This window comes from Dryobates pubescens, chromosome 16, assembly GCF_014839835.1.
Source record: "Dryobates pubescens isolate bDryPub1 chromosome 16, bDryPub1.pri, whole genome shotgun sequence".
Taxonomy (NCBI): domain Eukaryota; kingdom Metazoa; phylum Chordata; class Aves; order Piciformes; family Picidae; genus Dryobates; species Dryobates pubescens.
In genome coordinates this window covers 16,065,244-16,129,964 of record NC_071627.1, presented here as the reverse complement: position 1 = coordinate 16,129,964, position 64,721 = coordinate 16,065,244, and the positions used below count along the sequence as shown (strand labels likewise).

At 56.0% G+C, this 64,721-nt stretch overlaps 4 protein-coding genes across 5 annotated transcripts; 3 read left to right on the top strand and 1 right to left on the bottom strand.

The window, feature by feature from the left end:
* Positions 1 to 11,086: 11,086 nt before the first annotated feature.
* On the top strand, positions 11,087 to 19,767 carry AFAP1L1 (actin filament associated protein 1 like 1). The gene is made up of 18 exons (XM_009904723.2): positions 11,087 to 11,537; positions 12,077 to 12,160; positions 12,524 to 12,618; positions 12,768 to 12,879; positions 13,224 to 13,322; positions 13,961 to 14,172; positions 14,533 to 14,712; positions 15,484 to 15,570; positions 15,821 to 15,914; positions 16,060 to 16,212; positions 16,678 to 16,889; positions 17,325 to 17,470; positions 17,828 to 17,906; positions 18,023 to 18,137; positions 18,350 to 18,514; positions 18,766 to 18,944; positions 19,194 to 19,322; positions 19,689 to 19,767. Exons 1-18 carry the CDS (start codon positions 11,384 to 11,386, stop codon positions 19,710 to 19,712), a joined length of 2,319 nt encoding a protein of 772 aa, XP_009903025.2. The 5' UTR covers positions 11,087 to 11,383; the 3' UTR covers positions 19,713 to 19,767.
* Positions 19,768 to 22,770: 3,003 nt separating this feature from the next.
* GRPEL2 (GrpE like 2, mitochondrial) lies at positions 22,771 to 32,867 on the top strand. Its single transcript, XM_054168483.1, has 4 exons — positions 22,771 to 22,975; positions 28,337 to 28,505; positions 29,284 to 29,365; positions 30,258 to 32,867. Exons 1-4 carry the CDS (start codon positions 22,908 to 22,910, stop codon positions 30,611 to 30,613), a joined length of 675 nt encoding a protein of 224 aa, XP_054024458.1. The 5' UTR covers positions 22,771 to 22,907; the 3' UTR covers positions 30,614 to 32,867.
* Positions 32,868 to 37,247: 4,380 nt separating this feature from the next.
* Positions 37,248 to 40,638, top strand: PCYOX1L (prenylcysteine oxidase 1 like). Its single transcript, XM_054168374.1, has 6 exons — positions 37,248 to 37,517; positions 37,828 to 38,034; positions 38,478 to 38,652; positions 38,740 to 38,951; positions 39,050 to 39,190; positions 39,730 to 40,638. The coding sequence occupies exons 1-6, from the start codon at positions 37,427 to 37,429 to the stop codon at positions 40,386 to 40,388; spliced, it is 1,485 nt and encodes a 494-aa protein (XP_054024349.1). The 5' UTR covers positions 37,248 to 37,426; the 3' UTR covers positions 40,389 to 40,638.
* Positions 40,639 to 41,413: 775 nt separating this feature from the next.
* On the bottom strand, positions 41,414 to 47,504 carry IL17B (interleukin 17B). 2 transcript variants are annotated; one of them, XM_054168451.1, is made up of 3 exons: positions 47,334 to 47,504; positions 42,074 to 42,360; positions 41,414 to 41,845 (listed from the first exon to the last, which is right to left on the bottom strand). In XM_054168451.1, the coding sequence occupies exons 2-3, from the start codon at positions 42,331 to 42,333 to the stop codon at positions 41,590 to 41,592; spliced, it is 516 nt and encodes a 171-aa protein (XP_054024426.1). In that variant the 5' UTR covers positions 42,334 to 42,360; positions 47,334 to 47,504; the 3' UTR covers positions 41,414 to 41,589. The 2 variants fall into 2 exon arrangements, with proteins under 2 accessions (XP_054024426.1, XP_009902949.2); XM_009904647.2 differs by lacking the exon at positions 47,334 to 47,504 and adding an exon at positions 43,293 to 43,561.
* Positions 47,505 to 64,721: the final 17,217 nt, after the last annotated feature.

Genomic DNA, 64,721 nt, shown 5'->3' with positions numbered 1-64,721 from the left:
CTGGCACACAGCTGTCAGGCAGCTCTTACCCCAGCCCAGCAAAACTTTAACATTTTGAAGAAGCTGTCTCATCTCAAAGAGTGGGAAGGCCTTTCAGAGGAGGACAGAGAGCAAAAACTGGGCTTGACTCAAGATTTGCCTGTTGTTCAGTAGCCAAATAACTTGCTTGGGACAGAAATGAAGGCTTGAAGTGGTTTCTGGCACCATAGACTTGTGTCCTAAACCCTACACTGTCTGCTATCTAGTCTGGCACAGCTAAAGCTCTCTCCTGAGAGCACATCTCCTCCTGCATATAAGGAATCTTAAAACTAATAGCACAGCCCTCAGTCCTGCAAAATATCTATTACTTGTCAGTCTTCCAGGGCAGCAGCAGGACAGTTGGGTTGGAAACCTCCCAAGGGCCTCTGTATTGGTTCTTCAAGCCCTGCCCTGCCGGTGCACAAACAAGGGGCTGTCACCCCCTGCCAGGGCACTCACAGGACAAATAGAGCAGGACATCCCACCCTCAGGGAGTGCACCAGTGGCTTTTGTCACCCTGTGGCATTTGGGGAGCTCGGGTCTCTGTGCAGAGCCTGTGCTGAGGATCTGCAGCCTCCACAGCCGGGAAGGATGCAAACAACTTCTTTGGTCCCCCCTCCCCCAGCACGGCTGCTGGAGCCCCTTCTCTTTTTGCCCCTGATCTGCCTCCCATCACATCAAAGGGAAGCTCTTGGGCAGGCAGGAGAACACTGACGTTTCGTAACAGTTTGGAACCAAAACAGATCTTTGCTGCAAGGGCTTTCCATGCTCAAAATGTTTTGTTGGTTTGGTTTTTGGGGTTGGGTTGTTTTTTTTCCCCTTTTTGAAGTGGTTTTCATGTGCCTGTGATCCTGGAAGTGATAGGAGGGAGCTCAGGGATATGCTGGCATGCTCTGATTGCTGGCAGTCTGCAGGAGATGTATAAGGAGCATATTGGAAGGATGGCTTTGGCTTTCTTCTGGGTGGTTTTTGTTTTAAACATTGAACCTACCCAGCCTGGTGATGAGGGAGCAGCTCCTCTTTAGCTCCTTGCCCAGTGGGTTCAGCCTCCCATTTCACATGGTCCTAGAGCAATCTTAGCTTTGGGAGACCAAGGTTGTAGAAGACATTGCCAGGAATAGAAATTTCTGTAGCAACAGGTTTCACAGCTGGCTTTTGTCTCCTGGAGTTAAAAGCAGGTACAGTGAACCAGGCCCAGCACTGATGGAGCCATGGGCAATAAGCAGAGCAGTTGCATCTTCCCCTGTGCTCAAGTTTGTCAGCTTTCCCGCTGGGACAAACTGACTTCCCTGCCCCTCCACCCCTGCCCTGCAGGGGTTAAGTGGGTAGGAAATGCTGTCAGTGGTGGCCTTGTCACTGCACCTGATGCTCCAGGCGGAGCTGGCCGAGGGAAGGAAACGGAAGGGCTGTTCTCAGCTGAGAAAATATGCTTATCCTTCCCTCCAAGGGTCCTCCGGGGCAGCACTGCCCTGGCCCCCAAACACAGAGACTCTCTGCCGTGCCCTGCCTGCCCTGGCCTGGAAATATCACTTTCCTGCAGAGACACAGCTGGAGTAACCCCTGAGAGGGTCCCAATGCCCCCACCAAGCAAGGGCACTTGTGCCTGGCATGGCTCCCAAGCTTCTGTGCATTGCCAGGCTCAAGGCAGGGCTGCTAACACAGGAGGCTGGGTGCTTGGCTCCCTCACCCCAGCTCCCTGGGGATATTTCCCCTCATAGAGTGTCTCTGGTTTCTCCTCCCTCCTCCTCTTAAAAGATGATCTACATTGTGCAACATGGCTGAAAACGTTTGGGAAAGCAGAGCTGGCTGGTAGCTAATCCTCCAGCTCCTTCCTGCAAATCCCACACATTCCCTGCCCACACTCTGCTACGTGAAGGTCCAGTACCTCCATCCGGGCACAACCCTCTTGTGTGATTCTTCCTGCTAGAAACACGTATCAGCTCTGCTAGCTTCAGCCCATCTCATTCCTGTGGGACAAGTATTGCATGGGGATGTTTTGAGTCTTGGGTTTGGGGAAGAGGGTGTAGAGGACATTGAGAGGAGCCTTTTGGGATGCAGAGAGCTTTCCATCTCCCTCAGTGGGGCAGGGGTGTCCGTTTTGGAGATTTGGAGACTGAAGGACCCACCTGGCCCTGGATGGTAACAGAGCTGGGCCTGTCTGGGTGCAGGGTGCTGGACATGCCCACAGGAGAGCCATCATCAGCCCCGGGGTGCTGAGTCAGCGAGTTCCCCACCACAGTGCCTGCAATTAGCTGTAATTCCGGCTGTCCTGGAAGCTGAGCTGCGGTGGAGAGGAAGGTACAGAGGTGAGAGTTTCAGGTCACCCCAGCCCCATGATAGCAGCAGGCAGGAAGGTGTGACCCAGGGAAGAGGGTGGAGGGTGCCATGGAAGGTGGTCACAGGGACTGTGGCACCAGTCCTGGGGCCTCTCCCAGCGCTGGAGGAGAGCCCAGGCCAACCTGCTGCTCCCGGCGCTGCAGAGTTTGTTTGGAGAAGGCCGACACCAACATTTTGGTTGGAGAAAGCACAGTTTATTCTGGGTTCTGACTAATCCTAACATCTCCCCTCTGCCTGAGGCTTGGGTTTTATACATTACTCAGCAGGTCTCGCCCCTGCCTGACTATTCCTTTAAAGGGCATCTCAGACCTCTCTCTCATTCATTATTTACAAGCCTTCTCCAGCCAGCAGCCTCTGAGCCCCCCTCCCAGGCTGGCCCAGCGGAGTGTTCTGCCACACATCCACTCAGCCTGGCACCAAGCTCTGAAACGTAGCCTGGCAGCGCTGCCTGTGGTCCACGTGTATTTGCAGAGCTAATTGTGTTGACTGAGCTGAGCTGTGACTGCAGACAACTTGTATCTGGGGCTGGGAGCCCCCGGGGGCGCAGGGGTCAGGGGCAGAGGGAGGAGGCTGGCTGTGTCCTGCCTGGGGATGCCGGCAGGGTCACTCAGCGCTATCTCACCTGTGTGCTTTTATTTGCTTGACTGCTTGCTGTGCTCAGCGGTGAGGAAGGGCTCTCCACCCCCTCCTCTAGGGTGGGGGTAGCTGCAGCCTCTTCGTGTTAGAGGGCTAAAGTTTGCTTTCGGTACGGTAAAGCAAACCACCACAATCTTCTCCAAGAGGCAGAGAAAGAGCTGCTAAGCCATCAGCAGGGAGAGAACAGCCCAAATAGCCCCTGAAGAAGGAGTCCTGCGGCAATGTGAGGCACTTGGAGGGTCTTTATCCGCCTGGGTCACAGGATATTTGTGGCTGATTTAATCAGCCTGTTAATTATTACCAGTACCACTTCTGAAGCTGCTCTGCTTGGGTGCAGACTGCTTCAAGGGAGGGCATGCGTGCAGCCCACCGAGGGCTGCCCCAGGGATTTCTTCCAGCAGTGATGCCAGTTCAGAGAGCCTCAGCCCCGTTGGTGCCCCATAGTTCTGGTGGAGGCTCCCTGGGGAGGTGACACCCCTCGACGAGTCGCTGCCCAAGGGGGCTGGGATGCCAAGGGGAGCAGGAGGGGTGAGGGTGCTGCAGCCCTGGGGGAAGGCTGCGGCTCTGGGCTTGCAGTGGCTGCTGCTGAGGGGGAGATTTTCCACCTGCAGCCATGCTCTGAGTGTGGGCATTGCCAGGACAGCCTCGACCCAGCTCTGGCCTTCATTGCAGGGTAGCACTCCTCCCTTGGAGCCATGCTATGAGGGGTGTGCTGCAGGCACAGGGTTTGGAGGCAAAGGAATCACCACATCCCCTTGTTCTCTAGTTTCTGCTTTAATCCAGTTACATTGAGAAGAGGCTTGGCTGGTGCCGCAGCAGTAAGTGATGGTTTCTCCTGTGAGTGAGCTGGCAGTGGGTGATAATCTTTGCCCTTTGTAAGCTCTGTCGGCTTGTAATTACACTTCTCTCTACTGAGGGCTCCTGTTTTCCTGTGTAAGGATCAGGGAAGGAGGTGAAACTGTTTCTCCTACAGAAAAGAAAAGAGTGCACTGGGATGGGGATGTTTGGGGTCTTGCTCCTGTGGCTGATTCCCTTGTGCCTGCTCTCAGAGCTGGCTGGGTACAAGCAGGCAGAGCACCAGTCCTGGGCATTCACCACAGCTCCATTTGCTCTTCTCAACCTTTTTGAGGGTAGCAAGGATTCTGAGAAATTGCTCCAGCACAGAGAACCAGGATCAAGCAGGAGGCTTTAGGGAGAGCATGGTTGTGTGGCTCTGCTGCTCTGCCCTGGATTGGGCTTGCTGCTCAGCTGCTCTCTGCTGAGGTGGGCGAGTGGCTGGGAGAAAGGCCATGAGATAAGGCCTTCTGCAGAGCTATTTATACCGGGGAGACAAGCTGTTGCTGGCAGAGGCACTGGGCCAGGCACAGGACCCTTCACACAAGCACTGCTGGAGGTGGCTGAGCTGGCTGTGCCACTGAGGCCGTGCTGGGAAGGGTTCTCCCTCCCCAGGCTGCTGTCAAGTGTGTGGCTGGAGCAGATGGGGATGAAGATGAAGGAGACTCAGCAGGCATGGCCAGGGCAGCCTTCTTGCTGTTTAACCCCTCCAGTTAAACAGCTCATCTCCCCTTCTCTGAAGGCTGGAGCAGGATGGAGGGGCCCTGCCAGCCCTGCAGACTCCTTCCTGTAAGGGGAGATGCCAGTGGGTGACAGCACTGGGAGAGAGACCTTCTGCCCCCTCAAGCAAGCAGGTTTTATGTTCATCTCCCAGGATTGATTTTCCAAGGTTATCAGCTAAGGATATTAGTTACTGTAAGGTCATGATGATGTGATCCTTGGGAGATGCATGTCCTCGCCCTTCCTGCTGCAGTCTGGCTTGGCAGTGTGTGCTGTGGAGTGGTGGCAGGGAGGTGCTGGGAGTTTGGGGGTGAGTCAAAAGGTTTGAGCTCACCTTGTGCCCACGGATGTTGCTGCATCTGAGCTGGGAGCTGCTGGAGGAGCAGGGACAGCTGCCAGGGTCCTGGGGCTAATGGAAAGGATGTTAATCACAGTGGGAGGTGGGAAGAGGCATTGGCTGGGGCAGCTGGAGAGCTGAGGAGGGTGGGATGCTTCTGGCCATAAAGGAGCCAGCCCCAAGAGCTGCTGACTTTGTTGGAGACCAAGTGAAAGGCGCTCCCCGCATCCACCCCACTCAAGGGGCCCTTGTTTCCAGGGAGGAGATGATTCATGTGCATGGAGTGGCCCCTGAGCAAATCTTCCACTGGTACAGGACATCGTCAGAGCTCAAGTGTGGTCATTAATGGTTGGCTTTTATCTGAAAAGCCTCTGGGCTGGAGGTACTTTCCAGGCTGGTGTTCCTGGCCCACCAGCCTGTTCCAGTTATCCCAGTTTGCCCCACACCCAGCTGGTGATGGCTGGCTTGAAAGCTAAGCTGGGCTGGCAGGGAGGCCCTGCTCAGCCCTGCCATCTCTGGGGGCCAAGCACTGCCCTTCTCCTGCCCACCCCAGAGGAGCAGTGGCCACAGGCAGGCTGCAGGCAGCAGTGGTCTGTCCTCCTGGCTCCTGCACAAAGGAACAATTCTGGGAGCGCCACACTCCCCCCTGCCAAGGCACTTCCTTGCTGGCTGTGTGCTCACCTCCTCCCCATCGGAAAGAAACCTCCTTGGGAATGGGAATGGGAACAGGAACTGCTTTGAGAGCTCAGCAAAGAGCTCAGGAGGCCATGGTCTTCCTCAAGGAGCAGCGGTGGGGGAAAGCTGGAGCTGCTGACGTAGGAAGCAGTTCACTGGGGCTGGAAGGGGCTGTCAACGCCCACTTTGGGCATCACCCCTTTGTGTGATGCCCACAGCCTGTGCTGGGGCAGGAGGAGGCTGGGAGCAGGTAGTGAGATATGGAGGTATGTCCTGGAGCTTGCAGGCAGCTCAACATCAACCCATGGGCAGGACAGAGTGGTTTGAAGAAGGACATTGAGACTCTTGAACGTGTCCAGAGAAGGGCAACGAGGCTGGGGAGAGGCCTCCAGCACAAGCCCTACGAGGAGAGGCTGAGGGAGCTGGGGTTGCTTAGCCTGGAGAAGAGGAGGCTCAGGGGAGACCTTATTGCTGTCTACAACTACCTGAAGGGAGGTTGTAGCCAGGAGTGGGTTGGTCTCTTCTCCCAGGCAATCAGCACCAGAACAAGAGGACACAGTCTCAAGCTGCACCAGGGGAAGTTTAGGCTTGAGGTGAGGAGAAAGTTCTTCACTGAGAGAGTTGTTAGCTGTAGGAATGTGCTGCCCAGGGAGGTGGTGGAGTCAGCATCCCTGGAAGTGTTCAAGAGGGGATTGGACGTGGCACTTGGTGCCATGGTTAGTCATGAGGTCTGTGGTGACAGGTTGGACTTGGTGATCTTTGAGGTCTCTTTCAACCTTGGTGATTCTGTGATTCTGTTTGGGTGCTGCAAGCACCTTCTCCAGCAGCAGTGGGTCTGTTTGTCCCACAGAGTGGGTGACCCTCCCCCTGCAGGGCTTCTCCTGGGGCTGAGGGGTCTTTGTCAGTGGGTGCTGGTGTAGCCCCCAGCTGTGCTCCCTTCCCTGGCCCACACCCCTCCTATTTATGGCATCCCAGGAGCTACAAACGTTTACTGCTCGAAGCAGCCCTGCAGGGGCGGGCAGAAGGTCCCAGGGCCCTGCCCACGCCGACAGGAAGGATTTATTTTTGCTTCGTTTTTATTTTAGCTACAAACAATGGCCCTTACTCCCCGCATCCGATTCCCTCCCCCGGCCCCCCTCGCCCCCAGCCTTCACCTGGGGCCGGAGGAAGAGTGGTTGGAGCAGGAGGAGGACAGGAGAGCTGCACAGCGCGGGGGTCCCCGTGCAGCTCCCCTTGCAGCAGCTTCACAGCATTAAGGCGCTGTGAAACAGCATCTCCTCTCCCCAGGGCTCTCAGGCTACAGCCTGGCTTTGCTTGGGGTCACAGCTCCTCATGCATTGTCTTATCTATCCCGCTGCAAAAGCTGAGTCTGTACACCAGGAAACCCCTGCTTTGGCTTGGCTAGAGATTCTTCCTCCTCTTCTTCCTCCTTCCTCCTCCCTGCAGATTGCTGGAGCAAGACCTGATTTTTGCTCTTGTGATGGAGCAGAGGCCAGGGAAGGGGAGATGGGTTCTGCAGCCTGTGCCTGGACCCTTATCTCCACACTATGGAATCAGGTCCCTGAGTGGGGAAGCACTTGCAGTGTCTAAAAATAGATCTGGCCTGGGTGTAGGGTAGAGAGGGGTGGAGGGGGCACAGGTCCTCCGCTAGTTTCATGCTTGGTGCTGCTTCTAGGGCAGGCTTTAACAGCAGGGGACATACTGCCTCTTTGTCCCGAACAGCAGCAGTGTCCTGGCTCACCCCAGCTCCCAACCAACCCATCCATCCCAAGTTAGCTAATGCTAAAGCCATCTGCTGACATTTCCCCCGCCCTCCACAGCAGTGAGACAGGCTGCACACGTGGAGAGCAGTGAGCTTCTGGGATGGGAGGCTGGTGTGCCTGACCTGGGATGTCTGTGTCCAAAGCTTAAGCCCAGCAAAGCGGTGCAATCCCACAGGATTTTGGCTGCAAGAGAAGCTCCAGAAGAAAGCAGCAGGTGGGAGCCATTTGTCAGCAGCAGAGGCAGGTGTGAGGCTGGAGGTTGCCCACAAGCGAGGCAGTAGCTGGGTGGGTGGGCAAGACAAGATCCCTTTTTGGCTATGTCACCTGCCCAGTGCTCAGGGCAAGTTGGGTGTTGTGTCACCTTCCTCCCAGGAGCCCTCTGATGTCCCACGGCTACCTCTGTCCCCAGGCTCAGCCCAGGTTTCAATCCGTGGCTGCCAGAGCTCAGTGCAGGGCTGTGCACCGATGCCAGCCCCTACCCTCGGCATGCCAGCCCAGCACCCGCCTGCCTTGGCATGGGCACAGGTGCCAGCCGGTGCCAGGCCTGTGCTCGCTCCCGCCAGCCAATGCAGAACAACGTGCTGGTCCTTGCTCATCAGGTGGCCTTGGGTCAGCCACATCGTCTCTGCTGCCCTCCGTGCACCAGCCCCGGAGCAATCTTCCCCTGGCTTCCTGCAGCCGCCTCCTTCACCTTATCGAGGCTGGGAGCCTAGCGAGCATAGGATGTGGATTCCTTCCCTTCCTCCGCTCCCGCGGGCAGTGAATGGGCTCGGCACCCTCCTGGGATCACAGAGCTCTTTGACTGCCCACCCCCTCCCCCCGCCTTGTATTTTGGAGGCTGTTTAACAAGGGAGATGGAGGGGACAGCTCAGCTGGGGGGAAACAAAGGCGCCTTCAGTGCGTGTCCCATGCTGTGTGCCCTGTGCCCGGCTCGGTGCTGCTGCTCGGGGCGCTGCTGATGAGCTCAGCCCCCTGCCATGTCTGCTCACCACACTGGCTTATCAGGCACTCGCCTTCCTTGTGCAGGGGGGTCTCCTTGCCCCCGCCCCCCCTCGCCCCCCGCTGCCAGCTTGGTTACTGTTCATAGAAACCCGCTTGTGCTTTTGCCCTGAGCTGGTCCAAAGCCTTCACACAGGAGCTGGTGGCTGTGATGGGAGTTGTCCTGTGCCCGGCAGGGAATGGAGATGCTGGTGAGGACCATGGCCTAGGCTTCAGTGTGCTGTGAGAAGCTGTGTGCATGGACCCCATCTCCTCTGCGGGAGCTGGTGGCCAGCTGAGAGCCTGCTGAGCTGTGCAGCAGGAAAATGGCTATTTCCCCTGGTGGCTGCTGGTGCTGAGCTGACAGGAGGATTCTGCTTTTTGTCCCAGCTGCTTCCTTCCTAGTCCCTATGCCTCCAAGCCATGCAGGGGAGGACAGCCTCCCTCCCCAGCCTGAAGACCAGCACCACATTGCTGAGCAGGAGCCTGCTGCCATCCTGCCTGTGCAGCAGTCTGCAAACATCCCAGGGAGGCTCTTTCCCTTTTCCCTTAGAACCATAGAATGGTAGGGGTAGGAAGGGACCTCTGGGGATCATCCTGTCCAATTCTCCTGTGAACACAGGCTCGTCCAGATCAGATTGCACAGGAACATGTCCAAGCAAGTTTCAAAAGGTTCCAGGGAAGGTGGCTCCACAGCCTCTCTGAGGAGCCTGTTTCAGTGCTCTGTCACCTGCAAAGACATTTCTCCTTAAGCTCAAGTTAAATCTCCTGTGTTCTAGTCGGTACCCATGGCCCCTTGTCCTGTCACTGGCCACCACTGAGAAGCTCCTTCTGCGGAAGGGCAAGGAGAGGGCTGTGAGAGCTGCACTTACCCTTGCTCATCGCATGCATGAAGCTCTCATATGGCCAGACCCCAGGAGGTGTATGCTGGAGGGAGGCAGCGAGCACATCGTCAGCAGGACCAGGGTCCTGTGGCTGCCTGTCTGCTGTGGGGTATTTTTCCAGTTCAAGGAGCAGGAGCTCTGCTCCCCCTGTGGTTGCCCTCTTCATCCCTGCAGGCTAGGGGATGCTGACAGCTCCCCAGGCTTGCTTGCTCCTTCTGGACCTGTGCTGAGGCTTCTCCCCCTGCCTGTGGGGTACCTGTCCTGGTTTGGAGTCCCCATGGGAGATGGGTATTGTCAAAGCTGCTCTTGCCAAAAGGGCTGAGGCTGCTGTTTAGCTTGGCAGTGGGGAGGGAGGAGGAAGCAGAAGGTCTGTGAAGATAGAAGCCCATCGGCCGGGGAAGCAGGAAGAGACTCGTGAGCTGCATCCTGCCTTGCATCCTGGGGAGGTGCTGCTCTGGGGCTGGGCATGCTGTCTCCTTGCCCAGGGGCTCATCTTGGCTGGGCTCTGATCCACATCAACCCACTCATGTTGGGCTCCCCTTCAGCCAAAAACCTTTGAAACAGCAGTTGGGTTTACTGCACTGCCCCTGCTTCAGGCAGCAGTGCCAGCCTGCTTCCCTCCAGTCCTGGGAGACTTCCTCCATGCTCCAGGCCATGGCTCACAAGGGTGGAAATCAAATCTGTAGCAGCCCAGTTTTTGTTGAGTGTTGTGCTCAGTGGAAGCACATTAAAGAACATAACTATGGAGAATCCCATCAGCTGCAGCAGTACAGCATCCTACCCTTCCACCAGGAAACACAACCTGTGCCAGCCCTCAGTGCTGCCCAGCTCAGCTCCACCAGGCCTCTTCCCCTGGCAGAGCCCAGAGGGGCAGTGACAGGGGCAGGTACAGCTCAAGCAGGTTGTTCCCCTTGCTCCATGCTGCTAGGGCACACACTCCTTCCTTGGAGGTCATCCCCATCAGTCAGCACATCCAAGCTGCCTCTGTGGTCACCTCTGACCTCTCCTCCTGTCCCTTGAGATTCCAAGCCAGCTGCAGCTGTGCTGTGATGACTTTTAGTTGCTGCCAAGAGAAGGGATCTTGCTCACACTTGCACTATAGCTTTTTATTCTGTCCTCTGTAGCCTCCAGAGCTGCAGGTTTGCTGGTGCCCCTGAGCTGGGCCTCTCCAGTGCCTCCTCACCTTGTTCAAGCCCTCCCTGTTCATCCCATCCCTGACCAAGGTGTTTTCCCACAGCCATCAGTCAGCACCATACATCCTGCTTTCAGTGCTGTCATTTTCTGCAGCCCTACTCTGATGTGCAAACACCCAAGTGTTTTCTGGAGCCTAGCTGCACAGGTAACTCCACAGCTGCAGACAGATTTTGCTTGGTAGAAGCTAACCTATGAGCTGCCTCATCAAAGAGAACAGCCAAGCTTTATGTGTGGTGCTTGTAATGGTGATTTGTGGTGAATTCTCTTTTTGTGCTTCTTGCTAAGCTTTCCCTATCTCCCCTGCCTGGCTCTGCCATCCAGGCTGACACTGAGTTTAGGTGCAGGTGTTGAGTACTGGGATCCCACATGCTGGAAAGCTGATCAGTGGTGGCTTCTGGTGCAGCTCCTCTTTGCCAAGATTTCAGGGTACAGAGGAGGAGTGACAGGAGGGCAGAGCAGCTGCTGGTGGGGAGTGTGGGGAGGAGGGCTCTAGCCTGTGTGTGGGGACCCTGTGGAGGTGGCGCTGGACTGGAAAGTCACTGGTGGGCTGAGCATAGCAGGGGAATATGAATACCACCCAGCAGGAATGGAGAATATGACTTTGGGCAGCATTGCCATGTGACTCTGCAATATGGCATGTGCCTTTCCTTCCTTCTCTCCACCACCACCCAGTGCCTGTCCCAGTGAGGGGCACCAGCAGCCGTGGTACGCTGTTGGGCAGAGCGAGAGGTGTAGTCTTATCTGGGTGGAAAAGTGTGCGTGCTGGGCTCTTTGATAGTGGTCCAGCAGCCTGCAGAGCTGGTGTCTCCATTCACAGGCTCAGCAGGCTGCATCCTGGAGTCTGCATGCAGGTGGAAGCTCCTGCCTGCCGGAGCGTGCGTGTGCTTGGCAAACGCTGCCTGAGCCGTGCCGGGCCAGCTGGGACAGACACCCACCCTGGGCTCTTCCACACCTTCCAGCCCATCTGCCTTGGCTTAACCCCAGCCCTCTGACACCAGCCCTGGCTGATGGGCTTTTTTCTGCTCCCCCCAGTGCTGGACCAGCTCCTGCCAGAGCTCAGTGTCTTGCTCAAGCTGCTGGACCACGAGTACCTGAGTGCCACCACACAGGAGAAGAAGCTGGCTGTCTCCACCATTCTCCAGAAGCTGCAGCCACCCACAGGTCTGTGTCCTGCTCCTGCAGTGCTTGGTAGCTATCCTCCCCAGCAGCTATCCCAGGCCAACATTCCAGTGGGGTAGGGAAGAACATCTGCAGGGCTGGGGTGAGCTGCCTCTGTGCCCAGCACCCAAAACCTGCTCAGCCCCCTTGGGGCACTTTGCTCCCCGTTTCTCTTCCCAGCTTCTCCCTGCCTCAGCTGTGGGAGCTGGCATCGTCCCTGCCATGGCTGCAGGGGGGCTGCTGCCTGCGGAAGTGCTGCTGCACAGAGCTCTTCCTGCCACTGGTTTCTGCTGAGCACAGAGATTTCCGCGGGAAGGCCAGGAGGGATGTGCACCTGGGGCTTCACAGCCTTCCCACCTTCCTGTGCTCCTGGGGGGACGTGGCAGCATCCCTGGGGGCTCCTCCACTCCCTGGGCACCTGCTCCACAGTGGAGTGAGGTGGTCTGTGTCCTTCGGTTGGTATTTGCTGGGAGGAGGTGTGCCAGTACTCACCCCAGCCACCCTGCTCACCCTCGGGCTGAGAGCATCCCTCTTGCCCCCAGGAAAGGATGTGGACTACATGTATGTCAACACAGCATCCCTGAGCAATGGCACCAGCTTCGTGGAGTCTCTCTTTGAGGAGTTTGGTATGTGTGGCCAACCTGAAGTGATGCCCCTGGGGTCATGCTGGGTGGGTGCAGTGCTGATCCTGGAGTCCATACTGACAGCAGGGGTACTTGGGGCACTCTGGGGAAGGAGGGTGAAAGCTGTATCCTTATGCCCAGCATAGGCTTCATCGCCCTGGGTACTTGCTCCTGCTCCCCTGTAGCTGTTTAGGGCTGGCCTCAGGATGTTCATGCACCAACTGTGTTTACCAGTGATGCCTGTCTCCCAGCACCTTCTGAGTGAAGGGCAGTGGTGCTGGCCTGGGGAGTCCCTGGAGGGCAGGGCTGGGAGCCCAGCTGGGGAGTTTCCTGTTGCCTTCACTCTCTCTGCTCACCCTGTGGCAGACTGTGACCTGCGGGATCTCCAGGATATGCAGGAGGAGGAGGACGCCAGTGATGGTGTTGGCCTGGAGCCAGCAAAGAGCCAGACAGCCAAAACTGTAAGTCCTTGAATGCCCACCTGGGAGATCAGCTCTGCACCCACATGGGGAGGTAGCACTGGCCAGGATTCCTTCCTGTCCTATGCCACCTTCTGGGACTTGTGATCCTCTGCACTGCCTGGCTAATGCCGGTGGTGTTGCTGCTGTAGGTTCCTGTGGACCCTGCTCCGCCGCTGCCCACCACACCCCCACCTGAGGATTACTACGAAGAAGCTCTGCCCCTGGGCCCTGGCAAGGCTCCTGAGTACATCACTTCCCGCAGTGAGTCCTGCTACATGCTAGGCAGCAGGAGGGTGGGGAGGAGCCCTGCAAGCTGCCCACGGCATCTCCCCCTTTCGCCTGCCTGGTAAAGGGAAACCATCCCTGGAAACCTCACTGCTCCTGCCAGCATCACTCCTGTCCTGCTCCTTTCCCATCCTGCTGCACTGTTCATGCAAGGAGCTGTTTGCCCTGGCTCAGCTGGGAAGTGTGTGATGAGGAGAGGTTGGAGCAGTGAAGGGACTGATGGAAGGGTGTGCTTTGCTCTGCCTTGGCTCACAGGCTTGGTGCTCACAGCCAGGAAAAGCAGGTGTGACAGCCCCAACTGCCCTCTGCTTCCTCCACAGACAGCTCCAGCCCCCCCAACTCCATCGAGGATGGCTATTACGAGGATGCAGACAGCAACTACCCTGTCACCAGGATGAATGGGGAGCAAAAGAACTCCTGTAGGTATCTGTGTGCCCTCAATGGGGAGGGCAGAGCTTTGGCTAAGTCCAGCCCCAAGATGAGGACTTGCACATTGGGCTGGGAACCAGTAGGGTTGAGGCTGGGGGACTTCTCCTGTGCCAGAGGCTGCTGGGCAAAAAGCAAGGAGCATGGATTGCTGTTTGTCATGCAAGCCAGAGCCCTTGTGCTGGTGCTGTGTCTGTCAGCAGCATGGGGAAGGGGTGTCCTTCCCAATGAAACTGTGATGCCCTGCATGATCTGCATCTGACACGTGGAGGATGCCCAGGGCAGGGACACCACTGCAGAGCGCTGCTCCTGCTCCTTTCAGCCCTGTGCAGGAGGTGTTTGGCAGAGGGCCACATGCAATCCTCTGTGGCAAGGAGGAGGTTTCATCTGAGCCTTGCATAGAAATAAGCCAGCCCAGGGGGTTGGATAGATGCACCTGGGACTGGTGTTTGGCCCATGAGCATCCTGCTTGGTTTGGAAGGGAAACGGAGATGGCTGGGGTCAAACTGCTTCTGTTTTCCAGGCTCTGTGCTGGAGCCTACTGGGTGTGGGGAGTTCTGGCACTGAGTGAGTTTGCCTAGAGGGAGGGCCCTGGATTGCCATTCTGAGTTACCTGCCTGCTTCCTTCTAGACAATGACTCAGATGCGATGAGCAGCTCTTATGAGTCCTACGATGAGGAAGAGGAGGAGGGGAAGGGCCAGCAGCTGACACACCAGTGGCCATCAGAGGAAGCCTCCATGAACCTGGTGAAGGACTGCAGGATCTGTGCTTTCCTGTTGCGCAAGAAGCGCTTCGGCCAGTGGGCCAAGCAGCTCACCATCATACGGGACAGCAAACTGCTGGTGAGCCCAGAGCTGCTGGGGCACAAAACCCATGGGTGGGTTGTGAAGGTGGCTGGGGGCAAGGTGGAGAAAAAGAGCAATATCCGAGCCAGGACGCTGCCCCAAGGCCGCTGCTGCCCTGCAGCACACACACAGACTGCCCTCGTTCCCCTTTCAAGCAAACTGAGGGCTCCCCTTTTCTGGGACCTCGTGGAGTTACAGGGCACCCTGCAGCCCTCCACCACCCAGGCTGTTGCAGAGCCAGAGCCATCTCCGTGCCACCTGTGAGGGACAGTGAAAGGGACCCCAGCTCTGCCCAGCACCGCAGCAGGACAGGCAGGTTTTGGCTGGGCCCTAAGCAGTTCCCTTTGCTTCTTCAAGTGCTACAAAAGCTCCAAGGACCGGCAGCCACACGTGGAGGTGCCCCTGGCCACCTGCAACGTCATCTATGTCCCCAAGGACGGGCGGCGCAAGAAGCATGAGCTGCGGTTCTCCCTGCCCGGGGCTGAGGCGCTGGTGTTGGCCGTGCAGAGCAAGGAGCAGGCTGAGGAGTGGCTGAAGGTACCATGGCTGCCTCCTACTTCACCTGAGGGGCCACAGACTCTCCTTGGCATCCTCATGGCTACCCCCTGAATTGCCTAGGGGTGCCACATCTTCCCTGGCTGAGGTGGGAGGAGGCTGCCCTGGGAAAGTCTTACCCCTTGTAAGGGGAAAGGGGCTTTGCTCCTGTCTCTTATCAGCTTTGGGGGGAGGCTGGCCAGCCGCTTCCCAGGCCCTGGGCGTCTCCGGTGCTGATAGCCCCTGTGGGGTGGGGATATTTGATCTCCCCATCCTCTTCCCCATGGCCCTTTCCTGCCTTTGTTCAGGGGTAGGAGGCAGGGGCCACGGAGAAGGGGCCGTGGGTGGGAAAGGAGCCTCTGCAGACACCGTGAACTCAGCTGTTACCCCAAATGTGGGACAACAGGGTTATTTCACACAGGCAAAGCAAGCCACATGGTGCCTGCATGTAAAACAGGGTCATGAGGTATCCTGTGGGGGCAGGGCAACTGTGCAGCTTGTCACCCAAGTCCCTCATCTCTGAGGTTTCCAAAGTCTCTGACAATATCTGCTGAAGTGTTTGCAGTTTTGAAGGGGCCAAGGTGTGTGAAATCCCCCTAGGCAAGCTGAGCTTGTGGCCTGAGTAGGGCTTGCTCTCCTGTCCCATGGAGACCAGGACCTCTCTCTCCATGGTTCAGCCCAGCTTTTGTGATGAGACAGGAGCATGCTGAGCCAGGAAAAGTAGCTCTGGCCTTCGGGTACATTTTGAGCAGCTGCTGGGGTCTGTCTCTGCAGGTCATAAAGGAAGCCAGCAGTCCAACAGCAGGGGCAATGGAAGCCCCCACCTCTCCGGTGATGCCGTGCAAGATGGACCTTGATAAGGTGATGGTTTGTAACCACTCTGCAGAGGCACTGCAGCCAGGTCTGGGGAGTGTGGGGCCAGGGGAGCAAGAAGCTCCTGGTGCTGTGTGTGGAGTCCTTCCCAGCCTCACAGCAGCTCTGTGGGGCTCCCTGCCACTGGAGAAGGGACATTCAGTGCTGTGCAGGAGGGACAAAGGGCTGATAGTGGTCAGTGCTGAGGGCTGTGCAGGGGGACATTGCTGACAGGGTGCCTGCTCCACTGCCCCCACAGCGGCTGTCACAGGAGAAGCACACCTCTGACTCGGACAGCGTGGCGACGGGTGAGACCAGCTCCCCAGCAGCCCGCAGGGACCCTGGCGAGCACGGTATGGCCCCTGTCCCCAGCCAGCATGGCTGGCCCTGCAGCTGGGGGGAACAGCTGTGTGCAGCACAGCTGGAGAGCATCCTCCCTGTGAGGGGTGATGCTGTGACATGTGCCAGGCCCACACAGCTACTCTGTTCTCCTTCCAGGAAAAAGCAAAAAGAGTGGCTTGGCTGACCTGAAAGGCTCGATGAGCCGGGCAGCGGGGAAGAAGATCACCAGGATCATCAGCTTCTCCAAGAAGAAGCCTTCCCCTGAGGACACACAGACCTCCTCCACCGAGGAGGACATCCCCTGCTGTGGTTCGTGTGGGCTGGGGCGGAGATGGAGCTTGGTTTGCATGGGACTGGGAGTGGTGGGGAGCTGGCATCCTTTCTCCCAGCCTGGCCACATCAGGGGCAAGAGGGAGGTAAGGGGGCAGTGGGGTACAAGCTCAACAAGCTGCTACAAAGCTGTGTCACTGCCACAGGCTACAAAATGGTCCCCAGTCCCAGCTCTGCAAATTCCTATGGTGTGTGGGGAAGGGGTTGAGGGCTCAGTTGTGTCCTAGAAAACAGGCTTGGGTGACTAGGTGACACTCACTGGGCTGGGACCTAACCTGGGACCAGCTGTCTCTCTGTCTCTCTGGGGGGAAACTGAAGCCCAGCAGGACCAAACAAGTAGAGATCTGTGCTGTAATCTCTGGGCAGCCATGGCTCACCAAAGCCTGCCTGAGCTCTGGCAGAGCAGGTGCTGAGACCCTTCCCTCGACCCTGTCACCCCCCCAGGCTACCTCAGCGTCCTGGTTAACCAGTGCTGGAAGGAGCGCTGGTGCCGCCTGAAGGGCAACACCCTCTACTTCCACAAGGACCGCACGGACCTGCGGACCCACGTGAATGCCATCGTTCTCCAGGGCTGCGAGGTGGTCCCAGGGCTGGGCCCCAAGCACCCTTTTGCCTTCCGCATCCTTCGCGGCGGGCAGGAAGTGGCTGCACTGGAGGTGAGCAGGCACGTGGCAGGGTGGGCAGGATGCCCATTGAGGAGGGGGTTTCCAAGCTGTGAAAGCATCTTCTGTGATGATTAGTGCTTGCATGAGAGCAGTGCTTTGCTTTCTCCTCCCCTGCACAGGGAGGAAGCCCAGGGTATTATTTGGGTGGCCCGGGGTGGTCGAGGCAGCCTCGCAGGTATTTGCAGGCTGGAGGCAGGGAGGAGCAGGCTGGCAGGGCTGAAGCAGGCAGGCTGCAAGGGGTGGCTGGAGGTTTAGGACTGGAACCTCCTGCACGTGTTTGTGTGCTTTCTCTTCGACCCTGCTAAGTCTTGCACACACACTTCATGCCAGAGGGTCCTGTTCCACTGCGGGGCTTTGTGTTGGGAGCAGGAGCAAGGGTGAGGGGCCGGGAGCTGGGCGTGCAGCTCAATGCTTTCTGTCCTGCAGGCAAGCTGCTCCGAAGACCTGGGCCGCTGGCTGGGTCTCCTCTTGGTGGAGACAGGCTCGCAAACGGCACCAGAGGCCTTGCACTACGACTATGTGGATGTGGAGACAATTGCCAACATAGTGACAGCTGTGAGACACTCCTACCTGTAAGGCTGTCCCCCTGCTGTGCTGCGAGCTGGGAATGGGGCTGCACCATGGGCAAAGCATTGGGCTGGGGATGGCAATCAGAGAAAAGACAGGGGCTGGGACACAGTTTGTACTGTGACCTTGGGGATGGCCAGTGTCCCAGGAGTTAGTGGCTCCCGAAGCAGGGCAGTTTCCCTTGAGCAGGATAGAAAGTGGAAAGTGATTTATCACACTGTTGGAGTACTTAAGGGATACATATGGTAGGGTAGAGTGCTCATGAATGAAGCTGGGAGAGCAATGCAAGAAGCCCTCTGAGGGCTCACTGATGGGCTGGTAATGATGTCCTGGAAAAGAAGAATCCATCCTTCTTCCTGCAGGTGGGCCAGTTCCTCTCAGGATCACCAGCCAGACTCCTCCCCCGTGGTGTATGATGATGTCCCCTATGAGAAGGTTCAGGTGAGAGCAGCTCTGTGGTTTGCCCTCTCCCACCACTGTGACCAGACTACAAAAGATGCCCCTTGGCTGGGTTGCGATTGCCTCATGAGTATTTCAGCATGCTGTCCCTGCCACAGGCTGAGGAGGAGCCAGAGAGGCCATCAGGAGCCCAGGTGAAGCGCCATGCCTCCTCCTGCAGCGAGAAGTCACGACGGGTGGACCCCCAAGTGAAAGTGAAGAGGCATGCATCAAGTGAGTGGGGACCCTCGGCACCAAACCTCTGCGGGGGGGACCCTGGCCAGTGTGAGTGGAAGTTATTTCCCCAAGGGGTTCTGCAGCCAAGCTGGGGCTGGCTGGCTCCAGCATACAGGTGATGGGTTGTGCTGTGTCAGCTCAGCAGGACCACAGGTGGCATTGGTGCAGCCAGGACCAGAGCCTTTGATAGTTTGGTTTTGTGCATTCAGGTGCCAACCAGTACAGGTACGGGAAGAACAGGGCTGAGGAAGACGCCAGGCGGTTCCTGACAGAGAAGGAGAAGCTGGAGAAGGAGAAAGCATCGATCCGCAGCGAGCTGCTGCTGCTGCGGAAGGAGAAGCGAGAGCTGCGGGAAGCCATGAAGGGCAGCACGGGTAGGTTGGAGCTGTCTGAGCGCTGAGGCTGATTGAAGGCACTCGGGTACAGCGGGAAGGCTCCAGAACTGGGCTGGGCTGAGGGCGCTGGGCTGGCGGTAGCGCTGTGGCTGTGAGACAGAATGGCTACAGCACGCTGCCGGGCTGGCAGCCCCACCTAGCGTCCCCGTCCGGGAGGATGGGTGGCTGCTGCGTCCCTGCGACCTCATCGCTGGGCAAAGGCTTTGAGCTGGCTCTGCTTGTTCAAGCAGGGACGAAGCTGCAGGACCTGGATCAGCAGGTGGCGGCGCTGGAGGAGCAGTGCCGGCAGAAGGAGCAGCGCCGCGTCGACCTGGAGCTCAAGCTGACCGAAGTGAAGGAGCGGCTGAAGCAGTCGCTGGCGGGAGGGCCAGCTCTGGGGCTGGCTGTGACCAGCAAGGCTGAGAATGGGGTACGCATCCCATCTTCCTCAGGCTCGCGGCTCGCAGCTCGCTGCTTGGGGTGGCAGGGGCAGCAACACTTGGTGAAGAGTGGACATCCCTGCTGCTGGGTCCCAGAGGTGGGAGGTTAAACATCAGTTAGGTTTGGCTGCATCAGTTTTATATCATAATGGCTTGTTCTGTTTTGTTTTTTCCTCCTGGCTGTCCTTGCTCCTTGGGTATCCTAAATCCTTCTCTTTCTTTCTCACCCTTCTCTGCAGGAAGCTGCAAATAAGCCAAATGGGAACCCCTCTGAGCACTTGGTCCCTGTTAACTGTGCAGCTGAACTGAGGAAAAGGAGTCCCTCCATCCTCCCTGCCAACAAAGGAAACGTGCTGCGGAAGGCCAAGGTCCTGCTTTGCTCTCCCTCCCTTTACTGGCAAATCTCAGCCTTTGTCTTGTCCCCCTCCCTTGACCATAAAATTTGGGGACCAGGAATACTCCCTACCCCAAAAGCAAGAGGTACTCCCAGGGTCCCCTGCAGCCAGGCTTTCTCTGCTTAGTGGCACCTGCTGCCAGCATGAGCCTGGCTTACAGAGAGATTTGGGAGGTGCAGGGCTGGCTAGGCAGGCAGGAAAGCATTGCCTAGACAATGCCCAAGGCAGCAGTGACCCAACTTTTGAAGATGCTGCGGTAATCTAAAGCTCTCAAAGGGCTCAGCACTCACTTTTCCAGTGATGTTTTCTCATCCCCTCCTTTTTTTCCTTTCTCCACAGGAATGGGAAAAGAAGCAGACTTAAGCCAGGCTGTAGGAATGCCTGCCGAGCCCTCACTGGATACTGGGGCTCATGGAGGAGCTGCAAGCCCCCTTTCTCTGAGGCACTGGGAGGGTGATGAGAAGGCACTGAGAAGGCACAGTTGAAGAGATGCCCTCCCATGCCCTGCCACTGCAGCACCATCTGCCTCGTGGGCAACACTATAAACCATGGGAAAGGGGGTGGGAAGGGGATTTGGGAAGCGGGTGGGGAAGGGGAGTCCTTTGTGGATCAGGGTCACATACTAATGGGAAACCCATCTCTGGGGGGAGCCTCCCACAGGGCCAGGAGTTTGAAGCAGGGTGTGTGTGCCCATGGTGGTACATAAGAAAGGAGAGGAGAGCCCAGGAGCAGAGTCAGCACTGCCCGGCAGGCACTCCAATTAATCAGGATCAGTGTGTGCCACCCTGGGGATGCTGGAGGCCAGGATAACCTTTTCCAAAGCAACCATGGACTCAGTTTTTGGCCCCACTGGTGTTGGAGTTCATGAACTGCTCAGGACTGGACACTTCAGAGACACTGATAACTCACCCTGCTCACTGGTCCCAGCTCTGCAGGGTCTCATCTCAGGGTTCCTCATGTCTCAAGCTTGCTGTGCTTCAACTAAGTGCCCTTGTCCATATTTTCTTCTTGTCCTCCAGGCAGTAAGGGTGGTGAGGAGAGCACACTGGCTTCCCTTGGGAGTGACTGAAGCTCAAATGGCAGCATGTGAAAGCAAATTAACAGGGGATACTTTTCAACCTTGCTTTGCAGCTAGAAGTGCTGCAAAGAAAGGGCTGAGGCCAGAGGCAGCCTGGCTCTCTCTGCCCTAGTCCCATGCCAGCTTTTGGGGCAACAGGGAAAGGGATGGGGTTGTCTCCTGGCCAACAGCACATTCACGCTATTGCTGCTGCAGTCAGACACAGATTGCCAAGGCAAGTGGTCAAAATGGAGTGAAGGAAAGTTTAAAAATTAAAAACAAAACAAAAACACCACAAAACAAAACAAAAATGCTTTCAAATGAGGGGACTGGAACAGAAAAGAGAAATAGAGGAAGGTCATTTAGCACAGTCAGAAACAAGGGGCAGGAATAAAAAGGAAAGGTCCGAGCTTTTGTACAGGGAACAAGGGAGCTGGCCTGTCCCCCACTCATGCTGCTGACTGCCACAATTAACCTCTGGAGCTCGCTCTTTCAAAGCCCTCTTGTTAGTAACCAGGTAAGCAGCTTTCAATAAAAACCTCTGGCACTGGCATGCCCCCTTCCCTGGCTGCAGGGAGCATGGCGGGTAAACTACCTCTTCTCACAGTGACATAGGTGTGGGATGGGCTTGGCACCCCTGCACCAGTGGCTGCTGGGCTGGGCAGGCTGCGTGAACCTTGTAAGCCAGGTTAGTGACTGCAGTTAGCTCACAGCTATCAGCTCAGCTGCGCACTGTGCACCGCTCAAGCTGGAGGGGCTCCCCAGCTCCCAGGAGTGAGATGGAGGGAAGCCCCATTCCTGTTGGTGCTCATCCTCTTCCTCACAGTAGCTTCTCCGTGCTGGGTGTCACTGCTCCTGCTCTCTCTGGGACCTGGAGCCACACTGTCCCATTTCACTTCAGAAAAGGGTAAAAGCTCTCTCCTCAAAGCAACATGTAGCCCACTAAAGAAACTAGGAGCCTCTGCCCATAGTAGGGAGAAATGGAGCTGGACCACCACAGCCTGTGAAAGCACATCACAGAATCATAGAATTATTCTGGTTGGAAGGGGCCTTAAAGACCAGGTTGTTCAAAGCCCCATCCAACCTGACCTTGAACACTTCCAGAAAGGGGCATCCACAACCTCTTCCAGTGTCCCACAACCTATTCCAGTGTCTCACCACCATCACAGTAAAGACTTTCTCCCTTCTTACAATCCTTTGGATTGAGTTTAAACCCCTTTTCTGTTTAAAACCATTACCCTTTGTTCTATCACGACACTCCCCAATAAAAAGTCCCTCCCCATCTTTCCTGTAGGCCCTCCTTGGAGGTAGTCCTCAGTTACAAAGCACATTTGGCTAAGGTTTGGGGGTTTGCTTTTTTAATGTTTATTCACCATGAGATAAGAAACATTTTTTGCTTGCTCCATCACCACCACAGATAAAGTCATCCCATCCTACTCAGTGCTTGTCAAGCCACACCTGGAATACTGTGTTCAGTTTTGGTCCCTGCTAGACTAAATAAATAAATAAATGGGGACAGGATAGAGAAAATCCAGAGAAGGGCCATGAAGATGATCAGACTGCTGGGAAGCTGCCAGGAAAAGATGAGATAATTAGGTTTATTCACAGTATCACATTATCACCAAGGTTGGAAGAGACCTCAAAGATCATCAAGTCCAACCTGTCACCAGGTTCAAGAGCTTCAAGAGAAGGCTTAGGGGAGACCTTCTCACCATGTTCCAGTACATAAAGGTGGCTACAAATAAGGTGGAGATCCTTTTCAGGAGTCACAGGGAAATGACAGGGGTTAATGGATACAAGTTATTCCTGGGGAGATTTCAATTGGACACAGGAGAAAAAAGAAGTATCTCAGTGTGAGAATAATCAGCCTTTGGACTAATCATAGGATTGTTTTAGTTGGAAGAGACATTTTAGATCAAGTCCAACCATTAATCCAGCACTGCCAGGTCACCACTAAACACCTTTGAAATGCCTTTCAGTTGTCTATAAAGGGGACCTGTAGGAAAGATGAGGACGAGCTTTTCAGTAGAGCCTGTTGTGGCAGGGCAAGGGGTGGTGGCTTAAAGAGGAGAGATTTAGACTACATAGAGGGAAGAACTCTTTTAACGTGAGGGCGGTGTAACAGTGGCACAGGTTGGTAGAAGCCCCATCCCTGGGGCTGGACGAGGCTCTGAGGATCCTGCTCCAGTGGCAACGTCCCTGCTGACTGCAGGGGCTTTGGGCTAGGTGCTCTGCACAGGTCACTTCCACCACAAAGCATTCTATGACCCTGTGAGCATCCTCCGCCCCGAGCTGCGCGGCCAGGGCAGCAGACCACCCCGGGCTCCCAGCCCGTCGGCTCGACCCGCCGCAGCCGCGCCGCAGCCGCCGAGGCGCTTCCCGCGCCGCCCGCCGGGACTCGTAGTCCCCGCAGAGGCTTCTGGGAGCTGTAGTTGGCGGGCTGCGCCGGCGCGCCGCTCCCCTCCGCCAGTCCGTCCGGCCCTCGGTCTGTCTGCGGGGCGATGGCCGTCCGCTCCCTGCGGCGCTTCGGGACCGGCCTTTCCCTCGGCGGCGCGGCGCGGCGCGGCAGGTACGTGAGGGCGAGCGAGGGGCTCCGTCGCCCTGCGAGCCGTTAACGGTCGCCAGCGGCGGCGGCGCTGACCCCTCCCCTGCTGTGGCGGGCTCGCTGCGAGACGTGGCAGCGCCCCGGGCCCGGGCCCGTCGCGGCGTTTCGTAGCCAGCGGCGCCGGTCCAGGGCCCGGGGCGCCCAGCGAGGTGAGGTGAGGCAGGGCCGCCCGCCACGGAGGGACACGTTGCCGGCCCTGAGTTCTTCAGAAGGCCTGGAACAAAAAGCAGGCTCTGAGTACGCGAGCTCTTGGACGGAAAAGTGACGTGTTTGGGGGAAGACCTCGTTTCAGTTTGTAGGGAAAAGTGTTTCTGTGGCCAGCTGTCAGGTAGCTTCCAGCGGTTAGGTGGATCCAGGGGTGATTCCTGCGCCTTGCCCGTCTGAACCCGTCTATGATTCCATGAACCATTCACGTGTCTAGTGTGCCCCTCGGGTTTCGGTGGCGATGCAGCACCGGTGCTCGGCATGTCTTGGATGGGCGAGGGAAGAGAGCCTGTTTCAGTAATGACCAGTCGTGTTTCTGGACATACAGGGCTTATGAAAGGGACACCTATAGCAGATCCTTTTTGGTTGTTTCAGTTAAATGTGGGCAGGTGAAGAGGGGGGGAAAAAAAAGAAGTCCAAAATGCGTGTGAGTTTATCCTAGAGGGTTTTCTCTGAAAAGGGAAAAAAAACCCCAAACCACCAAAAGGTTGTTAAATTCAATAAACGAATTCTGCAGCACATGACAGAAACATCTGTGTTTGTAACCAAGGGAAATGAACAAAAGAAAGAAGGGAAGTAACAATGCAGGTTATCTAATTCTAGAGGATTTTTACTGGGGAAAATGGACTACTTAAAGACAATCAAATCATTCTGCATCATGTAATAGAAGTAGTTATGTTTGGGAGTAAACATAAAGATGCGTGTCTGAAGGCTTTCCTCTGTCATATTCTCTTATACATGTAAAGACACCCTTTTGACTCTCTCAAGACATATGCCAGGTTTGAAATAGGTGCCTTTGGCGGGAGCTGAACAGGCTTCCTTCTCAGAGGATGACCAAAACCTGCTGGTGGTGTGAAGCTCCTCTTTTGTACTCCAGTTCTCCATGGCCCTGTCCGTGTTGCAGCCAGCAGGAGCAGCTCCACACAGCAAAGCGGTGGGGCCCAGGCATCCACGCTGCACGCCTCTTGGAGACCTTTAATCCTGGGTTCTCTCTAGTCTGGGAGTCTGCTGCTTGGGTACAGCCATCCTGCAGTAAGGGACACTTCTCAAGCATGTTTTCCAGTTTCATCCAAGGGGAATTCACATGATATTGATCTGTGGTATCTGTCCTTGAGGAAGCAGAGCAAAGTAACTGGGGGTAGTGAAGGGATTTCCTTCAGAGCTAAACCACTAATGCAGATGTTTCTGTTCTTCTGGGTACTTGGCTGCTTTGTCATGCTGATTTGGGAGGAGGAGGAAGTGTCGAAGGAGAGGTTAGGTAGGACCCTTTTGTTTAGAGAGAACATGAGGAGTTGGTTTGCGATGTTCTGCTATGGAGCTTGTGCTCCAGAGAGAGGCGATGCCATTGTTCTGACCACAGAGAGCTCTTCTCATCGTTTAAATTCTAATCTTTAAGGACAAACTGTCTTAAACCATACGTCTGCAATCAGCTTCTCAGCTGCATCTATCTGTTTGGCTTTCTGTGACAGCAGTTTGTAAATCACCATCTTGCTTGTATAATCCCTTCACACGCCCTGGGACTTCCACGTGTCTGTCACTTCAGGATGTGTCAACTTCCACCAGTGGGACTTCTGCCTATTTTTAGGGCAGCTGTCATCACGACTGTGTTTAAAAGATGGAACACAGTGCAGTGGACAGACAGTAAATAGCACTTGCCCTGTTTAGTGGAGTATTTCGTTCGTCCTGGAGGAAGAAGTAAATTGAGCGGCGTTTTCAATTCTGAGTAACAGTCCTTGAGAACTCCCCTTGGAGTCAGGCTGTGATTCTGTTTCTTGCCTATAACTTTTAAGGCAGGCTAGTCTGAACAGCACGTGATACCCGCTGCATTGCCCTGTGTGTGGGAGTGTTCTGTGACAAGCTGGAGAAAGGAGTCCATGCAGGCAGCTCTCTGCTTCACGTAGACTCTCCGCGTAGCTGAGGCACCGGTTCATTCATCCCCCTGTCCTCCTACACACCGAAACACACCCAGCAGTGTAGCAGAGGGAAATTACTCACCTTTGCTTCTCGAAGATAACTCATTTGTATAGCTTCCTTAAGTAGCAGGAGTGTAACCCATGGGGGGTGCCTGGCAAGGCTGCTTTCTCAGCTGCATTTCAGTTTCTTTGGTTCATCTGGGGCATGGCTCATTTCTACCCCTGCGTGTCTTTAAATGATATGGGAGACAATAAAGAACAAAGCTTGCAGTTAGTGCTTTCCATGGGCACACCTTTTATTTACAAAGAAAGCTTTACAGTCGTTTAAAGCCTCACCGATTGATTTTGAAGGGTTGGTGAAGAGGGTCCTTCTCTGCCCTCACCTCTGGTTCAGTCTACTTCCTATAACTGTGACAAAGTGCTGCGTTAACCAGTCAAAAAAAAAAAACCCAAATGAGGCAAGCATCTTAAAAATCATGCAAGGTGGGGTCATCTGGCTCAGTGAGATCTCTGCAGCAGGGGCTGAAATGTGGGGGTTTCTTCTGTGTTCTCATTCCTGGAGCCCAGAACCACAGTGGCTGGGCAGCATTTTGAAAAGAGCCTTTTGCCTCATTCTTCAGAGACCCCATTCCAGAGAAAATACACATAGGAGGAGCACTTTCAGACTGACCTGTGGTATGTAGTGTGGAAAAGGAGTGGCTTGACATACAGGTCATGTTTTAAGTACCCACCAAACAAAAAAATGGCATATGCAAATGTCTTCAGGTGGAAAAAGGAAGTTGCTCATTAGTGCTGTGGGACTTTTAGCAGCCATGTGTTAAAGATGAAATGCAGGAACATCTGGGCTGCTAAGCAGGGAGTGGTAGAAGATGCTTGGTGGTCTGTGGGCAGATAGAAATCTCTTAACCTGTGCTTTGATCATAGAGCTGAGCCAGGTTTAGTCGTGGCTGCCACACAGATGGGGACACTTCTTCCCTTCCCCATATTCACCCTTCTATATCTCACCAGACTTCACATATCCATCTTCTCTTTTGTGCTGCCACTTGCACTCATCTGATCTGTCAGCAAACCTATTCAGGGACACAATACAGGAAGATTTTTTTCATGTTCTGGGGTTAGTTTTCAGCTGGTTTCAACTCCTTGCACCTTCCTTCTGCACAGCCTCAGTAACCCCCGTACTGGAATAAAGGAGGCAAGCCTGTTCTTTCCAGTTGCTGCTGTAAGCTCAGGATCACAGGATGGTAAGGGTTGGAAGGGCCCTCCAGAGATCATCGAGTCCAACTCATCTCAGCTGAACAATCATGACTGATTTGATAGACCCAGAAACAAAAGCTGTGCACTTCTGACATGTTCGACCCAACCAGCAGAGCCTTGCTGAAAAGTAAGAAAGCTTAATGCTGCAGGCATGGTAATGTGAGCTCAGCTGTATCGATCCTGGGGCCCAAATTACCATCTCTGGGCAGTGTTGAATTGCGCTGTACAGACACAGAGCTTTGAGTGGGTGCCAGGGCAGTGGTTTCTGTGCTGCGTTTCGCTTGGCAGGTGTGCACTCAGAACATGCAAACCCCCTCTATTAAAGGGGATGATGAAAGCCCTGCTCAGAGGAAGAGTCCTGGTGTTCCTAAAAGGGAGACACCCTTCCTTGTTAAGCATACACTAAAATGTTTCCTGAAGAGAACTGGTTTGGATGGAAACTGAACTTTAGCCTGCAGACTCTGTTCCTGGTGTGAGGCATGAGAGGGAAGTGGGGCTGAGGTGTTGGCCTCATACTGTCAAGAATAGGTCCTGTCCTGGTCATTCTGTAAAAGCAAGTGAAAGAGAGGGAGTGAAAAACTTTGGTTCTGCTCTTGGTGTGACAGCATTGTGGTGGCAGGTGAAGGTCTCCATGGAAAAGAACAGAACTGAGTGAAAAATATTTCCCTTTGTTTTTCAAAGTGGCCAGCATGCTGCTTTGGATAATTTTCTAACCAGAATCTTTGCAACCAGACTTCTACCATCTAGTTGTTGGGAAACCTGTGGGATTGTCACAGTACAGAGTACACTTCTGAGCACCTAGGTGGTGTTTATACAACCCAATCCAATTATCTGACTCCTCGTTTGTTTCATCATTTCCTCTGCAAGTTGTGGAGTCAGCCTTCTGGGTGACCTCCACCTGCTCTACCAACACAAACCACTGACAAGTGTCATTTTTAGTTGAAAAGCTTACTTGGGATGAAAAAGTCATTGGAGATGAAGGGTAGGCTTCAAAATGTGAGGCCTGGGCTCATTTTGGTTGCTTTTGCTTGCAGGACTCTTTCACTGCCAGTAGAGATAAAAACAGTTGAAGCAGTTAGAACAGTTGGAGAATTTTAGGGACAAGCTCCAGTGGGAACATTTAGTCCTTTTTCCAGACAGCTAATGGAGCTTTCAAGGCCCTGGCAGAAAGCCCCAGAATATTTGAGATACACAAAATTTGGTCATGCCTTTGAGAGCTCTCTTTGGTCTCTTAATTAGTCTTCAGGAAATGTGGGTACAGCATTTGCTGTAAGAAGAATGAACTGGTGAAAGGTTCATCAATAGGATGAAAGCCCAATGCACCAAATACTGTATCTCATTTCACCCAGGAGAACAAACAGGTCAGAGCATCCAGGAATTGAATCCTCCATTAGCCAGCAGTTTGAGATGTGTGTCTATCTTTGCCTCTGCAGAAACCCACAGCAGTTCCACTGGTGGCTTCCCCTTCTGCAGTCACTGTGATACCCTAGGGAGCTGTTCAGGCTCTACCTGTCTTATGGGTTTGCAGATCTTACTGAATTTGCTCAGAACTTGTTTTGTTTCTTTCATAATTGCAAAACCAGCTTTATGCTACTTCCATCCTTTTCAAGACTGCCTTGCAAAAAGTGTTTCTGAAGTTTGACATTCAGTGTGGATCATCTGTACTGGGAGGCCAGCAAAAATGCAACCCACAACTTGTTTTCTAGTGAAAACTTGACTTTTCAAGATACAAAGAAGTGGTTCACAGCCTCTGTCAAGTCTTGTGAGTCTAAAGTAAAAAGATTTTCAACACATCTACGTGTCTGTGTGCTAGTTGTCCCTAGTTTCTGAAGAGAGTTAACATTTTCTCTAGAATCCTGTGTACCATTTTTATAAAAGCCTGCTTTTAATAATGACTCTAAACCAGAATTCTTGCTGACCCTGCTGTTACTTAACACTCCTTCTTTGTTGCTAGTTTTTATTTCAGGGCATCCTCCTGTGTTTTCAGCACTGCAGCTCAGCAGAGAAGTACAGGAGACGAGTGTGGCCCAGAAGATCCACGTGATGAGCCCAAGCATCCCCTTTCTGACTGTGCCTTAGAGCACAAAGCCATCAAATTGGAAGAACAAGTCCGGGATCTAACTGTGAGTGTGCTGCCATTGGCATCACTATATCTTTTGTCCAGTCCCTTTGACTTGGTCTGCCTTTCAGCCCCAGCTTCTCCTTAAACCATATGACATACAACACCACTGTGCCCTGGCAGCCTTTAGAGCAGCTGTGCTCTAACTGTGAGAGGGTGCGTTGTGAAAGCACAGTCTGCCTTCCTCAGAAACACCATCTGTCAGTAGTACCTAGAAGCAGATCCCTGACAGTATGATCATGGCAGGCAAAGCTTTGTTGGAGATGGTCTGGTCAATTCTTCCACAGCCCTGTACACAGGGAATGACAATAGTTTTGTCTGAGAAGGAACATCCTCTTCACTGACAGTGGTGTGTGGAAGTGGTACGGACCATGTTACATCATTGAGGAACAGATGTGACTAAGGAGAGGATTAAATCCCTCAGCAGTGGGCAGTTCTGGACGTGAGAGCACTGCACCCAGTGCTACAGCAGCCGGCCACAGATCTGTTGCTGGCTTGCATCTCAATGGCCACAGTGAGCCAGGCAAAAAGCAGCGGCCTGACAGTGCAGTGTTCTATGGAGCTGCACCCTGACTGCTTCTTGCCTGCACTGGGGTCTCCTGAGCGACTTGCAGTTGTACTGATTAATTGGTAGGAGAGGAACTTGGGTTTGCCTGTAATGAAAGCACAAGAGCCCAGCACAAGCTTCTGACATGAAGGATGTTTTTAAAGGGATCACCAGCTGCTGGGAAACTTGGTTTGCCTCCTTGCTTGACAGTCTCCCCTTGCTACTGTGGTTGCAGGAGCGATACCGGAAGGCCTTGGCAGATTCTGAGAACGTCCGGAGGAGAACGCAGAAGTTTGTGGAAGATGCCAAGCTCTTTGGTAAGCAGAGTGAGGGCAAGCTGTGCTCACAGCCATGGCCTGCCTGTCTGAACATAAAATGCTGATCAGCAGCTTTCCTATACCCTGCATCCAGCCCTCATTCACTGTACAGTCTGGCATGATATTTGGCCTGGACTCCTGGTGTCTGGGTTTATTTGCTATTTTTTGTGTATGTCCAGCTGTATCCCATCAGGTTTACCTCAGTGACTGTTTTGTGGTTTGTTTGGGGGATTTTTTTTTTCCAATCTTTGAGTTTTTTAGTAATAAAATATGCCCAGTGCAGTTGAGTGCAGTTCTACTGACTTGGTTGGAAATGGTGTGCTGAAAATTGGCTCTGGCAGGGTGCATTTCATGCTCTTAGCTGTGTCATCAGGCCGTGATCTCCTTTACTATATTAACAACCTCTTCTCTTCTGCTCCAGCTTTTGGAAGGTAGAATCTACCTGGAACAAAGATTGTCAATTCTTATATCAGTTGTTCTTTAAAACTTCTATAAGAAATATTTTAGCATCAGTGAAGCAGGCTAGGTTTGTAGCTTTGGCAACAGAGGCAGGTCAGGGGGGAAGAAACTGCTGTTCAGTCATCACACTCCCTCAGTACCATCTCTGAGAAATATTCTCCACAGTGCATGAATCTCAGAAGGTGTTTTCTTAGTTAATTCTAGCAGCTGTGCAGTTAGAGCTGCTGTATTTTTCTTACATTCTACCTGTTGTGCTATGAAATGGCTGTTGAGTGCTGGGATAACAGAAGGCAGCTGTCTGCTCTCACTAAATCTATCCCAGCTTTAAAAGGTGCCTTCAAACTGCTGCGACTTTGTGCCTGTCATTGGTAGCGTAGCTCTGTGTGTTCTGTAAACTGCCCTTCATTTACTTCTTGCTTCTTTGTGCCCACAGGGATCCAGAGTTTCTGCAGGGACCTTGTGGAGGTAGCTGATATCTTGGAGAAGACCGCCGAGAGCGCCGCGGAAGACGCAGAACCCAGCAATCCAAATCCAACCCTGAAGAAAATCTACGAAGGCCTCTCTCTCATAGAGGCCAAACTGCACAGCGTGTTCGCCAAGCACGGCCTCCAGAAGATGAACCCTGTTGGCGGCAAATACGACCCCTACGACCACGAAATAGTCTGCCACGTACCGGCCGAGGGGCTGCAGCCAGGCACCATCGCCCTGGTGACTCAGGATGGTTATAAACTCCACGGTCGCACTATCCGGCACGCGCTGGTCGGCGTGGCGGTGGAGTCACAGGAGTGACCCGGGCTTAGCCGTGGGCATCTGGGACCTTGCTGAGCTGAGGACCCCTCAGCGCTCAGTCACAGCTGCAGCTGCATGTCTTTACTTATTTATTGAGCGGGGTTTGTATTGTGTGTTGGCTTTACACTGTGTGCAGTCGTTTTGCCCCGAGTCCCAAGGTACTTGTGTATTTAATAACCCTCTTTGAGGTGTGTGGAGTAGCACCAGGAGCCTGCTGGTAGTCCGAAACGTGGCGCTGTAGCCCCTTTTCCGCTGCTCATTTCCCCGTTAATGGTTTATGGGGAAGAGGGGACATAGGGGAAAGAAAGGGAAATCTCCAAGAGCTAGGGAGTCTTGTCTCCTGCTTCCATTTCTGAGACAGTCTCCTGCAGTGGCCTTCGGGAAAGTATCTTCTCCAACTCAGTTTCCATATGTGTAGTAAAGGAGTAGAATAATACTGACCTACCTCACAGGAATGTGGTGAGGCTTTTTCTTTGCAAAGCACAGAGAGAGGAAAAGCCCAAAGAGCTGACTGTTATTATCAGGCTGGTTTTGGTGTCTTCCCTTGTCCCCAGACTCCTAAGGTGGGGCTGAATATGATCACTTGAAATGACATTCAGAGGCAGCTTTTTCTTGTGTCACTTCAGGAAAACAATCCTGAATTGATGACATCTCTGTTGTACTACAGTTGAGTAAGGATGACATTTTAAAGACAATTCAGTTGTTAGGCCAAGGCTAACATGTTCATGTTTGTTCTTCAGGTAAAATTTCAGCTTTCCTCATTCCTTGGTGGAGTCAGAAAATGGCTCTCAAATCTTCTTTTCTTTTTCCCCAGCCAAAAAGTATATTTTTGAGGAGAGTAATTTCTCTGCCCTGATGGGTATTTGTGCAGCTTTCAAGCATGATAAACTATACACTCTTTGTTGCAGCTGCTGGCAAAATGGAGATGTGCCCTTCAGCAAGAAATCTGGACTGTTCTGTTTTCTCAGCTCTCCAATAATGATACTCAAATAACACTCAGATAACTTACAGTTCACATTCAGATTCTACTTTTGCGCAGTCGTAGTAAGTATTAAACCTTTTGGGTTTTGACACAAGGAGAAAAATCTCTTCTACTAAAAGTCTCAAGTGCCCTTGAACCAATTTTAGCAGCAGTGTCAAGAAAGCAAGAGAAGCAGAAGGCTGAGGAGGTGAAAGCTGACTTCAAGCCACCCTCTTCGTTGGAGGCATGTTGTTGTCACAGCATGGCAGATGTCTTTCCCAGTGGCCCTTTTGCCTGGGAGTCCATTTATCTCAGCTGAAAGGATGCAGTCCCTGAGTAAGATCAGAATTTAACTCTTGGCAGAGCAGCAAGCAGTCTAATGACAGAAGAGTTGTGTAAACCATCCTGTGGTCTGCACCACACAAAGCCAAGGCAGGAATGGTGGTTTTCAGGTTGTTTCTTACAGATTCGTTAATTTCTGCCTTTCTACTTTCTGAAACTGGATCCACAGCCTGACAGTTACTTCAGATCCACTTGCAAAAACTTTTTACTTGTGATGGATGTCATCAGTGGTTTGGAGGAAAGCTTGTTCTCCTCCCATTCCTTTGCAGGCTTCAGTTGCATAATCCTTTTGTGGTGGACTTCAAGATTACCGCAGCCTTCGATTAGCAGCTATGGAGAGTTTCACCTGGGGAGACTCTGTGCAGCTAGTTGGCTATCATTACAGGAACTTAAGGAAGATGCACATTTCTAATATGCTCTGTGCAAGCTGCTTTAGTGACAGCTCTGTGTGGGCAATTCAGTAGCAGATACTTTCTGAAGTGCGGTTTTCTGCCTGTCTGTTGTTAGGTTTTGAGGCAGGTACGTGAGATTTCAACGCTGAAACCCTGCTTCACAGCAGCATTTGATCACTTTGGACAGATCTCTTGTTCAGTGCTCTCATTTTAGCATGTTGAGAATGCATAGAGAGATATAAGAGTTCATGTTCATTATTTTGCTGGTCTGTGTGCCGACTGGGCCACCAGGTTGTGCTGTTACTCAAGACAAAGAATGGATAAAAGAACAGTAAAATATGTAACACGGCAGTGCAAGTCTTGCTGTTCTGCCTCAGGACTGTCTGCAGCCTGCTCTGAGGAACCTATGAAAGGAGTGTGTGGGTTCTCTTCTGCCTCTTCAGCCCCTGCTAGGTCAGCTGAGTCTTTTTTGCAATATGAGGGTAAAGCTGGTTATGGAAAATGACTTTGAATGTGAAACTTCATTTATAGGGAACAAAACAAAAGGCATTTTACATGACGGGTAGCTCCCTGGCATAGAAGGGCTGCAGCTTACCTGTTCTGGATTTAGAAGTAGTGTGTGATAGGTAGTGATGAAATCCAAATCCTTTGTAAGCTGACCCACAGAGTCACTTGACTGTGAAAGTATACTGCAGCTACTTGGTCCACCTTTGGACTGTTTGTCAAGCCTGCCTGTCTCCTCAGCTAATACTGACACATTTTTGCCTTAAAGGAATACCCTGAAATGCACTCCAGGGCCTTCTGTCTGTACTTTGAGCTTACTGATTCCACTTGTGTCTCTGGAATCCGCTTTCACTGAGACGTTGCTGTGTGGCTAGAGCAGGAATCTGAGGGATCCAGTTCCCCTGCAGTCTTTCTTACCCTCCCACAGGCCCTGTTTTATTTTGGGCAAGCTATTTTTCCAGTTCATGCCCCATTGTTTGTTTGTTTGTTTGTTTGTTTGTTTAATCTGTGAACTTCTAGAGGATCTTACCAGGCTTTTATGATGTTTACTCTAAGACCTTCCCTCTACTTAGAGACTCTATTACAGAAGTTACCAAAGAGATGAATACTGTAGCTGTTGTTTTAGTTTCTGCTTCCTTTGAATGGTAAAGTGAAAACGAAATAACCAAACTTGGATCCTGTCACAGAAGGCAAATTTCTGTGGCAGAATCCGATTCCCTTGCCTTTCAAGCACACTTAATGATGGCTTTTGTTGTGGATGAGGTTATGTAAGGGTGGATTGAATTTCTCCTCTGTAGGTTCTTGCTCCCTTGTCTGCCCAGTGTGAAGTTTGCACGCTCAGCATGGCGGGGCAGGGTCCCTGGTGGTGCAGTTCCACTGCACTCAGCAGAGTTACAGCAGAGAGGAGAGCGACCCAAGAGCTTTTTCTCTCCAGTCCCTTTATTCAGTGACTGTTTAATGAAACACTAATATATATATACAAAAAAAACATTTATTAAATGTTATATATAACATTTAATAGAAGTTCCAAAAGTTCAAAGCACAGACACCTCCATCTGCAAGGTTAACAAATGTTATATATAACATTTAATGAAAGTTAGCAGGGACATGGTTGCAGAGGAGAGGAAGTGTCACATACCTCTTAGTCACTTCCAGTCCATTTTTCTCAGCCATAAACTGAAAAGCTTGAGCTGAAATTGTGGACAACTAGCTAAGACAAGCATGTGAAGGTGATACGTGGACCTGCATTTCTGCTCTTGGGTAGTGGGCAGCCCTGCTGAACGTGGGCTTGTGTTGTTCTGTAACCTTGCCATGCTCCATCAGTGGGATGTATCTGAGTTGAGCTTCTGGACAAGCCTCCAGTGGCACTCTCAGGAGTCTGGCAGCAGTGGGAGCAGTGCAGAATGTGAATGTTGCATTGTGAACCTTCAGTGCTTCAGCAGCAGAGCTTCTGTTGAGAAACAGCTGTGATAAATCAATGGCTGTTAGCAGTCCTTTCCTTAAAAAAGAAGGCAAAAGTATTTAAGTTTTATATTGTGAATATTGTAGTGTTTCTTTATTTTTGAACTTGAGCTGTTTTGATATTCCTTGCAAAGTCAAATGAACAAAGTGTGGCTTAATCTCCAAAAATCCATTTTAGGTGGGGGGAAACCTCTATCTGTTGTACGGTTTTGTGTTTCTCCCCTCTTTGTTTACCCAAAGGCTCTGGCTGTGTGAAAGACAAAAGACTGAAGTGTGAGAGTGTTGCAAGGATCTGACAAGACCATTTGAGTTAATGCTGGAAAGGACTGATTAAGTGTCCAGATACTGCCCTTTTGCAAAGAAGAAGAATAAAAAAACTGCAGTTGCTTCTTTCTCCTTTTTTTCTCCCTGCCCCAACCACCACTGGCCAGTGGGCCTGATCTGATTGCCTGCAGCTCATGGCAGTACTTTGTAGAACATTTTATTAACAACACTTAAAGTGGACTCTCAGAGGGTAGTGGAACACTGGAACAGGTGGAACAGGAGGTGGTTAGGGTCCCATCCCTGGAGATATTCAAGGTGATGCTCAACAGGGCTTTGAACAACCTGTTCTAGTTGAGGATGCCCCTGCTTACTGCAGAGGGGGTTGGACTAGCTGACCTTTGGAGGTCCACCCCAGACTATTCTGTGATTCTGTGATTGAATGAAATGCACACACACAAGAGTGTGTCATCTTTCCTCACACAGAGCAGTTGCCAGAGGTTACTACCCCATTGTGTTGTCCTCTAGTACTTCCATCCCTCTTGCTGTGTCTGTTCCTAAGTATGCCCACTCATGGACCATGGTGTGGAGAAATGCTGCCTGCCAGCCTTTGGTGCTGTGGTTCATGCTGTATAACTCTGCTAACAGTTGAATCCTCGACAGCTGGTTTTGCTTTTCCCATTCCATTCTCTCTCAGCTTCCCTTTGCTGCATTTTTGCCCCTCTGTACATGGTGTGTTGCAGCGGGCACGTACTGTATGGCAGCTCAGTTAAGGCTGGCTTAGCACACACTGTGTGTTAATGCTGTGGTATCTGCAGGCAGGTTATGATTGCAGGGATTTGTTGGAGAAAAGAACAGGCTTTCTGTGTAGGGGAGTGACTGTAACAGACACCATTCTCCGTGCAGCCTCTGCCAAACCAGCCAGGCCTCCATCCCTGCTTTTTTTGCCTTAGAATCCTAACAGTGCCATGTTGGCAGGGCCTTGCTTGCCTTGTTCTGGGCACTGCTCCCTAGGAAAGAAAACCTTTGGCAAAGACCATTTACAAATGACCTTTCTGGATGTGCTAAAGATCCAAAACTGAAGTCCCATTATAGGCACTCTTTTATAGAGGCTGTCCCATTATAGGGGACTGAAATGCAGTGGCCCTACTTGGTGTTTGCTCTACAGCAGTGCTCCGTGCTCACTAACCAGACTAGATCAGGAAATGGTGCTGCCCACTGCTGTGTTAGTGATTTCTGGCTCTGCTGGTTTTTCTCTGCAGCAGCAGTGAGAGTTGGGAGTTTTCAAACCACAGACACCTCCATCTGCAAAGATGCATCAGAGAGTGTGAGCAAGGGGAAGTGCTTTCTGCTTATGGCACAGTGTTGCAGAATGCAGCGAGCAGGGCTGGGGCTGCTGCGAGAGGGAAACAATTGGGAGTAGGAGTGACCCGGTCTCCTCGGAGCCTTGCTGTCTGTACAGGCAGATTTCTTGTCGCCCACAGCCACGGTGAAATCAGGCTGGTTAAGTAAGAGCTCGTTAAAACCTAAGACGTGCTGTAAAGATATTTGTGTGCTCTATTTTAAGCAGCTTTGGAAACACTGCCTCTCCGTCCTGGTAGAGTCACATTGCCCATTGTAAGGACTTGGGTGAGCTGAGCAATGGTGGGTTTTGTCTGTGCCCCTCCCCTCAAATGTTCACACCTGAGTTTCTGGGTTGTGCATTGTCTTCCATGCAGGAACTCTGAAGCAGCTCCTGGCTGGGAGCCCCCTGGGAAGGGGCTTGTGTTGTGTTTCTCCTGGGACAAAGTTCAGATCACAGATTCTCAGACCTCATTTTGTCACGTTGTACAGGGCCGGCGCTGGGCTGCAGCAGGCTCAGGGGCTGTAGTTACATGTTCTAGCTGTTCCAGAGTTTTTGCTCTCTCTCTGCTATCCTTTGTAATCTGAGCAGCAGCAGGCTCCCAGAGGGGATCCCATCGCACAGGCTGTTTGCTCTCTGGTTTTGCCTAGGGCAGAAATTGCAAGCAAAAGCTTGACGTGCTTTTTGCTGATGCATGAACCATGCAGGATCCAGCCTGCTCCCCTCAGCCGGGTACTGAGCACCATGTGCCATCAGCCCTGCACAGACTGAGCCCCTGGAAAATGTGCTGCAGCAGCAGCTTGGCCTAGGCAGGACAGCCCACAGCGTGCCTGCAACAGAAGTGGTACCAGGGGGACCTCCTGGGTTTCCACCCCTTGCTTAACCATTGGGTTTGTTATGAATAAGATGCTGTGGAGCGTCCAGAGGGACGCAGGGCCAGTGTGTGAGGGACAGAAGACACTGAGGGGCCTCACTGTGGCTGTGCCTGGGGTTTTTTGTGTGCTGCACCCGACGAGTTTGTATGCCGAGGGTCTCCTCTGACCCTCCAAGTCGTTCTGTGAGGTTGAGGCTGGTGCTAGTAAGTCTCACGGACCGTCGCGTAGAGAAATCCGCAGAACGCACCGCCGTCAGACGGCAATTCCCCGGACAGTTGACATGGGTGCAGCTGGTTTCATTGTTGCCGCGCTGCTCTCTCAGAGCTGGGAGGTGTTAGCACAGAGCCCCTTTTCACGCTGCCGCTGTGCCCGCGGTGAGGCCGCAGCCGGCCTTGCACGGCTTGCCCGAGGCCGGGGGAAGCGGCGGCTGCGCGCATCCCCCGGCTCTTCAGGAACAAAGCCTGCTCGCCTCCGCCAGCTCCTCCTCCTCGGCGCTCGGGGCTCCAGCGCCGGGCCGGGCCTGTCGCCGCTCGCCGGCACGGGGCTTCCCTCCTGGCCGAGTCGCTGCCCGGGCAGGGCGGGGCAGCGGCAGGGGGTTGGGGGGCCGAGCTTGCGGTAAGGGGCGGGCCGGGCCGGGCGCCGCCGGGACCCGCTCTCCGCGCCGCCGTTAGCGCCATGGCCCCGCCGCCCGCCGCGCTGCTCCTGCCGGCCCTCGCCGCCCTCCTGATGCCCGCCACCGCCGCCCGCGCTCCGCCGCGCAACATCGGTAGGAAGGGGGGGCGGGCAAGGAGGACATTAATACGGGGCTGGGAGGGGACATCCATCTTCGGTACCGGCAGCACCGGCCTCCTCCTGCCTGCCTCTGGGGGTGGGAGAGGGGACCTCCGGCATCCCGCGTTTGCGGGATCAGAGCGTGCTGCCATGCGGGCCCCCGGCACTCCCGCTGCATCCCTGCCCTTTCCCCCTCCGCGGGAGGGCCAAGGAACCGGGGAGGCTGGGCGGCGGGGCAGCGGCAGCCCGCCACTCAGCCGGGGTTCGGTGCTGATCTCGCCGCTCTCCTCCCTCTCCGCCGGCAGCCGTGGTGGGTGCCGGGCTGGGCGGCTCGGCCGTCGCCTACTTTTTGCAGCAGCACTTCGGGCCGCAGGTGCAGCTGGATGTGTTCGAGCCGGCGGGCGTGGGGGGGCGGCTGGCCACCGTCACCGTCAACAAGCAGCAGTACGAGAGCAGGGGAGCATCCATCCACGCCCTCAGCCTCCACATGCAGGACTTCGTCAAGATCCTGGGTGAGCACAAGCATCCCAGCGCCCACATTGCTTCTGTCCCTGAGTCGGGAAGCTGGGGTGCCCCTGGGCTGCTTCCAGTCTGCTTTGGCACCCCGGGCACGTGGTGGCCCTCATGCTGTCCCTGTGCCCTAGCTGCATTCTGCCCTGGAAGAGAAAGGGATGTGGTGGACCAGTCTCAGGAGTAGGGATCCTGATGGAATTAGTGTGTGGGAATTGTTCATAAACTCCCAACAATGCGCCTCAGGAGGCAGCAGCAGCTCGATGTGGTGCCTGAACAAATGGGATCTGGCTGGTGTGCCAGTGTCCTAGAGTCCTACACTCCCTAGTGCTCCTCCAAGAGTATCTTAGCCAGCATCCCTGCTACTGTGGTGTTTGGTTCTGGCCTTTCCCAGTCACCAGCCAGCTCCAGGGAAGTGTGCCAATCCCCCCTCCACTCCCCACAGGCCTCAAGCACCGGCGCGAGGTGGCAGGGAAGAGTGCCATATTCAGCGGGGAGCACTTCATCCTGGAGGAGACCGACTGGTACCTGCTCAACCTCTTCCGGCTCTGGTGGCACTACGGCATCAGCTTCCTGCGCTTGCAGATGTGGGTGGAGGGGGTGATGGAGAAGTTCATGAGGTAGGAGAGCCCACGGGGCTGGAGAGACGGGGGCTCTTCCCCAACACCAGAGCATCACCAGGTGTCCTGTGTGCCTGTCTCATCCAGGATCTACAAGTACCAGGCACACGGCTATGCTTTCTCCAGCCTGGAGGAGCTGCTGCACTCGCTGGGGGGTGATGCCTTCATCAACATGACCCAGCGCTCCGTGGCCGAGTCCCTGCTGGAGGTTGGCGTCACACAGCGCTTTGTGGACGATGTCATCGCGGCCGTCCTGCGCTCCAGCTACGGGCAGTCAGTGCTGGTGCCTGCCTTCGCAGGTGAAAGCGGGGACCCCCTCTCCTGCCCTTGAGGCTCTCCTTCCCAGTGTCCCTTCTATGGGTAGACTGTTGAGCCACTCTCCTCTTCCTCTCCCCAGGAGCCATGTCTCTAGCGGGGGCGCAGGGCAGCACTTGGGAAGTGGAAGGAGGCAACAAGCTGGTGTGTTCAGGTCTGCTGAAGCTCACCAAAGCCAACATCATCCCAGCCAGGGTGACAGGTGTCTCTCTGCACAGCTCAGGTGAGCCTGGGCGTGGGATCTGCTCTGTGCGCCACCAGCCTGGTTGTGGGCTGGGCGTGTCAGGGCAGGAGATTGGTGGTGGCAACATGAGGATTCTACGGGTGCAGAAAGCACTGGGAGGGTGGAGAGTGTCCTGGACCTGGTACAGCATTTGTGTGAGGGCCTGGGGATCTGTCCATCTTCTCCTCTTGTCTTGACTTCTCGAGGTGCCTCAAATCTCTTCTGTGGCACCATCCTTGTTACAGGCTTGCTCCCCAGTGCAGCGTAGCAGGGCTGCATAACAGGAGTCTGGGGAATAGGTTGTGCTGCCCTAGTCCTCCTTGTCCCACTAGGCTGGGCTTTTCTTTAAAACCTTCCCACAGGCTTGATAAAACCTTTCCACTGCCCTAAAGCGTCAGGTCCTCATCCATAACCATCTGATGCTATGGTCCAGCACTGGTGTGTAATGGAAAACCAGTGGATGTGGAGGAAAAGAGGGGGCCAGAGCAATACCACATGGGGCACAGGACTACTCCTAACTGTCCACCTTCTCTTTTCAGAGGGCAGAGCCCTGTACCAGGTGCACTATGAGGGCAGTGAAGGCCAGGGCTCAGCTTTCTACGACATGGTGGTCGTGACGACTCCCCTGCACCCCCGCAGGAGCAACTTCACCTTCGAGAACTTTGAGCCACCAATCGCTGACTTCCCTGGAGCCTTCCAGCCCTCTGTCACCTCCGTGGTGCATGGCTACCTCAACTCCTCCTACTTTGGCTTCCCTGACCCCAAGCTCTTCCCATTTGCCAGCATCCTCACGACCGACACCCCCGAGCTCTTCTTCAACGCCATGGACAACATCTGTCCCGTCAACATTTCGGCAGCTTTCCGCCGCAAGCAGCCCCAGGAGGCCGCAGTGTGGCGTGTCCTGTCCCAGCAGCCGCTGGACAAGCAGCAGCTGAAGACCCTCTTTAGGTCTTACTACTCGGTGCAGGTGACAGAGCGGCAGACGTATCCCCGCTACGATGCTGCCAAGTCCCTCCCACCCATCGTGCTCCATGAGAACCTCTTCTACCTCAGTGGTGTGGAGTGGGTGGCCAGCTCCATGGAGATGATAGCAGTGGCAGCCAAAAACGTGGCCCTGCTGGCTTACAACCGCTGGCATCAGGACCTGGAGAAAATCGACCAGAAGGATTTGATGCACAAGGTGAAGACTGAACTGTGACAGCCAGGGGAGGTGGTGGGCCAGGAGCTTCTCTGTGTAGTAGCCTGGGGAGTATTTATTGCCTTGAGGACAGCAGGGGGTTTGGGGTTGGGGGAGAACGGACAGGCTGTGCCCTGGACAGCTTGAACTTGCGTCACCTTCCTTCAGGAATAGTCCCTGCCCAGTGCTGCTGTGTGTCTGTGCTGTGTTCCCTATTCCCTCTGCTCAGGCTTTACTGGACAGGAGCCTGTAGCTTTTCCTCTTGAAAAAGGGTCCCTGTACCTCTCTTTTTGGGAGGCACTTTCCAGGATAAGGCTGATGGGCATGGGCAGCAGGTGGGTCTCCACCAATGGGCTGCCCAGCTCCTCACACAGCCTCTCCTGCCTTCCTGGTTTTTCTTCTGGAAACAGCTGGCCCTGGCTGGGGCAGGAGGTCCCATGGCTTCTGCCATGCCATGTGCTCCTGGAGCCAGCCCTGCACAACAGCCTAATGCCCTGGGGCTGGGCATGCAGGGTGAGTTGTCACAGGTCCTGGCTTGCAGGGAGAGTTGCCTGCTGCTGCATGCTGCCTGTTTCCAGGCTGTCCAGGTTTCCCTAAGCCTGGGGTTCAGCTGAAGGGGACTGAAGAGCCTCAGTGGGAGAAGTGGGTATGGAGGGCCAGAGGGGCAGCACAATGAGCTGAGGTAAAGGAGGCTCAGACGAGGGTCAGCAATGCACTTTATTGAAGACATCAGAAGCCACTCAGATGTGCTCATGTCCTGCTCCCTGGGCTGCCTGGCCAAGTACAGAACTTGTAAGTGGGCTTGGGGGACCTGGGGGACTGAGCACTCGAGAGCTGTTGCACTGATAGCAGACAAAGGCAAACAGGGACTTTGGGGAAGCAGAAGGCCTGGTTCTGCCCAACTGGAGAGACTAGCAGGCAGTTGCCTCCTTCTGATCCCCAGCCCACCCTGCTGAGCTCCTCCCTGGAGGTGAGAGTGTCTCACTGTGTAGCATGGTGACTTCCAGGGGTGGCCCTCTGCTAGGTGTCCCCGAAGTGGAGCTGAGACTGATGGAGTATGGCAGGGAATTTTGGGGAGCTTGGAGCTGCCACTGCCTCGAACAGGAGCTCTCCTCACCCTGGCGCTTAGTTGGGTGACCCTCTCCCAGAGCAGGCAAACTCAGGAAGCGAGAGCAAGCTGATTAGATGCCCACGGGTAGCCGAAGGGGTTAGCTTTGCGACCTCAGAAGATGCAGGTGCAGCCCACAGCAATGGTTTCCATGACCATCTGATACTTCTTGTGACACTTCTTCCCGAAGTGCTTGTGCCCCACCTCGGCTGGCAGCTGGCAGAGCAGGCGGCGCACGGGCAGCCGGCTGTAGATGGGGACGCTGGCCATGGTGCGGTCCTCCTGCATGGTGAAGGGGTTGATGCAGCCAGTGCAGAGGCAGCGGGCCTCGGGGAGCTCTGCTGGGATCCGCGCTGCGTCGTGGTTTATGCTGGAGGAGAGGGAAAGCGAGGCAAGGCTGGAGAGATGGTGAAATGAGGGGCGGTGGGTGGCTGGGGAGAGGCAGGATGATGTCTCCACGAGGTGAAATGGGTGGGATGCATCCCACCGCACCCCCCAGCAGCCACTGCAGCTCTGTGATGCTGGAGCTGTGGCTGCCACAGTGCTGGCACGGAGCCACCATGCATGTCCCCGACGTCCCCCCCCCCCCCAAGCTCACCTGTAGGCCCAGGGGGACAGGCTCCTCCGGTTGGACCTCCAGAGCCTCAGGTTGACCTGGCACTTGGTGTCCCTGGGCTCAGAGCTGTTCTTCAGCTGGCGCACCATGTCCTGGATGCTGCGCTCGTAGTCTGCCATGCTGGTATAGGGGTCATCCGGGGCCCAGGTGAGGGCAGGGGTGGCTGTGGGGGCCCGCACCAGGCCCCTTCTCCTGCCTTTTGCTGCCTTGCTTTGGTCCTTTGCTTCAGGGACCACCACCATGGCAAAGGTAAAGATGCAGAGGAGAAGCTGAGGAGAAAGGAGGATGGTATGTGACAGCAGCCTACAGGGCTGTTGTGGAAGGGGAGCTCTCCCCCCTTCCATGGGCCACCAGGCAATGGCAGGACTACACTGGCTTCAGGGAGGCATGTGCCAAAGGGCCTGCAGGCAAAACCCACGGGAACATGCAAGGGAAGTTTGCAAGGAGTGGTGGACACAGAGTTGTGGTGAACCCCTGGCCCAAGTCATAGCTGATGCATGTGGCTGTGAGGCCTCTCATTCTGGTTGCAGTTGGCAGCTGCATTGCCCAAACTGCCCCTGCCCAAGCTGTGCCCAATCCCTTCCCTGCCCACCCCAAGACAGTTGCGTGCTGGCAAGGATGGGTACACTCTCAGTTCAGGCTGTACCTGGACAGCCTGTGGTTTAAATGGAGCTTTAGAGATGAGACAGTCAAGAATGGGATCTTTATCCAAAGCCTCCTCTCCCCTCCCTCTGTGCTCTGAGGATGGTGAGAGAGAAAAGATGCTTTCTGCTTTGCTTCTCCCTGTGACCTCGCAGGGCCAAGCTCCCATGTGCTGACACCCGGCAGGCTGCCCAGCACTGAACAAAGTTGCTTTCTGTAGTCGTGCTCCCTGCTATTCGTGTCCCTGCAGCTGGCCACAGGCAGCCCCACACCCTGCTGTCTATCCCTCAGCCCTTCCCAAGGTGTGCAGTGCCCAGGGGCAGGGACCACTCGCCCAGAGCTGTTTGCCCCCTCCGCTGCCAGACTGTCCAGTCAGACTGTTGTGGCTTTGCTCTCTGAAGCTGCTGCATCCTCTCCATGCCAGGTGTGAGAGCAATGAGCCTGGCATGTGCCTCCAAAGCCAACAAACCCAGGTAGCCACCCATAAACAAGCATGCAAATACTCAGATTAGAGAAGGAGAACTGGGAGCAAGCCCTGAGCCAGCTTGCAATCACCTACCAGGTTTGGAGCCCGCTCCATCGCTGCGGAGGGGCTGCCGGCCGCTGTCCTGCAGTGTGGCTGGCACTGGGGAGCTGGGGAGCTAAAAAGGGAAAGCCCCAGCCCCTGGCTCCGCTCTGCCGGAGGTGTGTCTGGTCCCTGAGGTGCCAGGGAGCCTCAGTGTCGGCAGGGCAGGGGGCCAGCATGGTCTGGGACTCGGCCACCCGCCGCCTCCCCGGGTGCCGGCTCCACCTGCAGCGGTGGCTGTGGACAGTGGTGGGTCTCCTCTGGACGGGGCAGCCCAGAGGGGTCGCTGGGCAATAATCTGCTCTGGGGAGGAGGTTTGGGCTCCCGTGGTGCCACGAGTGTGGTCATAGCTATATGAGGTCCAGCAGGGGGACAGCTGCTGGGTTGAAGGAATAAGGGACTTATGAAAGGAACAGGGATGGGCAGCAAGATGTACAGGCAGCCTGGAGCTGTCCTGTAGGGACAGGTTGAGAGCCTGCCAGCATCCATGTGCCACCACCGACTTCACTGTCTCCAGGAACCACCCAACCCTTCTGCCCAGTGGTGAGATGATGGCACTCATCACTTTCTGCACCCCTCTTCTGTCCTTCCCCAAACCCTTCCTACTCCATCATTGAACCTGTCCCCAAGCTCTGGCGGTGGGGACACACCAATTCTGTTTGCTGCTGGCCTTGGGGCTGGACCCCAGAGCTGCAGGCTGGTGGGAGTTAGTGGTAAGATGCTGCCCTCGCCTGTGCCCTGCTCTCTGGCTTCCCAGGTCCAGGCACTGGGATTCCAGGTGCTGGGGGCCGGACACTGAGGCACGAGGGTCCGTGTGAGATACCCTGGCCCGGGAACGGCGCAAGGACTGTCCCCGGCTGGGGCTAGAGCAGGCTCGCATTGCAGCCCCCGTTGCCCTGGGCCGTCCCTGCAGCCAGGCAGCCGCTGTGCCACACGGTGGCGCTGTCCTCTGCCCGACAGCACAGCCAGCCTTCATCAGTCTCTGCATCCCTCCTCCGCAACTTCCCTCCCTCCGTTCCTCCTCCCCTTCCATTCCTCCTCCCCTCCATCCTTCCTTCTATCCCTCATTTACCCCATCTCTCCATCCTCCCCTCCATTCTTCCTCCTTTCCATCCTCCCCTCCATCCCTCTTCTTCTTCATCCCTCTCTCCATCCCTCCAGGCATACCTCTTTCCCTGCCAACACTGCCGGCCATGGGATTGGGTGTACCCAGTGCTGCTCCCCATGCTCAGGGACAGTCCTTGCTCTTTTGGAAGGGCCCTTTACACTCTCAGGGCTGCTGCCCTGGAGACCAGGCAGTGCGGGGGAGCAGCTCCACCTGGCTTTGGTGCTTTCTGCCTCCCCTTTCCTGCCCCCTCTTCAGCACTGGATGCTCAGTTCTCTGCCTGCTCACTCGCTGTACAACCCCAGGGCTTGGAAGGTCCCTGTTCTTTGTAGAGTGGTGGGCAATTTCCACCTCCTTTTCCCAGCCCATGAATTTGGCCTCCAGAAATCCCGGCAAAGAGAGTAAAACCCACTGCACCCCCAGCTCACCCAGCCCTCCACCCCCTCCTCTTCCTCCCAGTCTTGCCAGTCCTGGGATGCAACAGGAAATGCAGCCCAGCTGCTGCAGCCTATGTTAACATCCCCAAGGACAGTGCCAGCACAGCATCTGCTCTCCCCTTGGGTGAAGTTTGATGCTGTGTGCTGAGCACAGCGTGTTCCTTTTGTCACCTCTGGGACCTGGCAGAGGGAACCTGCCCTAGCAGGGGCCATGCAGCCACTCATTTCCTGCAGTGAGCAGTACAGCAGCAGCTGGCCTGCTGCCACCAGCCCGTTCTGGGGTGCTGGGCCAGTCCCTGCCTGCACTCCAGTGACTGCACCCTGTGTTCTGTGATCTCCCAAGAAGGAGCCCTGGGCACCTGGCGGGTGCTGGCTGCCTGCGTGTGCCACGGCCGCCTGCGTTGTGTCAGCGCTCGGCAATGCTGTTTACACATGAGAGAGGCTCAGGGGCAGCCAGCCAGCAGCCAGTTGCCCAGTTTTGATCTTTTTTGGTGAAAAGGAAACCAGGGCTTTTCAGACATGGCCAAATTTGATAAGCTGGGGGAGGTGGGGGCGGGCATGGGCGGGTTTTCCCCACTGGCCACACACAAGGGAAGGGACTGGGGTGCATAGGAGGCTGGGGTATGGCCAGCCTCTGCCTCTCTGCTGGGACAGGGTGGCCAACAGGCTTCATGTGCCCATGCCAGCTATGGTGCCCTCCCTGCAAGAGCACAGTGCACTGGGGTGAGCCTCACAGGGGGCCACGAGGGAGAACGTGGTTGGGAAGCATGGGAAACCCCTGCACAGCTCCCCTGGGAGTTACCCAGGGGGAAGAAGGGATGTGCTTATGGGTGTTGTTGGATGTGCTCCTTCCTGCTCCTTCCCTACCACGTTGCCCCATTGCCACGGGAAGCTGGGGTGGAAAGCATAGCCTGCTGAGTGGGAAAGCAAAGCAGAAGGGGCCATGAAGGCAGGCTCTACTTGCCCCACGTAAATGTAGGTGCATATTTCTCAGCATAACCATCATGGAACTTTCTTGCTGTGCCCACAGCTGAGCCATTGAGCCCAAGCTAGCAAGGTAGAGGGATGCAGAGTAGCCATGTTTGGCTGGAGAGATGTGCTGGTCAGGGAGCATGCGGCAGGGCACACGATGGGGGCCACAGGTGATGGAACAAGGGGAATCAGATCACAGTTCCCATGCTGGCAGAAAAGAGTTTTTGCCTTTTTTCACAAGCAGGAATGTCCCTGCCAGGGCAGGAGCCACTGCTGTGGGCTTTGTGGTCTCCTCCACCCATGGCAGGCAGTGGGCAGCATCACTTCTCTGAGCTCTGAACACAGATGCTCCATGGGGTTTGTGAGGCTCCAGCACACCTGAACACACACACGGGCTAGATGTTGGGGCTGGCAGGAGGCTCCAGCACGGCCACAGCACCTCCTATCTCTACATGAGCAATATTTTCCACTCATCAAACATAAGCATGCTCTGGCAAGCTGGCCTCACCAGAGCCAGCCCCACGGCACAGCAGGGAGGAGGGCAGGGCCTGGGGGCCCTCCTGCACCCCCCGCTGCCCCCCGGCAGGTAGCACCCAGCCGGCTCACATCCATATTTGCACAAAGCCCTGCTCGGTGCGTCAGCAGCTCCAGAGGCACCAGGGCCAAAAAGGCTTATTTTAAGCTTGCTGGAAAAAGAGCATTGTTTGGTGGGAATTAAACTTGCCCCTTCTCAAAAAAGGGAAAACCAAAAAAGTGCTTAATTGTGCTGGCTTCTGCCTTGCATAAAGGCAGAGCCAGGGCCCGGCCGGTCAGGGCTGACAGGAATCCACTGCTGGCATCAGGCGGGGTGCCCTCCCCCCAGGCAGCTGTTGTGGGACACAGACCCATCCCCTCCTGCACCCCCATGACGCCGGATTTGTCCCCAGAGTCCCCACCCTGGCAGGAAAGGGTTATCCCGTGGGAGGGAGGGAAGGGGCATTGTGCAATGTGGCTACTGTGGCCACAGAGCTGTCCCGATATGCCGCGGTGCCACAGGCAGCAGGGGTGGCCGTGGCAGCTGTGTGAGGGGCTGGAAGAGCTGTGGGCAGCCCGGGGTCTCGCTGTGCCTGGGTTCTGCATCAAAGGATAGCATTACTTATATAGCCCCAATCCGGCTGTCTCGGCAGCCCTCCTGCCTCCTCGGGAGGGAGCTGGGTGATGCTCTGGGCTGTCTGTAAATCACGCCCGCTGGATCACATGCCTGAGATAACAGCCAAGCTTTGGCGTCGGGAGGCACAGCTGTGCAGCGTTGTCCTTTGGGACCCGGGGCCACGGGGCCAGCAGCACCCCAGCCTGGCCATCCCTGGGCACGATGCCGATGGGGAGCCAGTGGCGTCGGGAGAGCGGCGGCAGGCAGGAAGGGTGCACGGCCGGCAGGAAGGGTGCACGGCCGGCAGGAAGGGTGCACGGCCAGCACGTCCTGCCGCGGCCAGGCCGCCACATCCATCAGCCGCCCGCCGTTTACAGCACGTCGCTGCTTACACAATCCAGACGCGCAGGTTCCTCCTGTCCCGCTCCTCTCCTGCCTTTTGTTTTCTTTTGCCGCCTTCTCCTGGAGACAGAACACCTGATGGAAAAAGCCTGCTCTCCCACCCCCGTGCTGGGAACACCCGCTTCCTTCCACCCCTGCCCGGCCCAGCGCCCGGTGCAGCGCAGCCGCTGCCCCGACGGCTCCCGGCTCCCGCTGCCTGTGTCCCGCTCCCCCTGTGGGATGGTGGCAGCAGAGGGATGGAAGGGGCTAGTGTGAGAGCATGGCACGGACAGACTCTGATCCCAGCGGGACCTCTCTGGGTGCTGCTGGCTGGGCAGTCACAGCTCCTTGTAGGATGGCTCAGGGCAGAGCTGCGGGCTCCTCCAGGCAGGGACTGCTGAGGCACCACCCAGACGCAGGTCCTGCCAGCTTACGAAGCGCAACAGACAGCTGGCCCCATGATCTGCTCCTCTCGCGTCCTCTGTGCCTGCCCTCCCACCACCCCCAGCCTTCCGGGCTTCTGGCCTCAGCTCGCACTGGCTGTGCCTCGCTGCCCACCAGTGCAGAGCACAGGTAGGCAATGCTGAATTTCCAAGTAATTGTTTTGCTTCTGCAGGCAGCCTAAGACAGCGTGGTGCTCACACACCAGTCCCCGAGGGCTTTAGAAGGATGGCTGCATTCTATGCTGTATCTCAAAGCTGAGAGATGGTTCTGTCAGACACCTTCTGCATCCCAGCTTCTGGCCATGAGAAGCACTGGCCTAGCCCCAGAGCACGTGGAGCAGCCTGGAGCCATTCCCACTGCCCTCCCTGCAAGGCCACAGGGCTGGAGAGAGCACCCGGGGATGTGTTTCCAGGGCAGTGATGCCCTCTGGGTCTGTGAGGAGAAAGTCTCTTGGTTTTAGGGCTTTGGTGGCTTTTGCTCGTGGGCAGGCATCCAAGTTCCCAGTTTCCCAGGGCAAGGTGGAAGGAGAAGGCACATGGAAAGCTCAGCGGTGCCGCTGGTGCAGCCCTGGCAGGCTGTGCTCAAGTCAAACATCTTCTCCCTATGGCTCTGGACATGGGGCCACCATAGCTCATGTGAGGGCTCCTAGAGCTCCTAAGGAGCCATCGACAGGGAGAGTTGGTGGTTTGAAGTCAGGGCAGGAAGTCTCCTGCCCTCAACCCCATCCCCTCCTCCTTTGCTTCTGTTTTAGCAGTCTGTGGAGGGAAGGGACTTGTTACAAAGCTGCACAGGCCAGTCCTGAAGGTCACCTTCAGAGCTGCTCCAGCCTAGCTCACCCATTCATCATGCCATCCTGCCCCAGCAACTGAGACAGCACATGCATGGGGGTGAGGGAGGCAGGGACAGCCTGTGCTCCGGTGTCAGGATATATGAGAAACTCCTGCCTGCCCCCAGGCAGCCCCCTCTGAGGTTGCACAGTAGATGAGAAGGCTGCAAATTCACTATGTTTGGATGTTAGCTGGGCTTATGGGAGAAGGGTTTCTCTTATTGCTCCCTGGGCTCTTGCAAGGCTGGGAGCAGCCCCACTGAGCCTGCTGGGGGGTCCCTCTCTATCGCTGCCCTGCACCATCACTCCGTTCACTTGCTGCCTTTCTGGGACAGGACTGTGGCTATCTCAGCCCCTTGGGAGTACCCCCGGCCTCACACCCAGCCAAGGGGTCTAGAGGGTGGCGAGGGGTGGGAAAACAGATCACTTGTGGAGATACTGAAACTGAATCTGCTACAGGGGGGATCACTGGGCGGCATCTTAGCGAGAGAGTAACGAAAACAAACCCACGCCAAGGAATCCTGCTTTGCCCCAAATGTTTTTCTTATGGAGTTGTAATAAGACAAGAGTTGTAAAGATAGTAACCTCCTAAACATTACCTTATTAAGGCTTCTCAGAAACCACAGGGCATGACCCTTCTGGGTCATGGAACAAGAGAGCAGCATCCAGTGAACAAACAGAGGCTAACATTACATTTTTCACTTCATTTAGGAAACCTGGTTTCTAATTATAGGCTTTGTTTAATGGCAGCAGCTAGTTGTGCTTCACTCAAAGCCAGCCCACCGAGAGCAGGGGCTGCAGGGAGAGGAGAGGGGATGGAGGCTGTCTAGGGCTGGGAGACATCAGCTCCCTTCTGGCTCCCAGGGAGGCTATTTGGCTCCTAGACCATGGGATGAAGATGAGCTCAGTACCTGTTAACATAGGATGCCTGACACAGAGAGGGGCACAGGAGTCAGATGAGGTGTGGGAGGACTCTGTGCCTAGGAAAGAACCCCAGTGTGTCCTGGGGACATGCCACACATGCTATCCTAGATTGGTGTCCTGCACCAAGGCTTATCCGCAGCAGAAGGAGGATGCCCCTGCTGCAGGGCAGCACATGGCAGGGCTGTGCTCTGTGCAGTTATCTTCATACACTCAGCCTAGCCTGGGCTCAGCCCTGGGCCCCAGTGACTGCCAGAAGACCTGTGGGGAGCTGGCTGCTCCTGGGACATGGCAAGATCAAGGCTTGTCCTGCTTTTAGGGCCACTGCATCTGTGTGTGTGCAGGGATTGAAACAAGCAGGTGTTTGGGTTTTTTACCTCATTCCTCTGCCAGCAGTCCCAGGGAAGCCTTTTGTATTCCTGGCCAGGTTCTGGCATCTTGGAGGACACCATCTTGCTCTCTTCCCTGGGTTTGGGCATGCTGCTGGCAGGTTCAGGCACTGCAATGCCAATCTCTGTTCTGGTTTACACTGAGCATCCTCTGGGGCCGTGCTGGTGGCTGCTTTCTTGTGCCTTGTCCTCACCTCCCTGGGCAGCACTGGCCTGCCAGCCCTGCTGTCTCCACTGGGAGCTGCAGGGCTGAGCAGATGACAGCTCCTCCATTTGTCTGTTTTGTGATGACCTGGCTATGATGCTCATTGCTGCAGGGTGCCTGGGATGGAAGGAGTTTGAGAGTGTGCATGTGTGTGTGTGCTGGTGTGAACAGCACAGTTCAGTTCCCTGCTTCTCTTTACTGCAGCTGGCAGGGCAGCAACCTCCCAGTCACTCCCTCCCTCAGCTGAACCGTGTTGCTGGTACAATTCCTCTGCACTGGTTTTGCTCCTTCCGCATCAGTTTTGCTCCCCACTGTCCCCTTACTTGCACCAAGGGGCACTGTTGTCAGGGCCAGCTGGCCCAGCTGGGTGCCTGGTCAGCTGTTGCCTCTCCTCACCTCTTCAGCTCTCAAAGAAACTTGCCTGTTCTCCCTCTTTCCAGCAGTGAGTGTTTTCTCCAGCAGCTGAGCAAAACCAGGCCAGCTAGTTCAGAGTGGGCTTTGCCAGCTTACTTCCTTTCACCTCCCCCAGGTGAGCTGAATGACTCTGAGGACCCATCTCTCTGCCAGCCACAAGCAGCAGGGCTTCCTTTCCAGTCCTGACCCTCCAGGGGCGTCTGCACCCAGAGCTGTGCTGGGCTAGTGGATGCCTGGTTTGCAAGGGCATGGGGCTAGTGGGGAAGGAGGGTGGTGGCCAGCCACATCCTCAGCACGGGAGGGATGTCTCAGAGGGTACACAGAAGTGCTGCAGGGACATTTGGTTCCTGTAGCAGGGGCTTTGGTGGTGAGGTGATACATAAACCAGGGGGAACCAGGAGGGACACCAAGCATTCCATGCTGTCCCTGTACCAAGGCCTGGCACGATGGCAGAGGGGCCCCAGCCCCTGTTTTGCAGATGTCACCAGCTCCCAAGCTCAGGGGGCCAGGGATGATACAACCCCTCTCCTTTCCTGGCCCCTCTGGGATAAGTTGCTGTTGGAGTTCCTGCACTGCCAGACTCTGTGTTTGTCCACACCAAGGCACACAGGTCCCTAGGCACCAGGAGTGCTCAGCTGCCACCACCACTGTGCCTGTGCATGGCTCAGGATCAAGCTCCTTCCCATGAGCCAGAGGACCTCTCAGGGCATGAGACCTTGGAGATCATCTCTCTGCTCCCCCCCCAGGAAGTGACACCACCTTGGAATACCCAGAGGGGAATCTGTTGGTGCCCTCCACTTGCTCCCCAGCTTTCCCTTTGTTATCACTTGCTGCAGGGGATCCTGCAGTACCTGCTTCTTCCTCCTTTGGAGCTGTGCACCACTGCTGGCTCCAGAGCCTGTGGAAGCAGCACACCCTGCAGATCGATGTATCGGCCGGAGGTGCTCAGGGCAGCGCAGCCGTGTCCCCAGCAGAGGTGACCCCTTCCTTGCCACGCTGGGGGCTAACAGCCCGTGCAGGAGGACGAAGGCGCTTCGGCGCTGCGTGTTTCCCTTGCAAGCTGCCAAACGGCTGCTCGTTAATGGGGCCCCAGTGCCGGCTGGAGGCCATACGTGGACGCATGGTCCACGCAGGGCCAGGAGGGGCTGGGGCGCTGCTAAAACCCAGGGAAAGGTGCCACGTGCCTTCAGCCCTGCAGCCCTGGCCTCCTCACAGCCCCGTGGGGGTCCCAGCCCCGCCAGCGCTCAGGGACCTCACCCTGCGCACACAGGCAGCCTGCCGAGAGCCCCACGGCCACCAAAATGCCTTTTTTTTTTTTCCCAGGCCAGATGGAGCTTTTCACAGTAATGGGAATCATGAGCCATCTCCAGCTGGGCCAAGGAGCATCTCCGCTTCCTTCCCCGCTTGGTGGGACAGACGCCAGTGCGTCTCCAGCTCCCCGGCCCTGCAGCCGGCCTGCCCCGCCGGCCCCTGGTCCCAGCACCGGTGGGATGCTCATCCCCCCCGTGCACGCTGCAGGGTCGGGAGGAAGTCAGTTACTGCAAACAACTTTCTCCAGGCGAGCTGGCCTGGGTTCCCAGGCGCGTCGCTGGCAGCCAGCGCAGCTCCGACCGCTCTCCTCCCCCTGCTCCCCCCAGCCCTCCTTCCCTCGCTCCCCCTCTCCGGCTTAATGACTTCCACATGGGCCTCTGGCAGCCCAAGCCAAGCCTCCCAGCATTGTCTGAAATCTCCAAATTTAGAAGAAATATGAAAATTGTCAAGCAGCCCTTCCTTAGGGGGTAAAAGCAACAGAGGGCTGCGCGGCGGCGGGTCGCGGCGCTGGGGCCACGTGACGGCACCCCAGCCAATGGAGCCCCTCGGCGCCCCTGACAGCAGCGCCCGTCGGCAGCCTGGCCTCCTCCTGCAGCTCATATAAGGTAAAAACAAAAAGATTTTTCCAGCTTCTGAGCAGCCTGGAAGGAGTTTTTTGCCGAGGGCTCCCATGCCAGCCATTTAAAAAACCCAGACTGGCAGCACCGGGGTCCCAGTGGCGGGTTATAATGTGCCGGGAGGAGGTGGCAGGGCACGTGCCCGTGGCCCACGGTGCCCCACCGCAGGTATGGGCAAGCAGGTAGGTGGCTGTGGATGGAGGGAGCTGGTGGGTGCACGGGAAGGCATGCTGGTTGCACGGGGTGTGGAACGGGGGGCGGTGGGTGCTGAGACTCCACGGCAGCATAGGTGCTTCTGCTCTGCCTCGTGCCCATCCTGGAGCAGGCAGAGGAAAGCGCGGCTCCTCCGGCGCACCCCGCTGCCAGCCACACGGTGCTCGACCCAGGCAGCTTCAGGGAGGCGGGCAGGGCTATCGCCACCCCAGGTGCAGGGCTGCTGTGCCAGAGGAGAGAGGGAGGCGAGCAGAGGATGGCCCCGGGGTGCTGGCAGGAAAATCGTCTGGGCATGGAGGTGGCAAGGAGTGGCCAGAGCACCCTCGAGGCTAGGTGCTCCTGAGCAAAGAGGGTCCCCACAATCTCCCTTCAGCTCCCTCCTGGCCCTGAGAGAGCGACTCGGTGGGGCTTGCCCAGATGTTCGGAGGCAGGAAAAGGCCCTCCCAGGGCTCGGGGAGGAACTTTTTTCTCCTCTATGTATGTCTAGGATGGAAACAACGGGAAGCCAGAGGCAAGCCCGGGCGGGCTCCCCGTGCAGCCGAGGCCATGCGCTGCTCACTCGCCTCCTCTGGCCGGCTGCGTTGCTGCCGCTTTTTGGAGAAGGCAGGCTGGGGAGGGGATGAGGCTGGGGCTCACTGCCGGAGGCTTCCAGCGCTCTGAAGCCACCCTAGCCGGTGTACTCACACTGACCAAGCACGCCCTGCAGCCCTCAGCTCTCAGGACTCTGATGCCAGCCCAGCCTGTGCTGCTGCCTTGCTCTCCTTCCCTGGCCACAGCTCCTGGCCAGCACCCCTGGCATGCTCCCAGCCTCTGGCATTTCCCCTGCTCCACTGCTCACTGGGTGATCTTGCCACATCCTCATCCCCCTGGAGTTGCAGAAGCAGCTGCTGAGTGTGGTGATCCTGGCTATGGGGCTGGTGGGGAGGGCAAGGCTCTGCAGCAGGCAGTGGCAGGACTGCCAGCTCTAGGTGGTGTGAGAGGATGGACACAGCTTGCCCCAAGAGATCCAGGAGCTCAGGCCTTGCAAAGGCTCCCCGAGGCTCTCCAGGTCATGCCTCCTCCCTTGCAGCGCACGGTGCTGCCTTTTGCTGCGTTAGGGCTGGCTCCATGCTGTGCCTCCCATTCCAGGGCAACAAGCAGGGTCTGTCCCTCCCAGCACAGTACCTGGGGATGTGGTACTTTGTGGGCATGTGGTAGCAAGCTGCCATGTCCCCCTGCCTCCTTCCTCTGCAGGGTGGCTCCCACTGCCTCAAGGTCAACCAAGAGCTGTTGCTCAGGTCCGGCACAAGGCGAGTGGCTCCAGCAGGGCTGCAGTGCTGTCTCTAAGGGGACAAGCTCCTAATAAATAGGCTATGTGTCCCTCCACAAAGGGGTTGTGACATTAACCAAGGCACTGTAACCTCTTAGGGCAGCTGTAGCTGGTTCCAGTCTGTACCCATCTTGCTGTGCCTCAAAGGCTTCTCTCTGTTGCTGGCTGCTGCCAGGGAAGTTGCAGCATCTCGGCACTGGGATGCTTCACATGGAGACAGAGAGCCACCAATGAAACATGGCCTGTCCACCCCCCCACCCAGTGGCAGTGTCCCTGGCATGGGGTTATTCTGCCTGTGCCTGCCCCAGCTCCCTGGCATCCACACACTGGCCACAGTGCCCTGCTGAAGAACACCACCACTGCACCTCCACCACTGACTGATGGGAGAGGACAATTTCCAACAAACCCAGGCAGACACCTCCACCAAAGGCTCCCCAGCAGTTGCCAGCAGGAATTCAGAGAAAGTTGTGTCTAGACAGGCTGCAGCTCTGGGTGGCACGCTTGTCAAGCTGCAGTCTGTAGATGATTAAGGGCTTTCTTTTTCTTTTCTTGTTCCCCTTTCCTATCCAAGGTCCAGCCTTCTTCCTGACCAGGCTTTTCCAAGGCTTATTCCTCTGCAACCCCAGCTAAAGTTGTCTTTCCTCATCCTACTGCTCCTTCTTTCCTGGGGCTGAGCTCAGGACAGCCAGTGCCCGAGGCCTGGTAGTGCAGCCTGCCGTGCACAGGGCCATGATGAGCTGTGCCAGCAGCCCCCAGCATGCCGTGCCTCCTGGCACTGTTGGGTAGGCCTGTGGGCACTGTGCTCTGCTGCTCACCACTGTGCCATGCTGAACTCGATGGCAGGGGCATGGCACAGGCACCCTGCAGGCAGGAGCACAGTGGGGCAGTGCTGGGGGCTGAGTGCTGTGCTGGGGACCCCAGCATGCTCCCTGGGGCAGCCCCAGCACCTGAATCTGTGTGAGGCAGAAGCAGAGCAAGCTTGTCCTCATGGGTGAGAGGAGCTGAGCAGCAATGAAGCAAAAGGCTGAGCTCTGGAGCCCTTTCACTATCCTTTGACCTTGGCCAGGAGACAAAGCAGAGCAGATACTGTGCAGGGGGAAGCTCCAGCTGGGAGGGATGAAGCCCAGAGCACGTCCTATGGCTGCAGACCAGCGGCTGCTGGCTGAGCGCTCGCTACTCCTGAAGCCTGAACTCCTTTGCCTGCCCAAGACCATGTATGTTCTCCCCTGGGCAGTGGGGATGTGCTGTATGCCCCTGCTGTGGGGATGTCATGGGGAGCCAGGGCAGTGTCTGCCTGCTGGCAGAACACACCAGCCAGGCTCAGGGAATCACAGAACACAGAATCACAGAATTAACCAGGCTGGAAAAGACCTTCGAGATCATTGAGTCCAACCTATCACCCAGCACCATCTAACCAACCAAACCATGGCACCAAGTGCCTCATCCAGTCTTATTTTAAACACTTCCAGGGATGGTGACTCCACCACCTCTCTGGGCAGCCCATTCCAGTGGCCAATCTCTCTTTCTATGAACAATTTCTTCCTAACACCCAGCCTAAACTGCAAAATTGTTTTAGAATCATAGAATTGTTGGGGTTGGAGGGGACCTCAAGGATCATCCAGTTCCAACCCCCCTGCCATGGGCAGGGACACCTCACACTAGATCAGGTTGCTCACAGCCACATCCAGCCTGGCCTTAAAAACCTCCAGGGATGAGGTTTCTGTCACCTCCTTGGGCAACCTGTTCCAGTGTCTCACCACCCTCATGGTGAAGAATTTCTTCCTAACATCCAGTCTGAATCTGCCCATTTCTATTTTTTTTCCACCCCCCCTAGTCCTCCTGACACCCTAAAAGTCCCTCACCTGCCCCATTTCCCCCTTTTTCCCCTCAAACCCCAGGGCACCTGGGCTCTGTTGGAGTCTCCTCCCACCCCAGGTGTGGCCACTTGGCCCTCCCCACCCACTCCCCTATTTAATTCTCCCCAGGAAAGGCAGAAGCCCCAAGCTGAGCCCATCTGGGCTGGAGGATCCTCCTCTCATCTCTGGTGAGTGCCCCTGGTGCACACTGGGTGATGGTGGTGGTGACAACAAAGGCCGGGGGGCCTGGTGGCCCCCCGGTTAGGTAGGGCAATGATTGATGACTCCTCCAGTATCATCCATGGGTGCTGGCTGTGCCTCCTTACTGGGGCTGAGCTCCTCTGTGTGGTATCTTGGCCACTGACTCTGGGATGCCCCTGGCTCTGGGATGGGTGCACAAATGGTGGTGGTGGAGCAGGAGCTGTTTAGTCATATAGAATAGAATAGAAGGGTCTCCTTCTCCCCTATCAGCCACCAAGGAAGTCACTGGTTGGGAGGGTCCAGTGTTCCCCCAGCCCTTCAGGGCACAATATCCCTTTGGCTCAGGGAAAGCACAGCAAGTTTGGGACCAAGCTCATACAGCACAGTCACAGATTCAAAGAGCAGAGACTGGAGTCAGAACCCATGTGGAGCCAGGGATGCAGTTACCTGTGGGGAACTCTGACTTTTCTGTCCCCCACTCCAGCAGCACCAGCATGGGCAAGGAAACAGCCTGGTGAGTGCTCTGGGCTGCCTCAGGGACAGTCAAATGCCCACTCAGCCTATGCAGCAGGCAGAGCAGAGCACAGACCTGATGTGACCACGCAAGGCTGTGCCAGCACATGCCTGGGGGAGGGAGAAGCAGTGGCATTGGGGCAGAGCTGTCTGCTGAGCAGCATGCAGGGAGCTCATCCACAGTGCTGGTGCAGCAACACTGGGCTGCAGCTGCTGTGAGTCGACATTTCCCCACTGTTGGGTGAAGGATGAAGTTGCTTTGTACTGATGGACAAGTTGAGGATGGTCATGTTGCTTATGGGGATGGGGAGAGGGCCACTGGAGGGCTGATAAGCCCCTAGGACCAGTCTTGTGCCCATATTAGGTGCAGCTTTCAGCTGGGCTGGTGAATGTGTGCAGTTGGGCTGAGTGAGGCAGACAGCCTGCCCAGGCTCTGTTTGATGTGGGACATTGAGGTAGGAGGTGCTGAGTACTGACATCTTCCCCTTCCTGGTGCTGCTGAAGTAGGGAAGCATGGTGCCATGCAGTGCTGGAGCTGCAGGAGATGATCAGGGTGCTGGGAGGTGGCATGCTGGTGGGGCTGCCCAGGGCACAGCCCTGCTCAGGGCCGCAGGCAGTGCTGCCTGCCCCCCAAATCGGCTCCCTGTGAATCTTGTGGGCTTGGCCCTGGCTGAGGCTGTGTTGGGATGGGGGTGTGACAGCTCTGCTAAGCCTCTTCTCCAGCAGCTGCAGGGAGGTGGGATGTGCTGGAAATGCTAGGGGCTTCCCACCCTGGGGCAGTAGGGTCTGTGGGTGCTAGCATGCAAGCAGCCAGGTCTTTGCCCCAAGGCTGGTGGGAGGGAGTGCATCTCCCCTGCTCTGCAGGGCTATCCCTGTCCTGGTGGACAGAGCTGGAAGGTGATGGATGGCACTGCCTCTCTCAGCAGAGGATGGGAGGTGGATACACAGCTTCCCTTGGACAAAGGATGGCAACAGACAGGGCCTGAGGATGGGGCTGTGGGACCCAGTGTGCCACACATGAGGCAGATGATCTGTGGTTGGCAACAGGTCACCCTGGTGCTCACTGTGGGACTGACTGGCTGCTCACTGGTACATGGGGCAAGGTCTCTCAGCTTGGCTTTCTTATCCTCGTTGGGATTCCCCTTTGCAGATCTTCTCTTTCCTTCTTTTCCCTCCCTTTTCAACCTTATTTTGTGAATGTATTGTATTATTGCCCACCTCTAGCCCCCATGAGCCTGGCTGCAGCTGAGCAGAGGCACTGCAGGGAGGAAGAGCTTGAGTATCAGTCCTGATGTGACTTTCATGCTGCACTTTTTTCCCCACATCTCATCTTATTCTTGCTGGGAGCTCAACCATTTTATGGCATTTTCTTATAGCATCTTTTCCTGCTCAGCTAGGTGGGCAACAGGCAAGGCTGGGAAAGCTGGGGCTTGCAGGGGAAGTGATTTACAGAGTGGCCTCCACACACAGCCCCACTCCCTGTCTCCCTCGCTGGAGCAGAGATAAGATGACAAAGCCCAGACAAGCAGCCAAGAGCGCTGGCAGCTTAATAAGCTCCAGCCACACCGTGTCTGTGCCTCCGTGAGAGGAGAAGGAGCCTTGCTGCTCCCTGCCCGCTCCGGCTCCAAGATCTTTGCCGGCTTTGTGTGAGCTCCTGCATGCCCACCGTGCTGAGCAGCATCCCCTTTGCCAGCTCCTTCAATCGGCTTGAGCTGGAAGCCAAGCGAGAGCGTGGTGAGGACCAGAGCCCAGGGAGCAAGAAGGATGCTGGAGCGGCCGCCCCACACTGCTTGGGAACGGTGTCCGTGGGGAGCTCTCCCTGCAGCGCTCTGGGTTCCCACCAGCCCTTCCCAGCAAGAGCTGGAGGCCAGTGACGTGACCGCCTGTCCCCACTGGGACTTCACCCCTGCACCACTTCCTCTGGACCAGGAATGTGACGTGTAAACAGAGGCGGGAGGGCTGGTGCCGGCACCCGCTCCCACGCTCCGGGAGCCTCGGGGCCAGCACCGGGCACACCGCACAACGGCCCTCACCCGCCCGCTCCCCGCACCTTCCGGTGGTGAGCTAGGGAAAGGGCCCTGGCTGTGCTACCCCATGGAGGAGGAGGCAACTCTAGGAGGAGGAAACCAGCGAAGGATGAAGAGATAGTAGTTGGTGAGCTGGGGACAGCGAGGAAGAGCTGAGGCTGTGGGAAAGGTGGTGATCCGACTGCTGTGTGCCTTGGCTCTTACTGGCTATGCTTCTTCCAGCCATGACTCTCCTTCCTGCTGCTCATGCCCCTCTGGAGACTCTTTCTTATTCCCAAGCCAGGCTCTAGTGTTGCCTGGACAGTTTCACCCCCTTGCTACAGCAGATGACAGCAGTGGCTTTGCAGGAACCAGTAGGTTCTGCATGGTGGCAATGGACTGGGCACAGTGGTGGCCAGGCAGGGGCAGCGGGGTCCATCCTCTACTCCAGGCAAAAAGGAAGATGTCAGCTTGTGTGCACAGCTCAGAGGTGGCAAAGGCCTTGTTTGTCCCTGAGGTTTCTTCTACCATCTCCACCACACCACCACCCTGTGCCTCAAGTGGGGCCCAGAGTTGCCCAGCTGTCCACAAAGACACCAAATTAGGTGATTTCTCCCTTGCTCTGGCACCAGCAGAGGGACCGCCTGCCTGGGTGGAGGAAGGAGCACAAACCAGATGTGCTCTCCATTCTGCACCCATCCCCTGCTCTCAGCCCTCCAAACCTGCTCCTTTGTTCCTGGCATTATAATTTATCCCAGCAAAACCCAGCAAGAGAGAGCAGCATCCCCCTGGGCCCCCTTGGCTCGCCCCCAGCATGGGAGATGGGGGCTGCTAGGTCTCCAAATCTGCCTTTTTGACCATAAAAGGGCAGGCACGCTGCAGCCCCGGCAGGAGGATGGGAAAGGGAAGGCAGAGCTATTTATAGCTGAGCATCAGGACCTCAGCCTGAACTCAGGGTTAATCAGCCTGTGACCAGATTAGGATCTCCCTTGGCCCCTCCATTTTCTCATAAACCTTTGATTTAATACCAGTGCTGGTGAGGGAGGAGGGAGGAAGGGAGAGAGGAGGCAGCTCTCCTCTGTGGAGGCCACTGCGGTCTGTAAGAGAGGGAATGAAGATGTTGGACAGGATGGGGATGCTGGGGGAGCTGGAAGGCCCTAACAGGAATGAGCGTTGGAGCTGACCTGCCACCAGCTTGTGCTGCAAAGTGACAGCAAGCAGCATCCCTGTGCAATCACTGCCTGCAAGGGACACACAATAGGCAGCAGAAGCTGCTCTGGGGTCAGTCCCTTCAGTTTCTAGAGAGTTGAATGAGTCCTTCCAGCAAGAGCATATTCTTCTTCACCATTCTAGTCATCAGCACCTAGGAGGGGACACCTTGGGGTCCTGAGACAGGATTTACCTTGCCTGGTATCGGCCAGCAATGACTTCCTCTGCCAGTGGGAGGTGGCACATCAGGGCTGCTTGGGTAGTCGGTAACCAGAGTTGAATCAAAGCTTAGCTGTGGCTCCAGTGCTGATGGAAATCAGGCTTTTTTTAGGGGCCAGGAGGAGAGGAAAGGGCAGCTGCATGGGGCTGGGCATCATCCTGTATCTCCTGCTCTTCTACAGAGAACAGTGTACCCCTGGCCACTCGAGGCAGACCCCTTCTGGCCAGGGGGTTCGGGCTTGCCTCGGGGCTGGCCTTGCACGGCTGGGGAATTTCAAGGAGGAAACAAATCCCAAGCGCTTTTAAAAAGGACATTTCCTGCAGAGGCAGCCTGCTGGAGAGGGGAAAGGGCGCTGTGTTGTAACCGCGGGGAGGGCCGAGCTCTGACGCAGCCCCGCACCGCTGGGGAGGCAGATCACGGCCCCCGAGCACTCCCCCGTCCGCTCCCATCCTCCCGGCACCCACCGGCGGCGGCAGGGCAGGCCAGCAGGGACAGCGGCTCGGCAGAGGCGGAGGCTGGAGGTGAGCAGCAGCGGGTAGGAGCAAGGGCAAGGCCGGGCAGAGCTGGTGAGATGAAGGAACCTGAGCACTGTCCTGGGTGAGCACACTGTGCCCTGGGTACCCCCAGAAGAGTGGTGGCCAGGGGATGTGGTGGCAGCTGGTGGTTGCCCCCGTGCTGGCCGGACCAGGAGTCCAGCCATCGGGTATTCCGGCTGCTCCTGAAGCCGCTTGGCACGTTCGCATCCTCGCAAGGGAGAGGACAAGCAGCCCGGGGCTGTAAGCTCTCCCCCTGGCAGGCACGACCTGGGGGACACTGGGTCCCCCAGTAGCAACAGAAGTGCTGGGAAGTGAAGGGTGGAAGCCACATGGCATGGTGGTGGCAGCCTCCTTTCCTCAGTAAACTGAGACAAACCCAAGAGTGGAGGCAAGAGGGAAGGGGCAGGCCTGGCAGCACTGGCTTTTTTGCCCATCTTAGGGACATGTGATGGGGACATGGTGCCCCTCTTTCCATGAAGACCTCCCCTTGGGCAAGGGTGGGCAAGCCCTGGCAGATATTTTTCCTGCAGCCCAGTGGGTTGTGCAGCCTGGTGCATTCCTCCAGCCTGTCTCACTCCTCCCCAGGGACTGCAGCTGAGCTCTGCCGCCTCACACCACAGGGGGAGAGAAGGGTCTGCCCTGTCTTTTCCCACCAAGACCAGGATGGTGGCAGGGAGAAGACAGGGGCTATGCTCAGGCATAGGACATCCTGCATTCCTGGGGTCCTGCCAGCTACCACTGTCGGGAAGGAGTATGTGCCCCACACCCTCGGGCTTTGCACACACATGGCTTCAAGTAACCAAAAGGAGACCTTTGAAGTGGCTATTGTAGTGTTTCTTTTGTGCACAGAGTTATTGGCATTGCTGTTCTCAGGTGCTGGGCAGCCAAGAGGGCACCATAGCAGCTGCCCAGGAAGGGACTCAAGAGCTTGCAGTTCCAGACCAGTCCATGCTCAGCTCTACACCACCACACTGACTGCCATACTCTGTCTTACAGAATTGTCAGCCGTGGGAGCCCCTGGGGACCTCGAAGCTGCTGAAGGCATGTGATGACTATACAGCCTAGAAACAAGGCCAGCAATGAGATGGGTAGATCCAGCATGGTGCCAGCACAGGCACCTCACATGCTCTTTCCCTGGCACAGGCATACACGTGCTGTGGGGAAACCTGCCCCTGTTTCCAGGAAAAGGAGGGGCTGGCTCCCAGGGCACATATTGCTCCTTGCTGAAAGCATGGCAGCCCCTTCCTGGGAGTGTGCATAGGGTTGGGGCACTGCCCAGAGGGGTGAGCAGTAGGGCAGAGGCTCTGCAAAGGCATAGGGTGGGAGGAGGGTTCCTGTGCTCTTGGACCCTATGGCCATTCCCACACTTGGCTAGAGCTCAGGGCTGGCCTGACCACGGCTGGTCTGGAGATAACCTTGTACCAGCCAAGGCTGCTCCCGAACTTCATTCCCAACTGACAGCTGCTGAAGCCTGGGGCACCACAGGGCTTTTTTTACCCACTCTTTTCTACCAAGAACTGGATGTAGAAGAGAGCCCAGTACACTGCACCAAGGCAGGTTCTACCCCTATGCCCATCTGGGTGCACCCAGGCCAGGGGGCTGGGCTGGAGGCAGGGGCTCACTCCACAGATGCACCATCTGCTTCTTGTCAGGCTGCTGGGAGCGCCGTGGCTGCTGCAGCCAGGCAGTTGTGACAGACGGTCTGTTTATCATGTTCCTGCTCTGCTCAGGATGTTAGTGTTTGCCTGCAAAGGACATTTTGGGTCTTGGCTGCTCCTTCCATCCTCCCTCTCCTGCTTCCACCTGAATCCTTGCACTTTGGTCTGGATGGGCTTCAGCTGAGGGTGAGGGTCCTGGAGGCATCTCTCCTACAGCCCATGGTCCTTGCCCGTGGGAAGGGTTGGGCTCAGCCCTGCCACCCTGGAAATGGATCAGACCAATGTCTGAACTTGGGAAACTGAAGTGTTAGCCTGCTGCAGGCTCTCCTTTGATGAAGACTGGGACAGAGATAAAGGTGGGGAGGAACAGCAGAAGGTTTTGCATGCTCCTCTTATCCTGGGGCAGGGAAGGGTCAGAGGACAGGGAGGGATGTGCTGTGTGATACCTACAGCTCATACCGTCCTGAGGTGCAGGCACACAGCTCTGGAGGGGGCAGACCTCTTTGCCTGCACCCAGGCAGGCAGACACATGGCCATGCCGTGGCACAACCTGTAAACACATGGCAGCTGCGGTGAGGGTGACCGTGGGCTCCTCCATGTCTCCCAGCCCAAGGTGCAGTGCTGCATCTCTGGTCAACTGGGAGTCTGAGATGAAGCACTGTAGCTCGGGAAGGGAGGAACTGTGCATCCTGGGGACCTCCAGGCCCACCCACCCACTAGCACGAGTAACACAAGGCACCTGACTACTGGCTACAGGAAAGGGCTCGCCCCAAAGCTCCAGACCTCTGCAGAGAGCAAGGGGAAAGAGGACAGTGTGGCAGTTTCTCCTTGCAGCAAAAGGATCCTTGTGTCTGCTTGGCATCCCCAGCCCAGTGCTGAGCACCAGCAGGAGGGGTAGCACAAAAATGCAAGATTCATGTGCAGTGAGGGGGGATAGCAGGGACACGGCAGTGGCGACCCCCATAGGCCACACACGGAGCCCGGCTGGCGGTGAGGACATTCGGGGCTGGTGGAGAGCCCGGGAAGCCGTGCCCTCAGGGTCCAGTTTTCCCAGGAATCCCTTAGGCACTACATCGGGGATTCCTGGAAATACTGTTCTTGGGGCCATGGCTCGGCAGCTGGAGACAGCCCGTCCCACAGGGAGCCTGCAGAAAAGCCAGTGACCAAGGTATGGAGCCAGCTGGGGGGGGCTGCAAATGGGGGGGGGGGAAGCACCTGAATACCCCAAACATGGGGATGGGCAGCCCTGCCCAGGCAGCCCTAGCTGCCCCATGCTGGGGGGTGCCGCATGTCACCATGGGTCACTGCTCAGCGCAAGAGGATGCGGGTGGTGGGCAGATGGCCTTAATACACTACTCCAGCCCCACACATGCTACCCAACCACCCTGGGGTCAATAAAGGTCTCAGCTCCAAGTGACTCTGTCTTGGCCAGTCCTTAGGAAATGGGAGCCTTCGGTCTGGTGTCAGCACAATTTGGGGTGGACAGGAGGGACAAAAGTCCCCTGTGGAGTCCCCCCCGGGGAGCTTCACTCTCACTCCTGCACTGTCCCACCACGAGTTTCCCGTTCCTGGCCCTGCCGTGCTCCTGCAAAGGGAACCGATCCCTGGTCCCTCTCCCCGAGAGCATCCTATGCGGTGGCTGCCTTGGCCAGGAGCTGGGATCGCCTCCGGCAGCCCCCCGCGCACTCGGGTCCACTCCACGTGGACCACATCCCTGCCAGCACAGCAGCGTCTGGCTCGCTGATCTGACCCGACCCCCACGCCGGAGCCCCGTGGGGCGGCGCTCGGCGCTGCGGGGGGTGGGGAGGGGCAGGCGCAGGCCGTGCGGACGGCAGGTGGCGCTGCAGCCTCGGCCGGAGCAGGCAGGAAGGGCTGCGCGCCCTGCCCGTTCCTGCTCCCGCTGCCAGCCCGGGGAAGGGCAGCACCCACCGGGCAAGCCCTGCGGGCAGGGGGCGAGGGGCCGCCTGCCCCCGCTCCAGGCACTTCCAGCAGCACCGTTCCCACGTCACTGGAGAAGCAGGCAGCGTCCCCTCCTTCCCCACACACCGCTGGCCCCATGTCCCCTCGCCAGCTCACACTCTGCCTGCCCCGATGCCAGCCTTGGGTATGGGAGACACAATGGATGAAGCCCCAGGGCTGTGTCGGGCAAGGTGCAGCACTGGGTGCCAGGGGACACTGAGGGGTGGCAGGGCTGGTCCCTGTTTCCCAGCCAGGACAGGTGAGAGGGCATAATCCTCCAGCCACCCCTACTTGCAGCCAGCCCCACCCACAAGGTGGACAAGCATCCATTTTGGAACGGGTCCCCAGGGATAGTCGTGTGATGGCCACACTGCCACCATGGCTCTGGCATGGCACACACCACAGTTCCTGCAGCCCAGTTCCCTCCCAGCTCGCTCCAAGTCCCCAGACTGTGCTGTAATGCCATGGGCCCAGCCACCCCCACACCTGTCCTGCTGACTCAGCAGGGTGCAGCTGGCAGCACCCAGCCCACCCAGTGGGTCTCAATCCTAATGCAGCACCAGGCATGGCCACACACCCCCTCCCCTGCCCC

Bases quoted from the DNA above. Each gene is read 5' to 3' on its own strand.
- AFAP1L1 (XM_009904723.2), top strand. From the start codon at position 11,384: ATGGGCTTTTTTCTGCTCCCCCCAGTGCTGGACCAGCTCCTGCCAGAG. The intron at 12,161-12,523 runs GTATGTGTGGCC...ACCCTGTGGCAG, and splicing joins GTCTCTCTTTGAGGAGTTTG to ACTGTGACCTGCGGGATCTC. The intron at 18,515-18,765 runs GTAGGTTGGAGC...TTGTTCAAGCAG, and splicing joins AGCCATGAAGGGCAGCACGG to GGACGAAGCTGCAGGACCTG.
- GRPEL2 (XM_054168483.1), top strand. From the start codon at position 22,908: ATGGCCGTCCGCTCCCTGCGGCGCTTCGGGACCGGCCTTTCCCTCGGC. The intron at 22,976-28,336 runs GTACGTGAGGGC...CTTTGTTGCTAG, and splicing joins GGCGCGGCGCGGCGCGGCAG to TTTTTATTTCAGGGCATCCT. The intron at 29,366-30,257 runs GTAAGCAGAGTG...TTGTGCCCACAG, and splicing joins GGAAGATGCCAAGCTCTTTG to GGATCCAGAGTTTCTGCAGG.
- PCYOX1L (XM_054168374.1), top strand. From the start codon at position 37,427: ATGGCCCCGCCGCCCGCCGCGCTGCTCCTGCCGGCCCTCGCCGCCCTC. The intron at 38,952-39,049 runs GTGAAAGCGGGG...TCCTCTCCCCAG, and splicing joins GCTGGTGCCTGCCTTCGCAG to GAGCCATGTCTCTAGCGGGG. The intron at 39,191-39,729 runs GTGAGCCTGGGC...TTCTCTTTTCAG, and splicing joins TGTCTCTCTGCACAGCTCAG to AGGGCAGAGCCCTGTACCAG.
- IL17B (XM_009904647.2), bottom strand. From the start codon at position 43,313: ATGGAGCGGGCTCCAAACCTG. The intron at 42,361-43,292 runs GTAGGTGATTGC...CTTTCTCCTCAG, and splicing joins TGGAGCGGGCTCCAAACCTG to CTTCTCCTCTGCATCTTTAC. The intron at 41,846-42,073 runs GTGAGCTTGGGG...CCTCTCCTCCAG, and splicing joins CTGTCCCCCTGGGCCTACAG to CATAAACCACGACGCAGCGC.